General features: G+C 32.4%; 2 protein-coding genes and 1 long non-coding RNA gene across 5 annotated transcripts; 1 reads left to right on the forward strand and 2 right to left on the reverse strand.

Moving 5' to 3' along the window:
- Positions 1 to 11723: 11723 nt before the first annotated feature.
- On the reverse strand, positions 11724 to 20177 carry LOC132726655 (uncharacterized). The gene is made up of 4 exons (XR_009625229.1): positions 20021 to 20177; positions 17128 to 17255; positions 15943 to 16057; positions 11724 to 15204 (listed from the first exon to the last, which is right to left on the reverse strand). It is a non-coding gene; the product is annotated as an uncharacterized LOC132726655 (long non-coding RNA).
- An 8135-nt stretch (positions 20178 to 28312) lies between these two features.
- LOC132726645 (trichohyalin-like) lies at positions 28313 to 51980 on the reverse strand. Of its 3 annotated transcripts, none has more exons than XM_060711987.1 (6): positions 51737 to 51980; positions 38709 to 38890; positions 37493 to 37738; positions 36395 to 36522; positions 34937 to 35006; positions 28313 to 31510 (listed from the first exon to the last, which is right to left on the reverse strand). In XM_060711987.1, the coding sequence occupies exons 1-6, from the start codon at positions 51861 to 51863 to the stop codon at positions 31331 to 31333; spliced, it is 933 nt and encodes a 310-aa protein (XP_060567970.1). In that variant the 5' UTR covers positions 51864 to 51980; the 3' UTR covers positions 28313 to 31330. The 3 variants fall into 3 exon arrangements, with proteins under 3 accessions (XP_060567970.1, XP_060567971.1, XP_060567972.1); XM_060711988.1 differs by lacking the exon at positions 51737 to 51980 and adding an exon at positions 41610 to 41818; XM_060711989.1 differs by lacking the exon at positions 51737 to 51980 and adding an exon at positions 41411 to 41543.
- A 16058-nt stretch (positions 51981 to 68038) lies between these two features.
- LOC132726656 (complement C1q tumor necrosis factor-related protein 3-like) lies at positions 68039 to 69281 on the forward strand. Its single transcript, XM_060711999.1, has 2 exons — positions 68039 to 68195; positions 68831 to 69281. The coding sequence occupies exons 1-2, from the start codon at positions 68102 to 68104 to the stop codon at positions 69265 to 69267; spliced, it is 531 nt and encodes a 176-aa protein (XP_060567982.1). The 5' UTR covers positions 68039 to 68101; the 3' UTR covers positions 69268 to 69281.
- Positions 69282 to 72089: the final 2808 nt, after the last annotated feature.

Below are 72089 nucleotides of genomic sequence, written 5' to 3' on the forward strand. Positions count from 1 at the left end.
AGATAATGGATTAATTTATGCTGAATAGAAAAATCACCTGCTCCCGACCAGTTTTCGAACTTTTTTGAAATTAAAAAAAAAATGTAACATGACTAAGGGGTCACCGATTTACTGTTGTTCCTCTAAATGTAAAATCGGTTAATTAAATACTTAGTTTTTGTTTTCCAGGTCATATCTGTGAATAACCAATCAATAATTTCCTTTTTATCAAAAATAAATTTATATGCATGTGCTATGTGAAATAACAATTGCCTAGCATCGGTTTTGATCGGCATCTTTCATATAGGAAGCTCTGAAATAAGCTATTTCGGGAACGTCAGTGGTTCTACTCAGATGCCCTATCTTGCCTGGTATCATGCACGGAAAGTCGCCGTATGACCTCGGACAAAAAACCCAACCTAGAAAAATGTATTATCTTGAACCTAAATGGATTCAATATCACGTTATCTTTGTCGTAATTATAGCAGTTGAGTGTTTGAATAAAAAAATGGAATCTGAAATGTAAATCACCAGTTCCCAACAGCAAGTTTATTATAGAATAATGTAATTTGAAATAAAAATAGCTAGGCTCGTCTCTTAAATGTTGAAAGTTGCATCGGGCAGAGTTAAAAGTCGGCTACCCTTGGTCGTTAATACCTAAATGTTAATAATAATAATAATATTTATATTTAAGAATAATAATAATAATTTTCAGAGTAAACTGGAACTATGTATCCTCATGCGAATGATTTTACTACCAAAGGTAATATAAATTGTATGTGAGAAATAGCATATTTGAAAAAAACATTTTTAATGTCTTTTTGTGCTTAATTATTTCTCGTGGCGGGCGGAAAAGCTTAACTATACAATGTACATGTATTATATAAAATCAAAGTCTCCTAACCTCAAACCTGAAACCTTGAACCTTAGTCGTTTTAGAAGCTGCTGAAGCAAGAGCCGACATAAAGTATACTTTACCGTGCCTACCTTTTCCCTATTCCTTTCTGTTTTTGTCCGCTCATTAAAAGGAAAGACGTCTGTTGTCATAATGCTGTAATTCCTAATACTTTATATTTAAATAGACTACTCATTTCCAGGAAAGATGTTGCCAGGAAAGATGTAGTGTGCCATCTGGCATCTGTTATCAAAATGCTATAATTTGAATTTCGACTTATTTAAAGGTCTATTATGGCCCAGCCATGCTTTCATTTTTTTTTATAGTTTCAAACAAATTACTAATTGGCAAATTCTTCTGATAAGTAATTTATAGTGATTTAATATTTTGTATGGAAGTCAACATACTACTTTGTTTACATTTTGCTACTTTTATGACATATTATTTTTCATTTAACACTTTTGCTTCAGGTAGCAAACATATAACATGCTGTAAATTATAAAACTCATGTTAGGTAAATATGTATTCATTTTTAGTAAATTACTTTACACAGGGTGCTCCTTTCTATTCTAGGAAAGACGGAGCGTCATCTGTTGTTCTGAATTTGATTCCCTGAATTTGGTTCTTTGGATTCGGTTTCCGACTTATTGAAATTGTGTGAATTGGCAAAATGCTTACATCTGAATACACAATACACATCGGAAATTATAAATTGCAACATGATCGCGTTTTTTGTAAACATGTTGTATCATGTATGATAGTATTCAAGAAAACAATTGCATTGTTTTTAATACAGTAGTTTACATATATCACTCTAAATCTCAGTGTTTTGATTCCAAACACATGTGAAAACACCTATCTGTAACAGTTTTAAAACATGTTGCGGTGTTTTCACAAAACACTGATGTTTCACACTAAAACACAGGTGTTTTCCTAGAAAACGTGTTTAGGTGTTTTGTCTGAAAACACCTAACACGTGTTTTGGGGACTGTAACAGATTAAAACACGTTTACACGTTTTAATAGTTTCCATGTTTTATTTCAAAACACGATCAACCAAAAAATGTGAACAATGACACATAAACATATTATACACATTTTAATAACATTTTGAAATTTAGGTTAAAATACTAATTGTTCTTCATTACTGCACATAAATGTTAAATAGATCAAGACACCCTACCATTATCATAATAGTATTTTTGGTAGACTAAAATGATTATTGCATGCCTGACAGAGTGACAGTAAAGTTAACAACTTTTGGAAAAACGCTGTCAACTGAGGTAGCATTTTCTACAGGTGGCAATTTTACTGTCACCTTGTCAGCCATGTTACAATCCAATGCAATATACCCGAAATTCTGGTGTTACCAATCACAAAATTAAAAAGAGCATTTTCATTTTCAAACTTCAAACAATTAAAAACAAGGCAGTCTGAAGGACATCTATATCCCCTTCGCAGTGGACAGGAATCTGTACTTCTTGATCTTTAACAAACCATGTCTTTTAGAGAAAAACCTGGCTGTTGTGCCATGGTCGTGATTATTTATGCTAAAATATTTAAAATCTTCCATGTCAAAAAGTTATAAACAAGAATATTTGACCTCTACCTGTGACCTTTGGGGCAGTGACCTGATTGTTGCGCTCTGGACATCCTATTATAATGGTGATCATTTGTGCCAAGTTATTTTAAAAACTTTTCAGCAGATTAAGTTATTTAGGGGACACAAAAAGTGGACCATTAACATTTGACAGATGTCAAAAGTCTGTGCACTAGTGCTCTATTTTTCATCAGCAACAGTATATATCCTGATGGTTCATAAATATCTTTTGTTGTGGTGTGCTTAAGGCTTAGACAAAAAAAATGGTACACTTTAGCACTCTAAAATGTTACAATGCAACTTTATACAATATTTTGATAAATCATTTCTTTGATTCCGAAAACACCAAAAATTTAAATGCACAACAAAGGTGCCTGATCAGTGAAAACAAGTGATCTCTGTAAATAATTCTGCTTACCACTTGAAATCAGTAAATGAAAATTTAATAAATCTGATATGATAATGAAGTGAGCATGTGTTAAAGTTAGACAGTAATACATCAACAAAATACAAACTTATTTAAGACATCAATGCAATATATTAAACTTACTACATAGCATGTACAAAATAAGAGCATATTAACATTTGCAAACAACAAATAGCACTAATACTTCTTAACTGTAATAAACAATTTATAATATATGGCATTTTAATGCTTCATTGACATAAAAATGTCACAGTCTGCAATAACATACTGATGTCATAAATAATAAAATTAGTGTTTAAACACTGCATTATTAAGTCAATCTTTTCTGCTAGTGAATAATAATTTGATAAATCACTGGATTTAAAAGTTCCTAAAAAGAAGCATAGTCTTAGCTGTTTTGAAAAATATTGACACTTGACATTTGCTATTTCAAATAGAGCCAAAATATACAGCTTCATGTTCAGACATCAAGAGGATTTAAATGTCTGATTAAGGAAGCCTGGAAGGGGAGGGATTGCACCATCTATGCAGCAAAAATAAAGGCACTGATCAGCTGATGGTTACCACACAGCTATTCTGCACCTTTGTTTTTGTAAGTGCAAAAAAGCAGGTTTTTTCATGGTAAAATGTAAGCTGTTAAGAAGTCAATAATATGTCCATGACACAGAAGGTTGAATTTAATTTAAAATGTTGGTTCTATTTGTTCATTAGTTTTTCCAATTTTTCCACAAAGTGTAAATACCCAGCCGACTTGTGACTAAGAAAGGCTTGTTTAAAATACTGTTTGTTGCATGAATCCAAGGAGTTGTGAAAAGCAGTGGATTTTCTAGATCCATTATATAATACCAGCTTATCAATAAGAATAGCCCTTCCATGAGGCTATCTGTCTCAAGTGGTATCTTGCACTGGTCTCCAACAATATACTGTTTGTCAGTTCTATGTTGTTAAAAATAAAAACAAGGCTTCACTTTGAGGAGTATTAGGCTGTGATGACAGGACCTTTGACAGATTAGCTTCTTCAATATCCTGCAAAATGAACATGAACAAAACAATGAATGAGTACCATCCCTTCATAACAGGATCAGGGAAATCTTCTACCTTAAGCATTTCCAAACCAGCACATAATAAAGTGTTAGTTTATGTCTGCTTCTGGAGCAGTAGGTCAAAATTCGATCTTCTGCCATGCCATGCTGAGCAGGGCCAACATTCTTCTATTTTATATAGTGACAAGACAGGCAAAAAATGAGATACCATGTTTGTCAAAGAGGCCTATCTATAGAGATACTTATCATAATACTTAAATAAGTTTACAAAGTCAATCCATTTAAATATGCTATTTTGACAAAATTGTAAGTTGAAAGGGGCATAACTCCAAAATATAGTTTTAAGAATAACTCCCCTTGTCTGAACAGTGTGTCTTGTAATGTAAAGCAAATATAAAATGAATTTATCAAAGTCTTAATTGTGCTGATACCTTTGATAGTTTTTGACATTAATTCATTTAATAAATTTTCAGAATTTTGTCCCTTGTCAGTTACAATGTTGTCTGTCATGATTAGCGGCTGCAAGTATTTCAAGTTAAAATTAAATTCAGTGGTATTATAACAAAACTGACAAAAAAAAAATTCCAGTAAATTTACTATACCTTATGTAGAACTACAATTTATCTTGTCTTGCACCCCTTTCCATGTTTGAATCCTGTATTACTTTCTATGGCTCTATAACGTCCAAATCATCTTTGCACTGCAACAGAAATCAGTAATTGTAAGTAAACAGAAACGCACACAATCAGATCCTAAACACAGCTTTCAATATGACAAAATGAACACAATTTTTAACAATTTTAACCATATTTGCATTAAAAGTGACAAAAGCACTGTAAAAACAAACATCAGCCACAAAACAAGATTATACCATGTTGGATTTCTGCAATATATCTCAGGATAAAGTCGCCAATTTTTTTAAGTCCAGTCAGACAATGTATTTCAAAGCACATTTAAATTAAAAATTACATATTTTTGTATTAAAAATCAGATATTTTATATCTAAAAAAAACAACAAACAACAATAATAATTGTCAGAACTGATTTGATAATGTACAGGTGCAGAAGCATAATCAACTTCTGACTGGGTCTCCTAGTTCAACACAACCTTTTGTATAACATGGTAGTTTGAATCCTTTATATAGACCATGTTAGTTAACCACATAATATCCAAACAAAAAAGTATTTATTATATATTTAAAAAATAATGGAATTTTTCTTTCTATTCTATACCTTTTGTGAATACAATTTTTACCCTCTTTTAAACATTATTATATCTTAAGCCGCCATTATAACAAGGCTGTGCTGTATGCATAGTAGATTGCAATGATATCTTTTTCCATAAGGTTTGCCTGCCCTAAACAGTAATCTTAACTCCTACTCTTTTCCTCCAGGTTTAAGTGTAGCTACTGCTTCAAACAATATCTCTAGATTGTCAACAAATGTTGGATGTGGCCTACTGCAAAAGAATTAATTTAATTTCCAACAACATCTGAAAAAAAAAGAAAAACAATTATTATAATTAGCTTATTTGATAATCATATGATAATTAAAAAGGAAATGTAGCAAAACAGCGTAGATCAACCTGCCTTTAAAATTTCACTTTCCAAATATTTTATGAACCATTAATGTTTAATATCAATTTAATGACATAATTAACAGCCATTTGGTGTATGCTCATATATGATGTAATTTATTAAATTATTTCTTTTTTTTTTCTTAGTTAAATTTTTTAGTGTATTTTCCTCCACATTCAGGAAAAAAGTTCTGTTCAAACAAATATGTAACATGGTTTTGTTGGGGTCAAATACCAACCTCATGTTAGTTTAAACGTCGCATTTATGATTATACCATCCAAACAATACTGTAAATATTACAATAATAACCATTCATGGTTATTATTTTATACATACTTATAGTCTACACATTTTAGGAAATTAATCTTTGAACTTTATTATATCCAAAGGACTTGCTAGAAAGAACCTCATTATAAAGACTTAATTATAATGTGACATGTAAATATGCATATTGATAAATGATTTTGTAATTTTAGTACAACATATTAATCTTTGAAATTATTTAAGCCATGCATGATAAACCTGCAGTAAGGATGTACACCATCAGGACTCAGACCTGACTAGATGCCTGCATGGTTGGGTCTGGCTATCCACTCAATGAAGTATCAGGACCTCTTTGGTAACCATTGAACGCACAGTTAACATCTGATTGGATAAAGGGGTGGATGGGATGATCCAGGTTTTTGCTGAGCATACATGTAAATTAAAGGTCATGCCCCTGCTCATATATAAATTACTCAATGTGTCACATGTATTATATGACAACTCATTTAAGATTCTTTATATACAATATTGCATTTTCCAATGGTTCAAATTTAAGTTCTGTTATCAGCTTAATTGTTCCGTTCTCAGAACATATTGTTGGAGTTTAACACCTGTTTCAATAGTATTTCAGTTATATTGCAGGCATTTTTGCCAAGAAATATTATACTATATATCAGATTTTAATAGTCAAACTGATAAGACAGAAAATTCAAATCTACTATTTTTTCATGCAACTTACAAGATGGTGTTACAATTTCTGTCGCTGTGGTAACAGTTGTGGACTCTGTCTCAGTCTTTGACATGTTTGGCATCTTTGGGTGTCTGCCCAAACATTACAAACAGTGTCTTTTGGAATATCTATTCTCATAATTGTTGGTCTTCTAGAAGCATCAATACTTAGTTTTGAATATGTCAAGGATGGCGTTTTCTTCCATTTCTGTCACATCTTTTTCCAGCACAACAATCAAACTTCCTCCTTGCAACTGTTTTGCTTGTCACCAGCTAAAATATTGAATAAAACTTGAGTTAGTGTTTTCTGAGAAATAGTCATCAATACCAACTAGATCGAGTATCAAACTGTTTGAATTATTTATCAAACTACAGATCTTTTCTGTAAAACATTTAAGACAGGTCCATTCTAACATAACAATTATGTATTGTAGCTATCAAATATTATATAGATGAGATCTGTAGTTATATTCATGAATATGATTTCTGCCATCACAAATGGATCTCAAACAGCATATATAGAACTCAAATTAAATTTTGACAACTGTTCCATTCTAAATAATATCATCAAGTAGGGTTTGTTTTACTGTTAACATGATTATTTATATTTTGTGAAAAGTTTGTGTTTTGAGTCTACTTGTTTTGAATTTTCTTTATACTGTGAAATCAGATATTTTTGCAAGGCTAAAATTTTGTGAATAAATTATGATTAACATTTAGGGTTCACCATGTTAAATGTTTGTGAAAATCAAAGTGGAGGACAAAAGTTATTGCAATTAGGTAATACTTACATGATGATAATTTATTGAATTTGCAAATGTAGTAAAAATTAAACACAGAAAGGTAGAATCACATTTCTTTTTTTAAAAAATCAATTCAAATGTAAATAAAGATATGATACTGTGAAATGTCTATTTTTTTCTATTCATATTAACGGTTTTACTTGGCATCTGGATCACCAGACTTTCACAAAGTGTTTTAGCCAACAACTGTGGCTGTACAATAGTCACACCTGTACAGATTTTCTTATGACAAGGCTTTATATTCTAAATAATTCTGAGATTCCTCTTTTGAGCACACAACCTAACACTGTGTTGTAATTGTGCTGTAGTGTGTAAAAATACTTACCTTTATTCAGAAGGTCTTCAAGACTGCTTGCAAGGACAGATATTCTCTTCTGCCTTGTAGTGTAACACCTCCAAAATTGTGTACTCATTAGCCATACTAGTTGTTAAATATGTAATTATGAGAAGAAACTTGTAGCGTAACATGTAGATCTGACAGTACCCAAAATTACATTTTATTGAAGTACCTGTATTTATCCATAATAACTGTTCTTCCATTACAGATATGCAAGACAGGGCAAAACAAACTTGAGATCTTTGATATTTTTTAGCACTGTCTTTGTATCTATAGCGTTTTAAACAAAGTAAGAGTCAATATGTTCATCACACTCTATAACCACAACTTGCACAAGAAGAGTAAAAACAAAAAAATTCTGGTAGAAAATCTAGTCAATGACTAAAAATCTTAACAACATTGAACAACCCAGTATTTTTCCTTATATAACTGATACCGGAAAACGGCACCGTTCCAATAGAAAATAGACAGCAAATTTTCCAATTCATGACTGAATAAATTCCAAATTTAACACTGAAAAATTACCTCTAAAAACAGTAATGCATGCCTCGGAGCCTTCCGTATTGATAAGTGATATACGATAAAAACCAAGTAAAACCACATGAGTGATATTCGTACCCAGTTCATTTCGTACTTTATGTTTAAGGTTTTAAACATATTTATTTTAGCTCGATTGCGAAACAAGTTCTTGCAACTTATATCAATCACTTTCGAGTCCGCTTCCTGGAACCAACCAGTACTGGTGTCATATGAAGAAACATGGTCGTGACCTGTGTAGGGCTCGAACCCATGATCTCTGAGTTGAGAGGCAGACACCTTAACAACTAGGCCACCGCTCCCCTTTATGTTTCACACCTACTAAACATTATTTATGTACAATTGTTATGATTATCAATTTTTTTTCAACCTCAAGCAGCAAAAATAATCTTTAAAGTTAATAATACATGATTTTAAAGTGTATAATTATGCAAAATTTTCATCACCTCCCTGGATAAAAGAAATTCCCAATAAATATTTTGCATCTAAAATAAAATTCCCAATTTAAGTCAAACCGATGGATTTTTTCCCAATCTGTCCGGTACCGTTAATTGTACCAGCACCATTCTCAAAGTAGGGGAAAAACACTTTGACTTTCTGATATTAATTGAATGTTTTATATTTGAATATTATATATAATATAAGCGTTTCTTTACTTGACAACGTGTTCTTGCTTATCCAAATCAAAACATGTTGAATGTAACATGATATGTTGTTTAAAAGTTTTATTCAGTATGTTTTTCTTTGCTGTCCTAAATAAAGTTTAAGTGTAGTTAAAAATTATTTTTAAAGTATTCCCTATATAAAATTAATGTTAACTTAGCCTCAATAATCAAATCGAAATTTAAATGGAATTAAGAATCAAATCCAGAGAAAGCTGAATAGTTTGCACCCTTACAAAGGAACATTTATTATAAATGTGTGATAATAATATAGAACTATATATGTTTATTTGTCTTTTCATTCTAAAGTTTATAAAATATTGAAAATAAAGAAATTTAGGGGGGTGGGGGTTTATAGGAAATTTCAATCAAAAGGTTTATACAGTTACTGTTAAATGACAACTATTAATACCTGCCCCACTAACAAACTGAAAGTTCTATGCTCCTGCATTTATGAATAAATTATGCAAATGAGCCAGGTTGAGCCGCCATGTTGGAAATTCGGTAAGAGTGTTGGAAATAATGCTATCTGTTCGTTTTGAAAGCTCGTCCTAACTTACAATTTCATTGAATGTAGGAAAACTTGGTTTTGTGTGATTGCATATTGAATGATAGGTATTACAAAATAAATATAATGAAAATCGATCAATATAAATAATTGTATACGAGCGTTATAAAGTCAATTTAATTCGTCAGAATAATAAGGTTCAGTTGCAGGGTATCGGTAAAAGACTGCTTTTTTCCCCGTTTTTGAAATTTATTTGAACACGGAGACAATTTTTCACAAACAGTAATTTTATGAATATACTTTACGTTGCAACAGAGTTTACCGTGTGTCCATTCCTTATTTAAATTGTCTGAGAAGTTAAATCTGTTTGTTTACATGTACATGTGTACCGTCATTTTGACCGACTGGAATAAAAACTACCAGGACGGTAATAATACCCGATATGTAATGAAAATTACGCCGTGTAGTGCAAAGTTTTGGACATTGCTATTAAAATTAACACTTACGTTGACTCAAACTGTTCCTTGTCAGCAAAATTGAAACCGAAAGTAGAGGTTGTTCTAGAATTTAATCGAATAAAATGGGTGGGATTTAATAATCGCGCATGCCCTGTGCGAACGTATTGTTTACATCCGGTCGTAGCATAGGGTAAGAGTGCAAACTTTGTTAGTGTGCCCATCGTGCTTCCATTACAGGGATATAAAATAACAGGGATCCAGTCGCAATGGTCCTAACTTTTGGGTAGGGCCCCAGCTTTCTAGAAGAAATGCCTAAATAACTAATGTAAAATAGTCTGGGCCCCTAGATAAAAATTGTTAATTTATATAGATCTACCTGCATTATCAGACAGGTATAAACATATAGTCAATCCCATAGCTGATCATTGGACATCATGCGCCATTTCCTACATCACTAAATGTAAATAAGATTTTACTTCAATTTGTTGTTAGAAAGTGTGTGTGGACAGAAATACTCCTGCCCTGGTGGACCAGTTGAAAGACAAATTTAAATTATTTTAATCCTTAACAAGGAAACAAACGATACAACTTAAAACTACCCCAAAGTGATTTGAATACAAATCCGTGAAAAAGAACACCAATAGTTTGAGTAATTTTTGCACAAACAGAAATAACTGACCAATCTAATCACGTAACGTAAACAGCATTCCCCACCCACCTGTTTCAATTCGTCTATCGAAGCGAAAATGAACTATATAGTACATAAAACCTAACCATTCACCTGTAAAAACGTTAAAAATATTAACAAATCTGTTTAAGCAACTGTTGTACATATCTGTTATGGAAGAAACAACAAAAATGAGACAAACAATTTCTGGCGGTCTTTGTCGTCTGATCTACAATGTGCTACATCGCCAGGCGCTTTACGGAGATATCAATCAAAGCGTACTCTTTACACGCAAGCATCTGGCTGCTATGATTCGAATTTATTTATTATAAAATATTTTATGTAATTGAATTCATTATTATTTGTTTCTGGATCTAGATATTTTAATATGGGGATTGTACAAAAATAATTCTAATTATAAAAAAAAAAATAATCAATTCATGTTTTTTGTGCTAAGGGGAAGTAACCGCTGTCAGATTAAACCTTAGTGTTTTCGGCCGAAACACGTGTTTTCGGCCGAAACACGTGTTTTCAGATTTCCGGATGACAAGTATATACGAATTTTCCGACACAAATGATGTTTTTGTCTCATTATTTTTTTACATGTGGCCTATTCACAACACTTGCGTGACTTCAACTCATTCAATAATGTAAAATTATTTAATTATATATTATAGGTTGTCCTGTGAAAACACCACCGTTTTCTGGGCATCGAGCGGAAAACATGAATAAAACATATGTGTTTTCACTGAAACGTATACAAAACATAAGCATTTTATATGAAAACGTCAGTGTTTTTGTTTGAAACACTGGTAAAACACGTGTAGTGTTCCCAAAATTTACAGTGTACATAGTGTGCAAACATTATTATTATTTGTAGTCAGCTATTGTAATATAAAAATATAAAAGAAATGCAAAAGTAACCCAAGAAAAAAGCCAAGTACATGGAACACACCACCTTCAACAGAAGAGTGTGTCGAATTTCAAAATCGCAATATTTTAACCTTTACTACTATAAATATCTTAAAAGACCGTATTAAAATCTGGACAAAACCGAGAAAAAATAAAAGTATGCACTGACAGAATAGTGATCGGTGAAGACCATGTGACATGTCGGCACGAATCTCCCGGGTGGTCTTGGCCCAGCACTTGTCCCATTAGTAGATTCCGGCGCCGCCCGCGGGCATTTCATATGATAAAATACCATTTTAATTACAATAATAACACTTCAACAATACTCATCATTTATTTTAACGATTTTATTCAAAATATAGTTCATTTTCTTAAACAATATTTATCTGCCTTCATAGAAGGACAGGATCGTGTAAATACAAATCTGGCCATTTAATTTGAAAATCCTAGCATTTTACATAATAATGCACATTATATATTTCACTAAAACGAAACTAAGTCATATCTGAACAAAACAAAACAAATAAGATATATATAAAAAAAATCATACCAAAATTACGGAATACAATATGGAACACCATGATAAACATAGCTCGTGATAAGAATCGCATGTAATATAATATTATTTTTTTCTTATCATTATCAAGAACATTACCATAATATAGCATGTATTCCATTGATATAAAAATACGGAATACAATAATGGACATAATTTCTTACTTAATTCAAAGACCTACGAAACTTTAATTTTCGTAACCAGGGACAAAAGTACATAAATGGCTTTTTCTGATATCAACCATTGTTTCAATCAGTACCTAAATAAAAAAAATCTTAAACATTGATAAAAACATTTTACTAAAAACAGACTCATTCGGCAAAGCATTTAGACACGCATGCGCACCGATTTTAAAAATAGTGAATGCAGTTAATGTGATGAATTTACAAATGTTATAATCTCGTACTTAAATCATACAATGGAATAAAGAAGGGATTATGGCAAGGTATAAAACATAATCGATCTCAATTTCAGACAAAATGACTGAATGAATCGATAAAAAATGGTCAATCTTTAAACTTTATACGCTAATATTATGACCTATTTCGTGTCAAGTTTTTAGTAAAGTTTTTTCTTACATACGCTCGACAAGTAAAATGAGTGCAAAAAGTTCATATCTTTTTAAGCTGCTTCATAAAATAATAGAAAATAGACCAAAAATTCAAGTTGGATGAATTTTTTTATACATGTACATTACTTACTCTACATATACTGAAAAACACCATGTTAAATCGGATTAGGTTATTAACATTTTACATAAACTATTTTTTAAATTGAAAAAAACTTAAGACACATTGGACGATTTGTCCTCTCTGTATTAAGTACATAGACTTATAAATAGACTTACGTATATTTACTCGTACATTTCATACATTTAACGTGAACATTCCATACATGAACTTATCATTCAGTATTTGGTATATCAATCTCACTTTTAAACATTTATTTTCCTCCCGTAAAAGTGATCTCAATAACATAAATATTCCATAACTTTATACATGTAATCATCAAATTCACTAGTTAAAAACATATGAACACACATTCTTTATCTATATATTTGGTACACTTAAGTGCTTTCATTTCCTTTTCTTTCGACACTGCCCTATAGATATAACAATTTTTTAAACATACAACAAAAACGATAAACTAACGCCCTGAAACAAACACAGACCGGTGTACATACACAGACACTGGGGAGTTACCTATACACAAAACAACGTAACGTAAAACATATAGTAAAGTATGTAACGCATATCTAGAGTAACAATCGTTACTGAAAATATATCGGTAAAATTACGATATGGAAAAAAAACGAACAAATAAAAAACACAGAGTAAACCAAAAAAACGAAAACAAAACAACAACAAACAAACAAACAAAACCAACAAAAGTTACACACACACAAAATACGTTAACGATAATGGAATTCGCAGATTTTGTTTTGTTAAACAATAAAGGGATTTTCATCTTAAAAATCATAACGTACAAAACATTAAACAAATTAAAAAAACGGGTTCGCGTTACTGCAAATCGGCATCTAAAACATAAATACATCACAACATCACAAGACACACACACACTCGAACATACTTTACAATTAACTGAACATCTTTTATTTTATGCCATAATGTTGTGTATGAAGATGTTATACGAAATTTACAGTACATACAAAAATACATATAAAGGCATGGAAACTAAAACTTCACATATGCAGTATGTTTATTTCGGAAATCATTTGTAGTGAAGAATACCCTTTTGAATAATAGGTCAGTCGTGCTAGAAAATACGCATATATACGATCATCTAAACCATACGCAGCTAACTGCTTGATGCTAAATATTGTATATAGCTTTGTGTGTCAAAACCTGCATATATGAAGTATCAGAGAACACATATAAACACAAAATTTAACATAAATATAAAGCTGTTAATAGGGGTCTCAGTATTTTTTTGTAAAAAGCTAAGATACATTAAGTTTATCTCCAACTCTGGGTTCATTGTACAGCATAATAAATTATAAATAATGGAACATACGTTACGATTTCTGTTTTGAATATCTTATTAATAAAAAAACAACCGAGACCCTTATAAGCAAAGCCCTATGATCTCAAGATGCCACATGTATATCACACATGTCTGTCACATACATAACTTTGTAACCATGACAACTCACGAAAGAAATAGACATTGTCGTGGAAACGGAAATTATTACGTGACACATTTGTAGTAACGCTAGTTTTAAGTTCCTGCATGGCTATCACAATTCTCCGATAGCTCTCATTTCTTCAGCTTACCCATCATTAGTTCGTACAAATTCGGAATATATCGCCACTTTCCGGCAGCTTTTTTGCATATTAGGGCATTTGTCGCCACTTTCCGCGATTTAAAAGTAACATGTGAGCGCTCGTTTCATCTTCGAGGTAGGATATCGAAAGTTCCGAAGTTTGCCGAATTTGCACGAAATGTTGATGGATGGTGCTCTGGGTCATAAAAAAGGATTGCATGAGTGTTGTCTCAAATAAAAGTAAAAACAAAAGAAGTCCTACAATATAAAGAAGACATTGGTTTAAAAGTTTTAAATTTCTACATTGGATTGATTAGAATGGCCATTGACCAATGAACCAAATTCATGTTGATCTCATGCTAAAATACTCATATTGTTACTGTTATTTTTAAATAAAGGAGGTGCTTGAATAACTGTTGACAACTGTTAATTTTTTGTACAATTATCATGCAAACCCTTCTTCACCTGTCATATTTTGTACACAATAGAACCTTCTCTTTACAGTTCCGATGTTTCAATATTCACTTATTTTGATTGTAGTTTTTTGCTCTTCTTATCTTCTACAGGAACTTGCGAAGAACTCCATGCATTTCCAAATATTGTTTTTTGTTAGTTTTTTATTAAATATTTATTTATAAGTCACATTACTGTGGGTATTAAAGCTATTGTCTCATTTTTAACAAAGTTACACACGCATGAATATCAATAGAAAAAGTAGTTCACCAAAAAGTAGTTCACCAATGAGTAAAGTTTAAATGCGGTTGATTTCGTTAGCTTATGAGATCATCACTTCGTGTAAAGGAACACAAAAACGTCACTTCAGGTGAAATTCTCCCTCGAATCGATTACTGTCCTCGGAATTACCATTTCGTTGCCACGGCTCCAATGTTAATGTTATTTTTCGATCACTATCACACGGAAATCTCTATTCCTCCTCTGAAGCCTTCGCATGCGCTCTACTTCCGCTCTGGAAAAAATACATGTATATACCAAATAAAGTTCTATATTGTCTATTATCATATAAGACATATTATGATAATGCCCCAACTTGAACTTAACTATGTAACTCATCTTAATTTAAAAAAGTTGCTTTAAATTATGATTACACCTTTATCGAAAATCATTCTGTCAACGTACCATTTGAATTACCATTTGAATCGCGTTTAGATTGTTTGAAATATTAAGCATTGTTTTGAAGACATTGTTTTAAAATTGGTGACATTTTGTGTGCTTTTTCTAGCAACTGTAGCTTCTGAAATATTTGCAAACATTGACAACAACATAGTGACTTTTGACAAGACAGGCGCCTGTTCAACTTTAACGAAACTTTTATCAAATGTCACTTGTTTTTAGCAATAACATTTTGCTAAAAGCAAATATAATTATTCTATTATTTCGAAAAATATTTAAGGCCAATCCTGGATGTATGTAGGTATTCTAGACTTAATGAAGGTCCATCCGCCTTTTCAGACACTTGCAGTACGAATCCCGGGCATGTCACCATTCATGTCCTAAAGGTTATTATCTACCAAAAGGTGACCTATAAATTTTGAATTCAGTATATCACGAATTTATGTCTTGTAACTTAACAAAAGCGTGACCCCTAATATGATCACGCCAAAAAATATTTTTTTGTTCTGTTGATCCTTTAATAAACTCTTATTGGAACGAAATATGTGCCTATAAAAAAGCATAAAACACTTACCGGCAAGTGTATGGGTTTCTCAGGCAATGTTCCAGTATAGCCAATCGCTGTGTGGCAACATGCCGGCGCCTCCGCCGGGAACTTTTGTGTTCACTTCTGATTAACCGCTGGTCAACTAGTTAAAGTATACAAAAAATGATGTATTCATATCTTACGAATTTATTCAAAGGAAAAACACAACAATTGTAGTTTTTCTCTATATCAGCGAACCATGAAATTGAAGTAGTTAAAAGTTGAGAACGCGCTAAAACAGCTATGGTTATAATATTCAAAAAATAATAATAATCAAATAATAATAATAATTATAATGATAATAATAATAATATGAAGAAGAAGAAGAAGAGGAGGCTGAAGATGAAGTAGAGCACGCCAGAACGGAACCGAATTGACCTTTGACCTTTATTAACGAATCTAAATAACATTTTCGTTCATTAAAAAGTATACAAGGATAATGACAGAATAAATACTGACGTTGATCACGTGTCTTAGCGAGATAATTACGGAGGATAAAGCTAGCGAAAAACAACTTACTTATAAAAAATATTCATTAACATGTCCATGTTTATGCATATTTATTTGCTAATGTATTGTGCCAAAATAATAGAGGATATGATTAACGACTTATATATGTGTCAGCCTGCTCTATATCCGATGTTGATAATATCTTTCTTAAATCATAAAATTCAAGGTGGTAATAAAGCGGTCAAGTTTAATTATATACATAATGTAACGTCCCTAACGATTCCTGTTTAGAATATCGAAGTTAAAAAAATCTTAAATAATCTTAAAGGGCTTTTACATGTATATGTGAAAAAAAAAATCAAATTATGTTATTTGTACAAACCGTCATTAAATTTCCGTTTCATTCCTAACCGTGATTATCTGGAGCTGAATAAGGACAAGAGACCGGGGTGGGGATGGGGATTAGATGTGAACATGAATTGTAATAAAGTCGTCTGTTTCCATACCCATGTATAATGGCTGGGTTCGAACCCTATTCGGGCCATGTTTCCTGATATGACACCAGTACTGTGACACCAGTACTGGTAAGTCCCAGGAAGTGGACTTGAAAGTGATTAATATAAGTGACAAGAAGTTGTCTAGCACTAAACTAGCCGTGTAATATTGACTGAAGTAAACAGGTTGTTTGAACATTTCCATTTAGATATACATTTATATACTTACTGTCTTTAACTAATGCCTCAAGTTCCGATTCTTTACCGGAGTGTGTCGGTCTACATATCACCACCTCTGTCAAAATCATCAGCACCAATGTGCAACATACTAGTGTTTTTGTAAGTTCCATTTTTAGTCTGCAAGTAAAATGAAAATGAAAAATAAAGAGCTAAAAAAGCATTGGATTAATTAATGTATCCGATATACGCCGGATAATACGGAGTTTAGCGAAGCGATAGCCACTAATATTACAGTTTGCGCGCGAAAAAAAAAGCTGAATTGCACATGTGCGTATCGCTTAATGCGACTATTCTAACATACTATTTCGACCTCATATGATGCCGCGCGCTGTAAAAAATTCAGAATCACATTTATTTTCAATTAATAAGTGTTTAAATTGAAACAGCAAATAGCTCTCTGCCTTTTTTCACTACAAAATTTGATTTTTTTTTACTATAAATAGGTACAATTAATGCTAAACCAATCCACCTGTGAGGCTTTCATAGTCGTTAATCTTTTGACATAATCTAAGTTAACCTTGAGCTTTGTTTAATTCGCTTTATTCAAATTAAATCAACTTTATTTAATGCACCGGGTTGTTAGATTTAAGACATAGTCACGCATACTGGAGTATTCATTAATTTTAATTTTGACAAAAGCCACTTGAGTGTCAACCGTTAATGAAGTCATGCACTTCAGTTTTATTTGTTTTATTATTCTTTTTCACAAAAGTACAATCAGATAACACTTGTTTACGCCGACTGTCTTCAATGCATAATCCCTCTTGTGTGGTCAGCTTGAAAAAAAAGAAGAAGAATTTAAATGGCTGTGGGGATTAAATCTTAAAAGTGTCAGATCGAGAATATTCTAGATCCTATTTAGTGATAGAAATGAACAGAACAGAACTTTAACAAGGTTTATCATTCATGAATAGCAGAGCCGTAACTGCAAAGCGTATCGGGCTGTACTTTTATATACTTTATATATTTGTTTTCTGGGGGAAAATATAACTATATTTATTCGAGTTTACATATCAGCTTGGAATATAGAAATTACTATATACAGATATTAAATTGCATATGTGAATGCATGCACGTAGTTCGCATGTATAAAAATGCGCGTACTTAAGCATATGGTTTACGTGTCGATCGCTTGTTTCCATGATGAGCGATGAAAAGTGGCAATTAAGGATGATTTGCTGACGCTGCAAAAATCAGTTACAGTCACGTGGTTTTTTTCTTCCTAATTATATTCATATATTAGTTACATTTCTAACATATATAGACCGCAATGACGTATATTTAAACTTAAATCAAAGGCCACCACGTCAACTGTCACAGTAAACATGTTTACGCGAAAAGTAGGATACCAAACAACAGGATTGTTTGAATTTGACGTTGAACCAACGAAATAAAAAAAATTTCACGGATCTGAAGCAAAAAAAACAAAAAAAAAAAAACAGCTGACTTTGCTACAACATTGCATGACCTTCCAAGAATTCACACTTCTAATCATTTCTTAAAACAATGTTATATTATCTAAACGGAAACACTAGTTACTAAGATTTGAAAATAAATAAAAAACATAAAAAATGAGTTCTTTCACTTTAGCATTCTCTTAACTGGCATTGTTCCAGTTTGAATTTTATTGCATGTATAATGAATATTTCATAATCGTATATACTTTTTATATAACATACAACGGTTTGTGCAAAAAATTAATTCAGTCTCAACACTCTCCCCTATTTTTAATTCACGGTCATGGGCTCTTTTAGTATATATATTATCTTTTCATCTAAACATGTTTTTCTCTAAAAGAAAAATCGGTTAAGCGCAAAATATCGTTCGACCTATTTAATCCGATTTTTTGAACACGCTAACTGGCAATGTGTCCAACTGATTTCTTAGTGAACAATAGATCTTTTAAAAGTATGCTTAATAATGCTAGTATCCACTTCATTTGCCCTGAACTCGAATATTTTCATAAAAAAAAATTCGTAAATGCTATGTAAAAACAACGTATTATCAAGATATTTTTATATTTCACTTTGTATGATAATTGCGGTTAAGGTTAAATATACAAGTAAATATACAAAGTTATTTTGCGTGATGTTTACGCCATACATACCGGACAAAGTCCGGTTATACAATATTAGCATAAAGGATAAACAACTGTATATACATGGTTACAAATCACTGATCAATCTTAGATCAATAGATTGATACCACGTGAAACAACAAAACAGCTGATCCGCTGAAAAATACCGGCCGGAGAATTCTGTGCAAATATGACGCAGCAAACTACTATACTACATGCATGCATGCATCATTGCGAAGTATGCAACTTGGAAAAATACTTCATATTATGAATTCTTCATTACAAATGCTATGCAAGAAAGAACTAGTAATAACTAATAACGTATATTATAAAAAAACACGTTTTGTCTGTTTTCAACTTAAAATATAAATGGGTCAGTCGGTTGTTCTAAAGTACGCAACTTTTTTCCATTTTGCTAAAAGTTCGCAGCAAAATGTGAAATACTTGATCATATTATCATGTAAAAATATAAGTTAAATAGCTTAGCATAAAATTGAAAAATGAACCACTGAACTTATATATGTGGCAAGCTACTATAAGTTCATGTATTACGGATTAACGGTTCTAATTAAGGTAAAATCCTAGTCAATAACAAGTCATATCGCATACTTAACCACAATTTCTTGAATGATATATTAAATAATGCATTAACAAACAGGCATTACAAAGAATTCATGAACTAGCGCCCGGTTCTTAACTTATACATGCATGTGAACATAATATATATATGTGTGTGCCTTAATTATATGGCAAAAACGTCTTTAAAGTAGCAAATAAAAATTAAAATACAAGTAAATTCACTTACCTTAGTTTCTTTTGATGATTAGTTATGAAAAAAAGTTTTAAGAATTTTAAAAAGTTTTTAGTCACTTTAAAACATTTCCCGATCAGCTGTTGGATTGCGATCAGCTGTTTTCGCCGCAAAACGCCGGTTATATAGGCGCGCGCATGACCCGTAAAGGTCACGGCTCGTAAGCTGATAAATGACCTAGTATGTGGACGCGCACGTCAAATTTGACTACGGTTAATGCATAGAATATATCATAAATGAATAATTGTTCATAATATGCGTGTTCGGGCATTAATTGTGTCGTTTAAATGAGGTAATTTTATATTATTTGCAAAAGAATCGAGGATGCACACGTGGTTTAATTGCGAAGGTGCGTTTCAAAACGGACCATCTGATTGGTTAAAAAGAGAGGTTTGGTAAGGAGGTGTGGCTTTCATCTGGACGAAACAGCTGATCTTAATGGGTTTTTTATGCTGTTTATGCGAGCACATGCAGTTTCTAATATAAAGGATTGATAAATGTTTTATCTGTCCTTGAATGTTTTACATATTGTTGTTCGTAAGAAAGCTCTTCTTTTTAAGATTTAATTATTGCATTGACCTGTTTTTATTGACCGCGTCGTTGACTTTACGCAATTAAAGAAACAAACCTATTTTCTTTAATCGCGTAATCAACACTTCTTTGTCCATTTTTATAATGAAATCCTTTAAAATAACTATGGAAGGTTCCAAATTCATAGTGGGCGGAGTCCATTGTATAAAAGGGTTAATTATGCCCTTGTATCATTTACCGTCTATATGACTAACGTTAACAAGTTTGTAGTTTGAACACTCAATTAACATGCTGAAATTGTGCTTGTTTCATACAAAGTTAAAAACATTTCATTATCAAAATACAAAAATTGGATGATGGTGGTGTTGGTATAGTCTAACCTCGATATAATGGCGGTATGCCACTTTGAATTCACCAGAGACAGGTCAGCCATCGCATAGTTCCTGGATAGGTTGCCGAGCAGTTAACTACTCCAGGTCCTTCACTATCGCAAAGAAACTGATAACTTCTATACACACCAGAGCATAGGTACAGTGCGAATGACCGTGGAAAGAATTTCATGATCAATGAAATCGAAAGCGGCCTGCACCGTGCGGCCCGGGAATCGAACCCGGGTTTGTTTCATTTTACGCCTTTTCCCCCAACAGTATTTCAGTCATATAGGCGGGTAGTTTCCTAACCATCGTTCCTGGAGAGTTACATTAGTACTAGACTACCTTCCTCTGCCCTAAACTACCAAAGCATCTCCCGGGAATCGAACCCGGTCGTTTGTTTCACAGTATAAGGCTCAGTTTACCATTTGAGCTAACTGCGCAGTATAATACATGACAAAAACATAAATTATCATCATTTTGTCAGCCATTTTCTGTATTTTAGTTGATAAATTTTCATCAGAGGGTATCTTGCTTTCTATGTATTTCATTCTAATTATTTGAAACATACATGACAAATTATGACATACATGAATCAAGTCTGTATAGCATAACCTTGTTTTCTCGTTTAACACTTGTCGCCCCTTACCCCCCTCCCCGGTCATCCCTTAGACAAGTTAAGTAAGCGCACTTCTTTGCAAAGTCACTAGCCTTAAAATACTTCATGAATTAGGTCACATAGAAAAAAAAGGTCACATAGAGAAAGGGCAGTTTAATAAGCGATCAAAACTACTATTGCCAACAATTGATAACAATTTACCTAATTATAGCTGAATATTGCCAGAATTTAGCTCACGGCTTTCAGTAACGCCTGGTCCGTAAAATATCACGGCCATCAGAAACAAGTAGGTTGGTTCGCTTTCTGTAAAACGTGACGGTCTCTAGTTATACATGGTTGGACTGTTTTCCGTTAAACATCACGGTTTCCAGTATATGGTGATTCTTAGTAAAAAAATCTCGTCCTCTCAAAACATGTGGTTTTGGATTGATTTCTGTAAAACATCACGTGCTTCCAGAAATGCACTTGGTTTTGGACTTCATTCTGTTAACACGAGGGTCATGGAAATTCTTAACATGGAATAGGCACGGGTTTCAAAATGACTAGAGCTACGGTCACTAACAATAAACCTCGCTAACAAACAAAAAAACAAAAAAAAAAACAAGAAAAGAATGTTCATTTTTTATTGCAGATAGTTTCAACAAATACGATTTGTTTAATGAGACAGACTGATCCCATAACCTGATAACATTTAAGGCTTAATAGATTCAAAAGTCTTCATATACAAATAAAAAAATCGGTAACTAGAGATGACACTATATAAGTATATATACTAGTATATATACTAGCAAATGAAGAGTATCATTTCTATGTTGTAAACATAAAGGTACATCTTTTTATAACGATTTTGTTGCTGCACCAAAGAAAACTCAAGAATGGAATTTAGATAGTTCTTCTACTTCTATAAGACAAATTAGATTGTTTAATCATTTTGTTGTTTCTGTAATTCACTAAATATCAAATGCGTATTTTTTATGACTCTGGATCAGTGTCCTGTAAGGTCAGTTACACTGCTGGCAATGAATTAACCGCAAACCTTGGCGTATATCATTATAGACACACCTTGTCCAAAATACCTAAATAAATTTATATCATATTTTGATATTTTTGAGTCGATGACCCAAGCTTTTTAGTAATATTTAAAGAAAATTTAAAACACTTCGGCAGCACTTTTTTAATGTTTCTTATACTTTGAAAATGTAAATCTTCAAAAAAAAATCACTTATTTCTCTGTATTAAATGTTAAGTTGAATTTGACCCCATTTTTCCACTGAATCATATCGCCTTGTTATTTTTAGAGATGTATATACATTTATTGACATATACATATATATAACTTCACATACTTAACAATCAAATCAACAAGCCCAGTAATAAAGTTATTATACAAGAGCTGTCAGAAGGACAGCGCGCTCGACTTTTTTAGTGCTTGCCTATAAAACAAAACTTTGACAGTTAAGGGCACACAAGACTTTAACTAGGAATTTCTAAGTACAAATCAAGAAACATTTTCACAGAGTTATCTTCTCTTGCTTACAGATAGGTCTCATGATGGCACATAAGAACTCCAACTTCCAAAGTAATATCTCAAATGGTTAAGTCAACAAGTGGACAAGAATGAAAATCTTAACTGAGTTTCTAAGTCAAAAAGGGCCATAATTCAAATAAAATCCTTAACAGAATTACCTTCTCCTGCCCATGTTTTGGGACCATGATGGTAAACAAGTATTCCAACTTTCAAATTAATATCTCAAACAGTTCAGTCAAAAAGTGGACTGGTACTAAAAACTTAACCAAGATTCTAAGTCGATAAAAGGCCTTAATTTTTAAAACAAATCCTTGACAGAGTTACCTTCTCTTGCGTACAGATGGGGTAATGATGTGAAATAGCATTAAAAGTTTCAAAGCAATATCTCAAAGGGTTAAGGCAATAAGTGGATTTTACCCATATTCAATGTATTTTCTAAGTCAAAAAGGGGCATAATTCTGTCAAAAACCTTGACAGAGTTATGTCCTCTTGTCTGTTGATGAAGGTCGTGATGGTAAACAAGTATGGTCAGTTTCAAAGCAATACCTCCAATGGTTTTGAAATAAAGTGAGGTGGTACAAAAAACTTAACCAAGCTCAATACACTTTCTAAGTCAAAAAAGGGCCATAATTCTGTCAAAAACCTTGACAGAGTTATGTACTCTTGTCTGTAGATGGAGGTTATGATGGTGAACAAGTATGGTAAGTTTCAAAGCCATACTTGCAATACTTCTGAAATAAAGTGGGGTGGTACGAAAAACTTAACCAAGGTGTGACGCCAACGCCAACGCCGACGCCGACGCCGACGCCGACGCCGGGGCGAGTAGGATAGCTCCCCTTTTCATAGAAAAGTCGAGCTAATAATGTATTACACCCTGAATTCAATCAGGGCAAATGACATGTACACTGCAACTTTACAAAGGGAGATAATTCATGGACGCACTGATGATGAATGTATCAAAATTAACAAGTTTACGCATTGAATCTAAGGACACGTTAAATCTAAGGACGGCAATTGAACGTACATGTAGTAATTTTTAATTAAATGTACATGTAGATTACAAATATTCTTTGAAAAAATTGGATTTAAAAACCAGTGTGTTACAAAATCTAAGCATACAAGACTTAAAATAACTTAAATCAACTTACTTATAAAGCAGAATACTAAGGGCAGTAAAATCAGAAGAAAAACAAAAGAAAAAATATATAATAACTAAAATTGATCAATCTATTTATTCAAAATAACCTTCTCTATATCAATTTTAATTCCATTCAATTAAAAAATCTTTTGAAAAAGTTGCAGAAAAAACAGTACAAGGTATCTTTCAAAATCTTAGATATATGGGCCATGTATCATTTTTTGTTTCAAGCAGGATAAAGATCCATATAAAAATATACAAATCTGTACAAAAATATACAGTTAAATCTGTGAACAAAGGCCATTCAAAGGAGACACAAAATATGGTCTTTATATACAAGTGGTCTTTATTTGGAGGTTATAATGGGCACATTAATCAGTGTAGGGTTGTTGAAGAAAGGCCTTTATTGACGGGATGGTCTTTATTCTGGGGTGGTTTAACTGTACCTAACTATTATTTTTTATATCTATAACTAAAGTTTGATCAAGTAATAATAATGACTAGAAGATAATTTTAGTAGAAAATAATACAAGAAGTTAATAGCCAACTATGTTCCTACAGATATCTTAGAAGCTTAAGGATGGGCAGGCTGGTCTGGCTCTATTCTGGTGTCAAAAGCTAACTGATTTTCATTCCAGCATGTAAATCTACATATATTTCCATACACATATTATTTATAAACTTTGAATCAGTCTGGAAACAAGCAGACCTGGGGCTGATTACATTGATCAGTAATTGATTTAATTACAATTACTTTCAGTTTTTATTGTAATTGATTAAGATTGATTACTCACACTTGCCTCTGTAATCAATTAAATTACAATTATTTTAAGAGAGTAATTGATTGATAATTGATTACATTCAATGTAAAGTAGAATTCTTACTTAAGACCACCCCTGAATTAAGACAACCCCTTTAATAAGACTATTTTTTACAAGGTTCTTTAGACAATGGTGAAATGATCCAGAATTAAAAACAACTGCTTATCCACTTTTAAGACCACCTGATTAAGTCCAACAGGGCTTCCACTAAGTTTCAAAATTTGGAAGTCAGAGACTGCAAAATCTCTGGACCCACTGTTGAAAGTCACACTATATATGTAAAGAAGGAAAAACATTAAATTTTGGAAGTCACAAGCCAAAAGCAAGGAGTAAATGACTCCCAAACTTCCATTAACGTAAGCCCTGGTCCAAATTCTTTGCTTTATTCTTAATTTGACCCAAGTACATTGTATTGAGACCACTGATATTAAACACCTATCTAGATATTAAATTTGTTGTTATGATCTGCTTGAATGCTAAAATGCATGACACTTAATTTCAGGTGTGAAAAACTTTTATTATTGGGTCATTGTATGAAATAAGGTGAGAAGGTTAATTTTAGAGTGGTTTAATGTTGCTTTCAGCAAATTTATTTTGTGAAGAATTAAGTTTTATTTGATAGGTGATTTATGTACATCATATTATAATTGATATTGAAATCTGACCAAAGAGAATTGTATCTTAAATTTCTTCAGAAATATCCTTCCTCTCATCAAATATCATAGCATACTTTTATAGTGTCTTATATTGTATTTGTAGCTTAAGATACATGCTGTTAAATGACTAAAATAGATCATGGTGATAAGTATGTAAGCAATGATGAGAATATTCACAATTAAGACCACCCCACAATTTAGACCACTTTGGTCCAGCCCAGATGATGGTCTTAATTAAGGGCTTTTACTTTATAAATGTAATACAAAAGATAAACTGTATCATGTAAAATAAAGGCATCCTTTGAATTAAAATAGTTTCCTGTTAAATCTGAAAGTAATCAATGTCAATCAAATTGTAATCATAATTACTGACTGAATTTTAGCTGTAATTGATTAATTACAATTAATGTAATCAATTTTGGGCAAGGTAATCAATTACATGATGATTACAGTGTAATCATGTAATCAATTAAAAAATCAATGATTACAATTAATGATTACCCCAGGTCTGGAAACAAGCTGTTTAGTGAAGGCTAGCATGCAAAGATATTCTAGTCTAAATTATTGCACAGTTTGATGTGGCTTTTTTGTGTTATAAATGTGTATAATACAGTGAGAGGTTTTAACACAATTCTACTATCTACTTCAGCATATATAGAAAATAGCAAATGTTTGGTTCCTTGGTTCCTATAAAACTCATAAGAGAGGTAATACTTCATATTATAATGTTTAAAGCAAAGTAAACAAAGAGTTCTTTCCCATTATTTCAAAAGAAAGTTTAAGTTTTGTACCACCAACATGTGTAAGCATGGAGTTCAGCTTCTGTCTTCTTCTTTAAAGGCCCATTATGCCTCAGATATGCTATCATTTTCATTTCTCAAGATCTTTAATTTTTCCTATCTTGTTGCAGTTTCCAAAACATAACTTATTTGCCATATACATTGTACATGAACTAACACCTGCTTATGTTGTTATATTAGCAATGGATATAAATATATTGAATTATTAGTATTTTGTATGGAAGTCAAAATACTACATTGTACTTTGTTTACATTTTGCTACCTTTATGACACATAACTGCATGTTCCGCACTACTTTCTTCAGTATTTAAACATCTAACATGCTCTAAATCCATTATTTAAACATTTTAAACACATGTTTGATATTTCTAAAGAATTGAAAAAAAATGGATTCCTGAGGCATAATGTGCCTTTAAAGAACAGAGAAACAGATTGATAAATTATCAATTTTTGGGATGAAAGTTAGAAGGTAATACTAATTATCAAATAATGTAGGATGTTCATAAACATGATCAACAGGATAATAATAACAACTATTAGACCATAACAGGACAACTGATGACATTTAACCATAACAGGATAACAAGACTAATGCCGTGACAGCAACAGATGATATTAACATGGAAGTATGAAATTCGGGAAACAATTTGTACATAAGCCAAGTAAAAAATACAGCCAAACCCTGTGTAAAATATCTTTCTATCAACAGTCAACGTCTAATACATATACACGTAAAAACATGACATACTTATTAATGGATACCTTAATAATATATATATGTTGCCACTACTCTGTAGAAAGTCACACAAAAACCAGTGTGACTACTACCAAATAATCTGGCATGAAACTTGAGGTTTTCCAGTTAATGACTCACTTGAAAGGATAAATCACTGAGTATGTAGAGTTATATTCAGTGCAGTTGTAATGAATTCACCATCACACTCTTATCTGACACCATCAGTTAAATTTTGCTACATGTTTTTTTTAAACATTTACTTTGCTACACATGTACAATGACCTTATCAAGTGTAAGTGGTTGTAATTGGAACTGGCCTTAATAAATGACAGGAATTATAGCATCAAAATGATAAAAATTATCACAAACATTTTCACAAAAAATCTTACGATTTATCTGAAGATTTTGACTTAAGACATTTTCACAAAGCCGCATATAGGGAAAAAAAAGATCCATCTTTTACAAGAAATCTTACAATAAAAAAATGTCCATATCAACATGGATTGGTAGCTGCAAATATTTTAAATGTCTTATCTGATAAAAGATATGTGATATTTTGCACTTAAGTGAAATATTGACTCCTAAATAATTTTTCATATTATGAATCTTGCTTTTTTTTCAAACTTAAAACATTTACAAAACATTGCAATAAAAGCCAAACTTTGCTCATGAAAAGTGGGTATTCATACACAGGTTTGGCTGTAGTTCTCACTAGACAAATGAGCTGTGTCACGACAAAACCAACATAGTGCATTTGCGACCAGCATGGATCCAGACCAGCCTGCGCATCCGCGCAGTCTGATCAGGATCCATGCTGTTCGATTACAAACCCTATAACAAGTATAGAAACTGATAGCGAACAGCATGGATCCTGATCAGACTGCGCGGATGCGCAGGCTGGTCTGGATCCATGCTGGTCACAAACCCATTATGTTGGTTTTGTCATGACCCGACTCAAATATTTATGTTTACATGTATTTCAAATTAAAATTAATCTGTACCTACACTTATAAAAATATTCTATACTGACTACATATGGTGTACATTATACAAGTACTACAAACTAAATGGCAAAAAAAACACTAAAATAAAGTCAACCGTGCATAAACAAGGCAGCTAAGAGTACATTAGAAACATATGTGCACTATATTTATAATACTGATATTAAATATACATGTAGATATATAAAGGACTTGAAGCCAAATGGTTGCTACTAATAAAAGATAAAGGTATTAGATACAACCACTGCAAATCAAATCCGGTATTATGCAAAAACCTAAAATAATAATATATAATCCTAAACACTAACCAAGCAAAACTTTGCATGTAAGGGACTTGACTTGCTTTGCAATGGAAACAGTGCAAAGCAAAGTAATACTTAACTCCATCCCATACCCCCCACCCAAATAAAACAAAAATTATATAAATAAAACAGTAAACCATTACATATTGTAAACACAAAGTTTCAGTATTGATGTTTTCTTTAAAATATTGCTAGTTCAGATTTATTTTCAATTTTACACCAACTTTAATTGGTGTGAAAGAATCAATAATCCTTCCCACCACAGTTATATACTTGCAAAATAACATTTAAAAAAATAATGCAATAAAAATATTCAGAACAACCTTAAGCACACAACTACACATCAAAATTCAGTAAAATACTAAAACAGCACTAGTAATTCATGATCCCATAAAATTACCATAAAATACAAATAAAAATATATGGTTCATAATATACATGATACTCTAGGTATCTTTACTGGTAGCTATGCAGCAAGAAGAAAAAAGAGAATTTAAAGCACTACAGAAAACAGTGAGATATTCAAACATATCTCACACATTTTTTGTACGCATGCAAAAAAAAAAAAGAGAGAGAAAACTTAATCAAAGGGAGGCAAGCATTATTGTGTTTAAGTTATTATTGTAAATAAAGGGAAACAATTCAAAAATGATGCATTTTTAAAAACTGATGCATTTATCTGAAAAACCGTCAGTAGATCATTTCAGAAAAAATATGTATCTAACAGTTTTAAACTTATTATATAAGAGATATAAAAAAATATATAAGTAAAATATCTAATAAATAAATCACACATACTGAAATTTATGTAAAGTTAGGCACTGGAGAAACCTATAGTTTAAAGCTTGGGAAGATTGCATGGATGATAATGGACAGACTAACTGGGCCTTATATAAACAAGTCAGTCATGCCGCTTACACTTCCAAAACCTTTATTCTCCTAAATTTAAAAAGTGGATTTTCCCTGCTTTAAATTTGGAACAATCCATTCAAAGTTTAAATGATTTTAACATCAAAATACATGTACGAAACTAGAGGGACAATCAGTATAGAGCCTGGTCAAATGGGTATGCTCGTTGGCCTAGCCCTATACTGGTGACAAAGGGTAATCACCTCTGGTTTCAGTAGGGTATGCCTTAAGGTGTATTTGTAGGGCTTGATTAATTGATTAATGTAACAAGTGTTCTGTGCCTGCTATCTCAAGTTAGTCTACAATATTTGAACACAAACAAACATTAAATGAACACAAATACAAACAACCAAAACTAAAACATAATTTTACGATTTTCCAAGATTTCTATTTCACTTAAAGATAATTTCATATTTTTTTGGTTTTTGTTGTTATTGTATTTATTTTTAACAAAATGAGATATAGATTTTATCATGTTACTCAGTAATTAGGAAACATTTAATCTATTATTTCATTAATTCATAAATTACAGTATGAACCCAAAAACAACTGTCAGTTATGAATGCTTATTATTACATAAATCAATTGAATTGTCTCCCCTGGCTTTAATATAGATATGAACAAAATGTAAGTCTGGTAATAGTAAAGAATTTAAAACACATTTCCATAACCAATGTCATATCAGAATCATATTAGAAAACAATTCATTTCCTGATAAGAAACAATCTTTTTTCATATTTGATCAACTTTTTTTTCTAAATGGCACATTATGACATAAAACAAAACAGGGTTATGACATGAGTAACAGAATCTAGAATTAGTATTTGACTCGTTAATGGATTTTACTAGGCTACAATCTCAAGTGATGCAGAAGCAGCAAGTGTTATACCTTTTAACAAATTACACAAGAACCAGATACAAAACCAAAATGAAAATAAAAACAACGTACCAAGTGAATGCTGCAACAGTGCAGACGAAGATTGGACTGCACAGAAGGTTTAAAAAGGTACTTTCTAAGATAAAAATATGCTAAATTTCCATGGACTTGTTAAGTCAATATCATCTTAACCATAGACATCTTATCACAGAGTTGTTATATCACACAAAAGATATTAATACATATCTTAAACAAAATATCACAGTTTAACATAGATAAATACATATACACGAAAAATTATGTTTGTATACAAATAATTAATGGAATATAGGCACTATTTTGATATGTATGTAAAATTGGCACTTTCTCATTACATAAAATAATATAATAAAACCATGAAACTACATTTATTTTTGAGTTATTTTTGCACTTATTTGCACCCAACATGCAAAAAACCTAAACTGTACTTGGAACAAATTTGTTTTTTTTGTGAATGTGAATCTTATATACCCTAAACTTAAATCCTCTAAATAACTACAAATTAATTTCCTAATCAAAATAAGTAGATAATCATATAATTTACATAAGATCAGAAAAAGTATCTACTGGATTGAGATAATTTTTTTTAGGACATTCCTCACAATTATGGTAATACATTTCATTTAGTATTCCAAGGGATCACATTTATCAAGATTTTTGTCATATTCAAAACATGAAAATATAACCCAATAACCACAATTCTTTAAAAAATTATAAAGCTAATGGTAATACTAAGCTATATTTTTAAAGCTTGCTAATCATTCAGTTCAAAACAAAAAAAACTACAATGCTTCAAATAATTCAACCAGAAATATGAAATGGGATGATTATTGTATAAAGGTCCTGATTGGTTAAATCAATTTCAAAATTGACCAATGGCAAGACTTGTTACTATCTTTAGACATTTTGAGACTGGTTCAAACATATTTTCAGCTTGCACTGCATTGAGATCTCAATAATTTTCAGCACAGTCTACTCAATAGAATTCTGGCTCCTCTTCTATACTTTCAAAGTTTTTCTCGATGTCTTCATATGTGACCGCCTTGATCTGTTTCTCGGCAAGCCTCTGGCCCATATGCCTCAGCTGCATGAGGTAATCCGAGTGGAACATCCCATCTGTGTAGTCCATGAACCGCCTATAGTCATCTTGTAATTCCTATTAATAATGTACACAGAAAATGACATAAAATATAAAACAAGATTGCATTTGAGAAAAATGCTATGCCACCGCATTAATACAACACTAAATAGTAGTGTAGGAACAGGTTTTTTTTGTTTCTATACAACTGAAGATTGTCATAATGCATAGATCCCTGACCTATCTAATTCTTATTATCAAATTAGTGGTTAAATCTATTGTTAACTCTATAAAAGATGAAGGTCATATTTCACACAGCCTAAATTTCATGACTACATCAAAGGACAACACAGTAAGACATTTTATCAAATCTAGGTCAGCTGATATCAAAGTTCACTTTACATTTTAATCTGTGCACATGGTTCAAATTTCATAGCTGTACATCAAATAGGAAAAGAAAATAGGTCACATCATCAAAATCTAGGTCACCTCATATCAAATTTCAATTTTACAACTAAAACTGTGCACTTGGTCAAAATTTCATTGCTGTACATCAAAGGACAAGAAAGTAGGTCACTGTCCCCTTGGGCAAGGCAAAATTTTGGACCCAAGGGTTTAATTCAAAACAATCTTGATACAGGTTCACCAAACAACATTTCAAGTCAAATATCTAAGCTGTAGCTTTCTCCCATTCAGAAAACATTTGTTTTATTTTCTGTTTTTACTATGTGTACATAATGAGAATCACTGCCCCTGGGCAGGGCCAATTTTGACACCAGGGGAAAAATTTGAAAAACTTTGGTAGAGGACCTATAGATGATATTATATAACAAACATCAAAGCTCTATGCCTTGTACCTTCAGACAAAAATATTCTTTTATTTTTTTACTATATGTACATAATGAAAATCAATGACCCCCGAGGCGGAACCAATTTTGACCCCAGGGCTATAATTTGAACAATCTCAGTAAAGGTTCACTTCGCAAAGTCTCATGCCATATATTTAGCCACTAGCCTTTGTCAATTCAGTGAAGAAGATTTTTCAATTCAGAGAAGATTTTTCAAGTTTTTACTTTATACATATAAGGAAAACTATCGCCTCTGGGGCAGGGCAATTTTAATACTAGGGGCATAATTAAAACAACTTTAGTAGAGGACCAATAGATGATATTGTATACCAAATATCAAAGCTCTAAGCCTTGTACCTTCAGACAAGAAGATTTTTAATTTTTTACTTTATGTACATAGTGAAAATCAATGACCCCTGGGGGTGGGGCTATAATTTGTACAATCTTGCTAGAGGTTCACTACATAATGTTTCATGCAAAATATCTTAACTCTAGCCTTTGTAAATTTAGAGAAGATGATTTTTTAACTTTTTACTATATACAAATAAGGAAAACCTATGGCCCCCAGGGCGGGGCTAATTTTGACACTATAGGCAAAATTTGAACAACTTTGGTAGAGTACCTATAGATGATATCATTTAACAAATATTAAAGCTCTAAGCCTTGTACCTTCAGACAATAAGATTTTTTTATTTTTTACTATATGTATATATTGAAAAATCAATGACCCCCGGGGCGGGGCAATTTTGACCCCAGGGCAATAATTTGAACAATCTTGCTAGAAGTTCAGTTCACAATGTTTCATGCAAAATATCTAACCTCTAGCAATTGTCAATTGCTAGAAGAAATTTGTTTTAAAGTTTTTACTATAAGTTTTTACTATATACATATAAGGAAAACCAATGACCCCCCGGGCTGGGCCGATTTTGACCCAAGGGCTATAATTTGAACAATCTGGGAAGAGGTCTACCAGACAATGCCTTATGCAAAATATCTAAGCTCTAGGCTTTTTGGGTCTTTACAAGAAGGTATTTTAAGTTTTTACTATATGTACATATAGTGAAAATCAATGACCCCCCGGGCGGGGCCGATTTTGACCCCAGGGCTATAATTTGAACAATCTTTGTAAGGGTCTACCAGACAATGCCTTATGCAAAATATCTAAGCTCTAGGCCTTTTGGGTCTTTACAAGAAGGTATTTAAAGTTTTGACTATATGTACATATAGTGAAAATCAATGACCACCGGGGCGGGGCCAATTTTGACCCCAGGGCTATAATTTGAACAATCTTGGTAGAGGTCTACCAGACAATGCCTTGTGCAAAATATCTAAGCTCTAGGCCTTTTGGGTCTTTACAAGAAGATTTTTTAAATTTATTCTTATAATTCCTTTTGGTTGCCATGGCAACCAGATTTCTGCATGGAATGAAATTCTTTGAACAACTTTGGAAGCCCTTCACCCAAGGATCAATCCTGCCAAGTTTGGTTGAAATTGGACTAGTGGTTTTTCACAAGAAGATTTTTTAAGTTCACTATATAATCTATATAACACACAAACAAACAAACACACACACAGGTGAATCGCTATATGCCACCGCATCGCAGATGCTGCGGTGGCATAAAAACCTGATGTGATCTTACTATTTCAAAGGTCAAACAAAACGATGGATTGGTGTGAAACCGATGTTTGTTTTTTGTTTGTTTGTTTTGGGTTTTACGTCACACTGACACAGTATAGGTCATTGGCGACGCTCCAGCTTTACTGGTGGAGGAACCCTCAGGTGCCCTTCTGTGCATTATCACAGGCACGAACGGGCACCTGAGTAGAACCACCACTGTTCCATAAGCTAGCTGGATAGCTTCCTCACATGAAAGAATCCAAAGTCCCTGTCAGGATTCGAACCCACAGCGGTCAGAGGGGCAAGTGATATGAAGTCAATGACCTTAACCACTCGGCCACGGACGCCCAATATAACTCTTATATTATGTGATATGAGTTACAGTTGTTTTGCACCAAACCCTTAAAATACAGATGTGATATACTAGTTTAAAAATTGTTCACAGAAAGACAAATTTCTACCAAAATTTCTGGCACTTTATATTAGAGCTTTGCTATTTTTGTGAAAGTATCTGGCAAATTATCCACATTTGAAATCCCGTCCACATTTGAAACTGTCATGGAAAATGTATGGGTTATTATTGTATATAGCATGCCCACACTCTATGGGTCGCAGGGCCAGCAAAATCTGATTTTAACTTATTTGTCCATTTTTATCTGCAGCATTCCTTCACTTGTCCATAAGACATTTTTAATGTTAATTCTTGTCCGTATAGGCGGACGAAAGTCTGGCTGAAATGGAGTAAGGGGCCATTTCTATTGATATTTTCTTTTGTTTAATAGAGGGCTGATGGTCAATTACACAATTGTTACGGAATAAACTCTGTTGTTCTCTTTTACTTTGTTGACAGTTAGATGCATGGCCCACTATTCATTTGGCAATACAGACAATGATTTTACCGCCACTGGTTGGCAGCTGAATTATTTTTAGTATTTTGATGTTGAAATTCTATAAGTTATCAAAGCAAGATGAATTTAATGTACAAATTTGAGTAAGTAATTTGGTTAAAGTATTATCTTATACCCATACATAACATACCCTGAAATCTTGTTCCACATTTTTCCGACAGTCTATCTCTCTTAACCATTTCCTTTCCAACAAATTATACCTGAAGACAAAGTAAATTTAACATCAATTTAATAATCACTTTATAACAATAAAAGAAAGAAAAAAATAAAGGGATTTTTAAGGAATCTTTGATATTTCATGATGGAAATTAAGAATTTTCAAGCATCTTGCAGAAAATTCCTACTGAAAACTTTTAACATTTTACATACAGGACGGGTGATCACGTGACATTTGTATACAGTAACTTTAGGACACCACTAATGGCCATACCCATTACTTTTTGTGTCTTTTGCTAATATTTTACTACATGTTTATCTGTCAACATTTGAGTAATTAAAACATACACCATGTTCCAGGGAAATATTTGCTGATTCCAGATGTACATAATTTTCTTTTGTAGCTCTTTCACTTTTCCCATTATGCTTGCAGAAATTTTTCTATGAGGAAAAATTGTGATTTAATTTGCTATCACCATCTTCTCCAAGTATATTGGGAAAAGTACAAAAGCTACATTGGAAAACTAAGTTGCATTGGAATTGGCAAATAATTGCCAGGAACATGAAGTGTTTATTATTCAAATATTGAAAGATGTAATGAAAAATAAGCAAAAACCTTTTGAGTTATGGGTGTGACCCAATGTTACCGGAAACAAAATTGAGCCGCACCATGACAAAACCAACATAGTGCATTTGCGACCAGCATGGATCCAGACCAGCCTGCGCATCCATGCAGTCTGATCAGAATCCATGCAGTTCGCTTACAAACCCTATAACAAGTAGAGAAACTTATAGGGAACAGCATGGGTCCTGATCAGACTGCGCTGATGAGCAGGCTGGTCTGGATCCATGCTGGTTGCAAACGCACTATGTTGGTTTTGTCATGGTGCAACTCAAATATCATGTGATCACCCACCCTGCCATATCTATGACTTTAATGGCAAGCCTATTTCAATTTACCATCATAAAGCAATGCACGTCTGCAAGAGACCTATTCTCTCTATATTTTGTTTGGCTGAATTTTACGTCACATTGACACTGTTATGATATAGCCACTTTCAAGCTTTATTGGTGGAAAAGGACCTCAGATGCACCAATTTACATTATTTAGGCACAAACAGGCACCTGAGTAGAACCACCAATCACCTTACTGGTAAGAATCCAAAGTCCTTGGTGGGATTCTAACCCAAAGCAACAAGTTTCAAGTGGTTCAGTAGGCACTGAGCAACTATTATTACTCAGCCACGGAGGCCAATATTTAACATCCATGCAATCTGACCAGATTTTATACTACTGGCTAAAAAACTTTAGTTTATACCTTCACAACCCCAAACTTGACATTGAACAGTTCTAAAAATAGTTGCTGGACAAGTCCATGTCAGAAAATCCACAGGTTAGGAGTTAAAGCTAGAATAAATATTGCTATTTTTACCTTTCGTTGCACCTATCTATGTCTTGCTGATGAAGTTTGGCAACTCTCTCAGCTTCCTGTCTGGCAGCTTCCTCACATTCACGTCTAGTCTTCTCTATTGTGTTACGTTCCCGTATCAAATATTTCTCCTGGAAACATAATACATATATAAATATCTACATGTATGTACATACATACATTGTACATTATAACTATCATTAGTTCTAAAGCAATATTATTAGTTATTAAGATTTTTTTGACAGGTTAAATGGCCCTAGTATATAAACTGTTGTTTGTATTTATATAGCTAATAACCATTTGCTTATGGCCATTTAACCTGTTAAGAATCTTTATAATGAATTTATAATACTAGAAACTTTTTTATGAGAGAAAAAATAAAATAAGTTAATAAATCGACTGCAAAAGTGTATATAAATTAAATAAACGTCACGATTAATCAATGAAAAACGGTGTTACAGACGTGCAATATTATAAAAGGCCATATAACGTCAGAAGTCTTATTAAAATTTTCATATACATGTACTGCATAATTCATTTCTTCGAGGAAAAAGGAAAATTAATTCATACATAAACTGGATATAGATAATATGTCACTCTGTCCAATGAAAACTGTTTTTTTTCCTCAATATTATTATAAATTATACTAATATGAGGTATCCATATTAGTGAACAAATTTCTATTATTTACTAAATGGCTGCTGTATGACAATACATGTATATATGTTTGTTCCCTATGATCACAAAAGTTTTATTATAACATTGTAGCCAGGTAAATCCCCTGCAACATGTTGCAGGCCAATGGTCTTTGGTCATGTTCTTTAAGATTCCTTTGTGGTTTGTATCAATTACCACATAATTTAAGAAAACGACCCAGGTTCTTTCAAAACAAAATCGCTGCAAAAAGTATTTTTACCAAAATAGCTTAATTGAATCCAGCATAAAGCTTGAAATATTCTTACGTCAACTATTTTCAGTCATTTTATAAAAAGTTCTTGACCCTAATGACCAAGTAAATATAGAAATGACAAAACAAAACTGGGGGGATAGTTATATCTGCCACACATTATCCTACATCTGAGTTGTTTTAAATCATCTAACCTTTGCTATTCTCAGAGCTTCAGCCACAGCTTGTTCTTTCTCATAGGCAAATTCAAGTTTGAGTTTATGAGTTAGTTTTTCACAAGCTAGTGCAACGGCTTCTTCCTTTAGTCTCTCGCATTCCTCCCATTGTTGTGCCAGAGCCTCTTCCTTCTCTTGTATAAATTTCTTAGTGTTCTCTCTGTCACGTTCTTCTTCTGCTCGGTTTCTCTGTTCCTCCACTCGTCTCTGGATCTTTTCATAGTACTGAAATATGAAACAAGAGCTCTTGTCCAGTTTTAATATCTACCCAATCTTTGGTGAATTTAATGGACTTAATATCTACCCTTGCTTTGTTGAATTTAATGGACTTAATATCTACCCTTTCTTTGTTGAATTTAATGGACTTAATATCTACCCTTGCTTTGGTGAATTTAATGGACTTAATATCTACCCTTGCTTTGGTGAATTTAATGGACTTAATATCTACCCTTTCTTTGTTGAATTTAATGGACTTAATATCCACCTTTGCTTTGTTGAATTTATTTACCCTTGCTTTGGTGAATTTAATAGACTCAATTTCTACCCTTTCTTTGTTGAATTTAATGGACTTAATATCCACCTTTGCTTTGGTGAATTTAATTGACTTAATATTTACCCTTGCTTTGGTGAATCTAATGGACTTAATTTCTACCCTTGTTTTGGTGAATTTAATGGAATTATCTTGCTTTGAATTAGGAAGAATCCATTTAATTTAAAATAATAACAGAATCTTAACACCAAAATTTAACTTCCAGGCCAGACATCGTCGGAGAGAAAAAACATTATGGCTTTAAAGGGACATTATACTCTTTTTTTTCATTGTCAAGTTGAGCTAAATTGACTATTAAATTCAAACGATTGACTTTTTTGATGATGATTGAAAATATAGAAAAGGACTGTCCCTTCTTTTTATAAATTGAAAGTTACAGGTAAATTCTGATGGAAATTTAATTTTAATGGAATTTTAAATATGTCATTCAGAATAATAATTCACAATGACATAGAATATGTTTATATAGCGACTTCCCAGTCAGCATAATGTAGAAAAAGTTCCTATTTTTTTTTTAAATCAAATTTATAATACACACAATAATTTTTCAATTAAAAAAGACTTACTTCAAAAATATCAAAACTAATATTGATACAACTCCCCTTAAAATTCGTAACTTCATCAAGGTAACAACTTTGAAATTACCTCCTTCTGGTTACGCAATGCTGTACTTTTTTCATGATCTTTATCTTCCCTAAGACGTTTCAGTGCCGCTTTAAGTTCTCTGGTGGCTCGTTCCTCTGATTCATCGACAGCTTGCTGCAGCTCCTTCTCGTGTTCCTCCTGGAAATCCCCGGCCTTTGATGATACCATATGAGCTCCTAATTCTGTAATAACAATCATTTATATGTATAATATTATGTATATTCAGGGCTTTTTTTTACCACCATCTTACATGCAAAATCCCAGTAGAAATCGCAAGTATGTTTGTTTTTGTATTTTTTTAATGAACCTCACAAATTGTTGTAAAGGTTATATCTTGGATATCTTGGGATAACTTTTTGTTTATTTTCTGTGTTATTAGCTTAATGTAAATATCAAAGAAGAAATCAATGTAAGAGTATCTTTCACACACCAAGAAGCTGAAATTCAATGTGAATGATAAGAAGAAAGTCTTTATACAATGTAGAATAGTTAAATATCTCATATATAAAATAATATTCTAAATGCCTGAGCAGGGCAAAAGCGTTCCTAGGGCTGTTAGAACTCTTAGAAAATATGTATGACACACATAATTATTAAGCTCAAATGAAAACTCATTAAAATGAATAAAAATTATTTGTTTCAATCTAACCAATTTGAGTCAAAGCCTCACTTAGATTGGCACAGGCATTTTGAGAAGTCTTGAACTAGCTGTTTATTTGATCACAAGACACTTTTGAAAAACATTTCACAAAAGGGTCTACACAATTTAGTCTGTAGCTAGAATACCCCATGGTCTTCTATCCTAAATTATGTTAACTTTCCATTAGAGGATGTGGAAAATCAGAATTATTTATCAATATCATTGACATGTACAAAAGTACTAGCAATGACATTTTTTTTTTCAAATCCACTTTCATCAATCATCATGTTTAAACAAGTTCCAAAGAACAACTCTACAGATAAACAAGACATTCCAACCATCTTGGATAATCTTTGAACACTTCCCCAATTGGTTGAACACCATCATTTCATTCATACATGTAAGAATGGAATGGTACTAAACACATGCTTGTTTTTATTTGCTAGGTCCGGCCTAAAAATGGTCTGTTTCCTGTAATTGTCTATTTTGTGCTTTTTATTTTATTATAATAGTTTTCTGTAGAGCAGTAATTGATTAAGTGCAAAGCATATTGATGATACATCGATTTTGAATGACAAATATCGGCGGCACATTGATATATCAATAAATCCTTCTAATTTCTTTTATATAATTCATCTACATACATGTAGCTGTTTAAGTGATTTTAGTGAATTATATGCTCTGCTGATACAAATATGTTGTGTCCTGTTTAAAAATGTCCTCTGCATAATTTTTTTTTCTGACCATTTTCTGTCATCAGTAGCTGCTATGAAATGTGTCCAATATGTAACACCAGCTTAGAGCTACACATGGCTACCTGCTTTTTTTAAAAATATGTTTTGGATGAATTTTCATAATTTATAGACATTTAAACATTTAATCAAAATTATTAATATTTTGCATATCAGTGACATATCAATATTGTCTCTATCAATGACAGCTCTAGGTTTCTCAGTCCTAGGTATTACATTATTTCATAAAAGCTGGAAACACACATAACAGAAAGAGAATACAAATTTTACATAAGTTCATATATAAGCAAAGTATAAGGTTTTAGTTTTGAAAGTATTTGCATACACATTTTGACAGGCAATATAAAAAAATGTCACAATTTAAAGTAAGCCTCGTTGTTGACTGTTTTTGATGAAATACATAAAACTTACTTTTATCTTGTTTGTTTCTGCTTTTCTTTTTATCCAAATGTGAAGCATTGCAAATACCACTAATATGTGTCACATATTTTTTGAAAGTCACAGCTTTATATGACATTTTTGTTTATATCTTAAATATACAACTACAACTTAATTATTTATATAAGTGAATGCATTTCATGTATTTTCAAAACCTGTATTCTGACATTATTCGCACAATTGCAACAACCAAATAAATTCAATTAATTTTTGTGTCCAATTTTGTTACATATATATAATTCTTCATCTGCAGGACAACATAGTAAGGATAAAAGTTTATAAACTTTCCAAATAAACTGCAAAAAAATTAAACGCCATTGCTCTTCATCTTAATATGATTCATATATCAGTATCTGTATACATGATTGTAATTCACTAATTGATAAAGTTTACAAATTACCATCAAATTAACAAAAATTTCAACACAATGACATTTTTAACACATTTTTTAATCACTGTATTTTACATTCCATCTGGGAAAGAAGTGAACTCTTTCTATGAATACAGAGATACAGTCTACTCTTTAGTCCAACTTATTGTACTGTGCGACAAGATATTGTGCTATTTTCCGGTCTAAGCAATATCTTGTCTCTAAAGCGAGATTCTGCACCAGATTGAAAATATCTCAGAATCAAGCCTTGGCACGTCAATATGTTTTGACATTCTACTCTTAAGAAACTCAAGCATGAATAAATTATCAGGTCTAAAATTATATGATATGGCCGCAAACTTGAAATGGTCAGTAATTGAAAGCAATATTCATTTGAATAGAACTAAATATGTTTGCTCATGATAAAACTTTTAAACAGATTCAATGGTAAAGTAAACACAAAAAATACTAAATCGCACTATTGTGGGTAAAACATTTTCACCTTTGTTTGAGTAAGTCGACTCCTTTTCAAATTATACCCATAATCGCCCTGAATAAATCAGATTATAAAAGTAAATTTTGTTCAAATACGGAATTAGATATGACACGAGCAGGAATCAATGTTATCAGTGGGGAAAAGTGATAACATTCTTCAGTTAGCGAGAAAGAGTTATCTTTCCCGAGTTCCATTTTCAACTTACCCACGATATTTGAATGGGCGACCCGTTGCGTTGATAAGGTTGTTTTATTTAACATTCGCTCAAGGGTTTCGTATGGGTTACGAACCCTCTTACTCATTGCACTATAAGACATTTTCGTTGTTAGTTATGTTGTATTTGAACTAAATACTTTTCATTTCCGAAGTCAGGAAATTAACCGGAAGTTTACATGTTGCTTAGCTTTTGACGGGTGTGTTTATTTTACCAACTGATTATTTAAACGAAATTATTTTCTCCTATATACACCTAAAGAAGCTTTGGTTTATAGTTCGACAGTTCAAAATTAAATATAGATCTATATGATTGTTTATTTCAACTTTAAGTTGGACAGTACAAAGGTAAAATGAACAGTTTTTATGGTAAATAAAACTTGGTTAATAAGCCGACAAATACAAATACAGTATATATTTTTTTTAGAATTATTTTTTTACACTATCCAATCACTGTGCTGGGTCCCTGTGGACAAATATAGATCTTTGCGGTAATTTAAAGAGTGACGCGCACCTTTTGATACGTGCGCGTCTCAATTTCCTAATAAAACTCGTGCATTTGTAAAGTGCTAGGTCATAAGGGTAAGTAGGCTAACAAGAATCATACCCCCACAATAATAATAATAATAATAACAATAATAATACTCCCCCACAAAAAAAAGAAAAAGAAAAGAACACTCTTCAAACTATAAGAAACCTTGTAATAGATATCTGGAGACATTTTGACCATATAGAATCTACTGAACAACAACAACAACAACAACAACAACAAAAGAAGAAGAAGAAAAACTTCCCTTGTGTTTAAGTGGAGATATAGTGTTATTTGAAGAAATCAAATTGTCAAATGAGCTACATGTATATATTCGGGCTAAGGATTACACGTGTGTGTCCAATAAAACAAATTCTACCATTTTAACTCGTTTTGCAGACCGCGATTTTCATGTGCATGCGCGCACCAATAGATTTGTAATTTTGTAATAAGAAAAAAAAAACAAAAACAAAAAAAAACGTTGATACATTTTTTTAGTTTTCTTTATTTTTGATATGCCTAGCATTCCGCAAAAATTTACGTAATTTTATAGACTTTAATGTCAATTATAAGAAGACGTTGAAACATTTTAATTTTTTTCTTTATTTTTGATATGCCTAGATTTCCGCAAAATTTACGCGAACCTGTGTGAATGCCATCGATTTGAATATTGGATATTCTACTCGTGCTATTCTACACCTTTAGCAACGTTTTCAAGCAACAGGACGTACAGCAGGTCAACTACGTACTGAACGTCCGCGCGTAACAACGCGTGCCCAAATACCGCTATTTTCGGAACACCCACCTGAGCAATCGCTTCCAAACTGCCACAGCTACTGCTGCTGGCACCCCTAGTACACATATCAACTCTATATCTGCCCAAACTTCGCACAATCGCTTTCGCAAGGGTTTGCTAGCAACCTTGACGTCGATCATACGTTGGTTGTGCTTTCAGGCGACGTCGCGTAAATCATGTTAAATGGGCACGTACACACCAATAAAACAATGGAATAGCGTTCTTTTCTCAGACAAGTCGAGGTTTTCCATTCATCGAGCTGCTTATTTGAAGGAGATCGTTTTTGAGTGGGGGTTCTGTCTTAGTCTGGGCAGGCATTGCACATGTAATCGCATCGTTATCGAAGGGAATTTGAATGCACAACGATATCGAGATGAAATTCTTTCGAGGCATGTTTTCCCACTGTTTCAAGTAATGTCAATATCACTCTTTAAAACATGATAATGCTACAAGCAATACAACTAGGGACACTGAATTTCCTCAGGGCGAATTACATTGCATGTATACTTTTACCGAATAAAACTACTACTATCCATTTGAACATCTTTGGGATAATTTGGACCAGCGTGTTAGACGTCGCTATTTCCACCGTCAAATATAGTATGCCCTACTTTAATTTACTTTCAGTACTGAAGTACATCTAGATCTATATGCATTGTTTACTTTTACATGAACATGTACTAAAATGAAGTCGGGTTTCAAAATACGCCCGACCTTATTGTGATAGATCTACACTACATACAATAAGGCCTACTGTAGAATTTTAGGCCATTGTATTACATAACCAGATGCCCCGCTTAAGCATGGTCATATACACACTAGAACCTAGTTAGAATAAAATATTGAGTCTTGACCACACTACTGACTTTGAAAAACAATAAAATACATTTGCATACATTTTGGATTCTGATACAGATACGCATTCCTGATACACTACTTTTTTAAATTTAAGTACGACATTAATCGTCTGAAAGCCTCAGCCAAACTTCAGCTGTTGTTGTACGTGTCCCAGGTATCAAGTGATATTGCTCTTTTGAAATAGAAGATTCCCATCAGTCAGACCAAGTAAGAGATCGTCTGCTGATTTATGTTCGTTTATCTTTGTTTTCCCGCCATTTCAGGCATCAAGTAAAATTAAAACATTTCGCAAGAGATGTACGTCAACGTTCTTAAGGACGATAATATAGTATATACACGTACTAGTATATACCCGGATTTAATCAAAATTTGAAAGACTGTGATTTAATTAACCTTAAACAATATAATTACAGTACATGACTTATACTTATTGTCAAAAGCATAATTATAACGTTACTCAGTATTTCCTTATTAGGGAGTAATCGTGGGTTATGTTTTGGCGGCAAAAATGCACGCAGTAAAGCGGGAATTCAAGGTATAGAAGTGAAATTTCCGGGTATATTGATATATTTTCGAATATAATATACAATACATTTATTAAGTATGTGCAGCCCGGAGCCCCCCCCCCCCCCCCCCCCCCCAAAAAAAAAAATATAATAATAAAAAATGAAAATAATAAAAGAAGATTTAAAAATAAAAAAGTAAATAAATAAATAAGATAAAAAAATGATAAGGCATATACTCATTTAATTCTTTGTTTTAAATGCCGCTTTTTTGACAAATCGATTTTGACAATATGTTGTAAAGGATCCTGAGGAGGTATTTGTGACCAAAGAAAAATAATCAGTTGTATATTTTATTGGTTAAAATCTGTATGGGTAATTTCCCTTGGTTATTGTATAAATCAGTCACGCATACAATTGTTCCCGCCGTTCTCTATTTGTTGTCATAATTTTTGTAAAAGGCAAAACTGTTTCAGTTGTTAATCTATTGGTAAATTCTATAAAAATTGTAAATTTGGTAAGGTTGGTAAAGTTCTATATTGGTTGCTTATTTTGTTTTAGTAAGTCACGAATAAGCTGTCTGTCTAAAGGTTATTTATTTTATCGTTACTTCGTCATTGCATTAAATCATTTAATTAGATAAACACTTTTGTTTATGGATAGAGCTATTAAGGTTCTACCAAAGCTGCCTAAACTTTTATACTTAAAATCCTGCGATATAAGTAATGGAACTACTTGACGTTGCCTTATTTGGATGATCTTTGTTTTTGTATCATTTTGACTGATATTTTATTCTAATACATGCCCACTGTAACTTTAAAAAAAAACTATTTTATTATGCCATGCCATATAAGAAGTCTGTACCTTGAGCGAAAAATTTAAAATGTTTAATAGAATTTTTATACAAACTTTTAATTATAACCTTATAATTTGCTATTGATAAAATACATTTTTTTTACTGTGAATTCCCTACACGACGAGTTTATTTCAGGGTGAAACGATATGTGCATATTTCGTATGTATACTTTTCAAATTCATTTATGACTCAAAATTTTAGACCGATAAATGCAGTATTATGTTAGGTAGTTCCTAAGGAGTCATTGGTCTTTATCCTCGACTTATTCTACACCAATACCTACCACACCCACGTCGAAGTAGGGTTGGGAGCTGCAACCTGGCTCCAAAACGTTCTTTTTTGCAAAAAAACTTTCAGATACTTTGATAGGCCACTTTTCTTTCGTTCTTTGTTTGTACCACGGCTTTATTTTGTTAAATTTGTGTATGTACACACACGTATTTTAAAGTGGCATTATGTCTATATAAGAGTATATATATATAGTGAGTGAACAGGTGAAAGTCAAAATAAGTTAACATTTTGTCACAAGTCCTTTCAGTTTTAGAATTTACTTCGCAAAAACGATAAATAACTTATGTGGTCCAAGGACACCTCTGTTAAATATTAATCGGAATTTGCATGTAACCCTTAGTTCATTAAAAGAGTGGGTTTTTTTTAAATATTTTAGGCAGATCTTAACATTTTCCATTCACCATTCCAAAATTCAATCTTTTGAAAATATTGTCAATTTAGCTCAACTTGACAAAGAAAAAAGAGAGAGCAAAATATCACTTTAATATTCGGTAATACTGTCACTAAAAATTTATTAACATAAATCATATAGAACATTTTGCATTTGTTGTCATAACAAAGATAAAGCTATAAATCCTAAAATTCATGTTCTGTTGTGAAAAATAAACGGTTAGTGCATGGAAAGGACACGTACTCCCTGTAGCATATTTAATAAACTCTGTTACGTTGTTTATAAATTGTTTAAAAGTTTTATTATTAAAAGCATAATTAAAGATTGTTACTGATCTATGCACGTTTGACTGTAACGAATTAGAGCATATTAGTTAAACAAATGAATTACGAACCATGAAGACGATTCAATGCAGGGGTCCAGTTAATGAAAGCTAAAAGCGTAAAATTACTTGTAACATTTTATTAAGGCCACATTATGCTTCAAAACAAATAAACTTTTACTTCTCTAGAATTAATGGTTATGCAAGACAAGAGAATATGATACTTGCATTCAAGACTTGAATAGGTGTAGACGCGGCCTAATGTAGAATGCTTGTAACCTGAAGAAAGTGGCGATAAATGTGAAATAACTTGCAATAAAGGTATCATAATTTAAACATAGTAGTATTTTGACTTCCGTACAAAATACAAATTCACTTTTACTATACTTTTTGCCAAAAGAGCAAGAGATGAAAAAGATGGTTCAGGTATCTTTTTGGATACTTTCAAAGTAAACCTAACTTTTGAGAAATAAGAATAAAAGCATTTTTGAGGCATAATGGACCTTTAAATGGAAATGCCCAATGAGTTAGCGCGCACATTTTGTACAGAAATTCGTGGTGAATTCCTTGACGTCTCGAAAACTAAATAGTTGTCTCCCTTTGAGCTTAAGGTTTACAGTGTACCCGTTTATATGCTATAGCAATGTCGCATCAGATTAGATAGAAAAATGATAAAAAGCGCTTTATAAAGTTTTGGAAGCCAGAATTATCTCCCTTTCAGCATAGGAGAGGACTCCAGTAGCACACGCGAAGAAGAAAACGTTTGTTAACGTTGTATTATTTTTAAGATTTTGGTATCGAAGGAAAATTAAAATGATCATGTACTTTTTTCCGGCGCGATGTGCCCTCTCACAGATTTGCAAACTCTGGTGATATATAAGAATTTTTTGTTTGAAAATGGAAGAACATGTTGATCACTGTACAATTTAAAACGAATAGGTCTACTATGGGCACATATACATTTTCCATAATTATTTCAAATATTGATAAAAAAAATTGAAAATAGTGTATTGTTTGAATATCCTTATGAAATGTTGATTAAAAACAAAATGCCAATAGAATTCTAAGCGTTGCAGAATAAACCGTTTATGTGATGAATGATAATATTTTGTTCAGGAACACTTTATTATCCGCTAAATAAATATATGAACTATCCCATCATGTATCGCGGTTTGTTGTTATGTCTCATACTTTAGACTATCATTGCCCCTTTATGGAATGAAATCAGATTTTGTGAAAGGGCGACAGCAACTTCTCGAGCCTTTTAGTCGGTAATAATAAAAGCCGATCATTCCGATCGGTATGGGGATGCTTGATCATTATTAATTATTAAAAATGAAATGTCGCGATATGTACAATGAATAGCGAACTAGAGGATTTCGCAATGCAAACATTTTCAAATGCAATAACCTTTTCCGTCTCTTCGGTTTTTTATTTATCATTTTGTAGTACACAGTGGGTTATCATGGTATGTTAAAATAGAATGATGAGTTGATGACCTAAATATTCCGAAAATCTATTTATAGATCGGTATTCCGGTCTCTCCCGGTCTATTTTGACCGTGATACTAGTGAACGGCGAAAAGTATCACACGTTTATTATTATTATTATTTATTAATAAACATAGATCAACTCTTAAATATATTGATTATTATTATACGTAAACATACAATTCGAAAAAAACAACAACAACAACAATAGCAAGTTTCATTTTATCTATATGAGATAAAAACAATAAATATGTACAATAATTGTGAAAAAAGGTACATGTTTATGGTTTTAATATGACACTATCAACTTTGAAACTATCAACTTTGAAACATTTTATTTAATTTGTTATTCGTGTTTAGTAAAGATGCCGAGGAATAATTCAAAGTTACAAATTAGATTTTATTAATTATTTGATTGATTGATAATTTAAAAAATGATAAAGAAAAATACAAATGTACATGTACATGGTTTAAGAATAAACAATATTGTATATTGAAAGATTAACCATAATTTACTGACTTTTTCCAGTTAAGTTTTGACTTATAATCGTCGGTCAATATGACATTTGAATTCTTAAAATTTATTTTACAATTTTAATAAAAAAGAATAGTAAACGTAAAAAACTCAGTATTAAAATAGCACATAAAACATAAAAACACAAAAATAGAGAGGAAAACAATATTTATAAAATCTGTATTTTTGTTATTAAAATAGATATTACAATTATTGTATAATAAACAATAATGCTCAACATGACATGTAATATAACCAGTGTCATATTTTTACTAAGTGTGACGTGGCCGAGTGGTTAAGGTCGTTGACTTCAAACCACTTGCCCCTCACCCCTGTGGGTTCGAATCCCGACAGGGACTTTGGATTCTTTCATGTGAGGAAGCTATCCAGCTAGCTTACGGAACGTCGGTGGTTCTACTCGGGTACCAGTTCGTGCCTGAAATAATGCGCGGAAGGGCACCTGAGGTCTTCCTCCACCAGTAAAGCTGGAACGTCGCGATATGACCTATACTGTGTCGATGTGACGTAAAACCCAAAACAAACAAACAAACAAAAACTAAGTGTGAACAGATACCTTAAGAGGGGGTCCTCGCTAATAGCGAAATGCATAATAAGGGACAATTCCACAAGTGTGGTGTTGATCATGCATTACACATGGGTATGGATTATAAATGACCCGTTGCCAATCAAAGTTCATAATGAACAAAGTCTTCCGTCCGTTCATTTTGGTAAAAACCATTTAACAATTGAAAAGTTTATAAGAATATCTTGACATCATATGTCTACTAGTTCATCTTCACTTTCTGCATTTCTTGCTTGGACGCCCTTTGATGCTTTGCATCAATGCTTTTCTTGTTATTTATTGTATTACAGATCTTCGATAATAGACCAATTCACTCTAATGATCATGCAGGAACTTTTACAGTACATGTATATGCTAAAATAACTTTTGAACCGTAGTTAGACCGATTTGCACAGTTGGTTTTTATATTGTCTTTGAAGAACGAGTGACTTACAGTATTTTAGATAATATACACAGGTAAATATATACTCATGTGAAATTTAACTATCTTGTGTGGGGAAGGTGCATGTGTCGCAAATTAGTTGTCATATAAATGACATTAATCTAAGGCTAAATTTGATTGTTTGGACGTATTTTGTATACAAGCTTATCGTTCAAAGGGTTTCTATAAACCCATCATATCTACAAAACGCAATGTCAGTGCTGTTCTAATTTGACATTAATCAGTTAAATTTAAAGAATTTTTAGAAAATGCCCAAAGCTGAGTGATGATGTCACATTTATAAAAAAAAATATGTATGCACAATAATGCAATATGACAACATAACAGTGGCAGTTTTGGCGTTCCATAACCAGCTGTCAAACGTAACACTTAGTACACGTGTCCTAATAAAAGCAGAAAAAGTCTTGGAGATATCAAACACAGGAAGTTCCCCATTTTCAACTTAAATTGTACTAAATTTTGAATGGAAAGATAAACAAGTGAGAGCTATGTTCACAGAATGCAGAACAGGGACGATGTATTGTACCGTTAATTATTTAAAGGAACTCTACTGAGGTCCAAAAGCATATGCATTTCTTACATAAATAAGCCTGGACAGTTAAAACCGAAAAATGTACAAAAGATATTTAAGAAATATACAAAAAAATCGTATTTTGAGCTATTTAAAGCCCAGATTTTGTGAAAAGCGTTGCAACGCCTTTTAATTTCAGTCATTTTATTAATCAGAGCGACGTACTGATCTGAAGTTTGCACATAAGTTATTCGTCAGGGAACATTCATGTCGAAAAAATATTTCCAGTCGCCTTATGTCAATAACCTAAATGGATTCCCTTTAAAGTGTAACTCGTGCTTATGTCTGCTTTAAATAAAATATGTCACCATTATAATGATCATTATCATGTAGATCTTCGGAGCTTATCTTTATACATGTCACATAAATGTGTGTCACTAACCTTAAAAACATGTACAGATGTCGACATTTGCAGAAATATCAATAACGTTATAAATGAATTGCCTAAATTATATAAGTTATTTTATAATTGTTTTTACAATGAACATTTTCGCCACATGTACAAGTTTTTTTTCTGCATGAATTATATCACAACATGATACTATAAGATAAAATGTTGTTGAACTGGATTGGGAGTTGGGGGTTTGAGGGTGTCGTCCGGGGGGGGGGGGGGGGGTTGGGCATAAATTAAAACTCTCTTACAAAATTTTAAAGGCCCATTATGCCACAGAAATAGATTTTTTTATTTATTTTTGATGTACTGCTTTAGTGTTTTATAATGTTACTGATTGGGCAATTACATGAACCATCTTTTGCCTATTTTGTCTTTTGGCAAATAGCACAGTTACAGTGATTTAGTATTTTGTATGGAAGTCAAAATGCTTATTTGTTTACATTATACTGCTTACATGACAAATAATTTCTCATTCGAATTCAGCGCTATTTCTTTCAGTTGATGCTCTTAAACCACTATTTAAACGTTATAAAACTAATGTTTGCCTTATCTAAATAAGGAATAAAAATTCATTTCCGAGGCATTATGTGTCTTTAAAGAATTAAATAGTGTTTATCTTTGATGTAAAGTAACTTGTTTTAAGTTGACCTAACAAAGTATGAGGCCAGTTTATAGGTTAGACTACTGTACTATTTTTTCCCATAGACTTACATTATAAAAAAATGACCACTAAACCAAAATCAAAATTGAGTATTACTGCTAGAAGAATGACATGTTTAACACATTAAACTGATTTGGTTATATAGGGTTGACCGACCAAAAAAGTGATTGCCCCCCCCCCCCCCCCCCCCCCCCCTCTTTCACTGAAATCTTCTGCTTATCACAGGACTGACATAATTATACTTTTTTAAATTGCAAATATCCAAATGAGAAAAATATACTAGACACTAGAAACAGTTCATTTTCTTAAGAAAACAATGTAGTGTTCGTTTCTAATATAATGTTCATACTTGTAAACATTACATTTTCATCTAATCACCTGATGTCCCATTGAATTTTACGATTGTCCTTGCACTATTTGCAGCCAATCGAAGGCCATGTTACAATACAGTATTCTGACCTTAATAATGATATATCAGCCAAAAGTCATACTTTCGTATAAGTCCTATCTTTTTTGAAAGTTCGGCACATATCGTCATTGTCGTATTCGGACGTCTACATGCATTTTGACGTCACACATCGTGTTATTAAACAATACAATATTTTGTCATACATGTATACATGTATGTTAAGTAATAAGTTTTGAAATGACAAATTTGTGACCATGACAAGTCCGGAAGAAATCAACATATTTCGTCACATCCGGTGTTCTACACTAATCTGACCAGAAAGTTTACGGGAAGTGACGAATGTTGTCGAATTTACACGAGCTATTGACAGAAGACAAACTCTCCACTAAAACATTATTTTTAAATTGTGTGTATCAGACGACTTACAAAAAATAAAAAATAAAAAATGAAACACAACAGCAACAACGACGACAACAAAGCTTAAAGAGCACACATCAACAATAACTTACTTTTAGAATATTTGGAGTATTTCACGAGTTCTTTGAGCACGTGTAACTTGTGCCTACCAAACAAACGTAACGGATGATCATATTGGTGAATCCTATCTAGCTTGTCTTTTACCTCCCTGCTCACCATTGTTCTTTTGTATCTTAATCCTAGATGTAAATCTCTCAAAGCAACAACATATAACAACAATATTATTAATCCTCGTATATCCTGCGTTAGGTAAATATGACTTTTATATAGCCCTGCAGAAAAACTGAACAATTATATTCTGTGAGATATTTTAGAAGTGAAGTAAAAGTAAACTGTAACTGCTGACGATCTTTCCAATTTACATTTTCTTTGGTAACTTTTTATCGGTAATTTATCAAAAATAAGATTAAACTTTCCGTGAATAAATCACTATCAATATTCCATTAACTCTGAAAATGTTTTTAATAATCCAAAGTATTTTCTATTGCGGTAGCGTCAAATGGTATTTTCTTTGCCTTATTTCTGTTTAAAATAAGTCCGCCATTGAATTGGACGTTCTTACGTAACAATCGCTTTTTTTTGTTTTCATTAACAAAACAGGGTTTATCAGAGTAATCAAAACACGTGCTGTAATGCAGTTAAAATAGCACGGTGAAGTTAAAACTTTATAATACTATAAACTTCAAATCCTATAAAATTTGGATCCTCTCTGTCAAATAACCTTTTACAATAGGTTCATACCCCAAAGGAGATTATTAAAATCGAACTTGATTTATTGCGAGAAATCTTTACTTAAGACACCGGGGATTTAGAAATATTTCATTAATAATTTTATGAGACAGTGTCATAAATCCATGTAAACCTCACGTTTTAGCATTTATGTACCTATTATTCAAATAAACGTCTTCTCGTGTTCTGTAGTTAAGTAAGATAAACTACAGTTTTTCGTCACTTATCGTGAAAAATTGTTTGCTTTTTTTTTCGAAAAAGTTTTGTATTTAAGTGTCATAATTGAGATATCAGTCACAGAATAGTTTCTAGAGTGTGTTTTTGTCTAGGAGAAGAGAATTTCTAAAGTAACAGTCACTTATCAAAAACGTCTCTTTTATTCTTTACCGTTGATATTATCCATCATATTTATGCTGGGAATAAATAAAACGTGAACATTTCATGTTCTTACATTATTTGTACGCAAAAAGTACTAATGTCATGGGAGACCTAACATCACCGACTTTCCCTTAAACATTAGTGTAAGAAATGTATTGTTGATCTGTATAAGTCTTCAAAAATTACTGATCCGCTGCAGATGTGTGAGGACAGTTTATGCAATCTATGTGGAGAGAATTTCTTTGGACCACTTTTTTTCATTTTATGAGAGAATAATTAACAACACCAGCAACAGTGATAAGCAAGTTCAGCTACAACTTGATCTCTCAAGATATATGTACACATTTGATCATTTTTATACAGCGCACAAATACCGTTTACAAACGTCCGTTGTTTATTTTCGAAAGTATTTTAATGTTTAATCCGTATTAGGATTACTGTTAATCCACATCTGAAAGACTAGTGTGTCAATATTGTTTTCCTGTAACAATATCTACTTAATGGAAGGTTAACACTAGCAATATACAGTGTAAATACTGATTTGATACTTAATAATGGTCCAATCATAGCTGTATAAATATACAATTGCAATTAAATTTACCAAACTATTTGTTGATATATATAATTTACATCTTGAGCAAATATTTTAGTAACTATTGCCAATTGTGGATGATTTTTGTTTTTACATTTTATGGTTTTGCATACTCAACTAATCTTTTGGGTATACAGTTACTAGAAATATAATTGAAATGAAGCTTTACATACACATGCACGAAAACATACGCACTCGTGAACACACACACGCACGCATGTAAAATGGCCACCTCTCTATCTCTGTGTACTGTCAACTTCTCAAACTCGAGTGTTACAGACAGGGCTACGCACCACATTGTTGGTAAAAAGAAAGTTTGAATTGTCCGCTACAGATAATGAGACTATAAATTCAGTCAAGGATAGGTCGTTTGGTGTTAGAATCGCATAAATAAAGATAAAAGAATCCCTGTGCTAAATATGAACAACGTTCAAAGTGACATCGAGTTAAGAGTTAAAATGAGGGTGTCAATTTTGTAATTAACCTTTTCAATATAATTGCAAGCTACAAACTACACCTGGATTTATTTATTTCATAACACAAAATTGCACGAACGCACGTACACGCATAGATGAACGTATCCATTTTTTTGGGCAAACATTCATCCACGTTACATGATAGTCAAACTACCATTGTATAAGCTCCCTTTTTAACTCACTAACACAAGCACATGAATAAGATGGCAACGATGACGCCGACAGCAGCGATGATGATGATAATAATCATCATGATAAAACTGACCGTGATTATGATGGTGTGATGATGATGAAGGTGACGATGAAATACAGTAATGATGACGGTGATGATTATTTGAAGCTGATGATGACAACGATGTTGATATGTTTCTCCTATTGTTGGTTTTGATGATTTAATATTTTAATGGTTTATTTAATTCTGATATTATTATTTTACTGATGATGACAGAAAACAAATAAAATAATGAACACATAGAATGCTTCTGCTAAACTCTATATGAGTACCTTTACAAGAGTTCTTATCTAACTATAACGTTCTTCATATACTAGTATATTGGTTTAGTAATTTACTAAAATCAGTTGAATTTCAACCTTTTGCAGACAGAAATCTTGTCTGACAATGGCATTTTCTTTACTGGTGATAATACCATTGTTTTATCTCGTGACGTCATCTGTTGCTGACATTACTGACAAACCAGTAACAGAAAATCGTGACATTGCTAAAGAATTTGACGATTTAAAAAGATATGTTTCAACAAAACTTGAAGCTATGGTCGAAACCCACGCACGAGACATTCAAAGACTCGAGGATATTATAAATGCTCAAGGAATGCAAATTCAAAAGCTTGAATCTGTCAATGCTATGAAGGATTTTGCAATACAGGATCTGCAAGAAAAACTAGAAAAAATGACTACAAAGAAAAACGATGATTTTATAAGTGCTGGTAAATCACACAGCGACGAAACTTCTACCAAATTACAAGTCTCCCAAAAGAAGAGAAGTAAGCCTAAAATTTATGTTTCAATGAAGCTATATATTAGAAAATTTACTCTTTATTTATATTCAGAAAATCACTTACATAATTTTACAATAGAAACTCTTAAAGTGGGTAAGTCTATAATTGAAGGGATGTAATACAGTTAAACCTGTTAATCAGACCACTTTCAAATAAAGACTATAATTTAAAAAGGCCAGTCTAGCTCAACCCTTCATTGATTAAATAGAATATTATAACATCAAAATAAAGGCCACTTGTCTATAAAGGTCATGTTTGATCTTTGGCAGTTGTGAGATACAAGATCCTATATTACATATTTTATATAGCAGATAATATATTGTTCTTGAACAGAATAATATTATACGTAGATGTTCATACTGATTCATTGATAACTGTATGAACATTCTTTTAAAGACATTTTTTTAAAAAGAATATCAATTTGATATATTTCTGTTATTTTCATCAATATTTCAAATACTTATGGAAAATGTGCCCATTGTAGACGTACATGTACAGATTTTTATTTATTAAATGATTAAAATCTGGAAAATACAACGCAAGAGATTTCAAACGTTTTACATTTTTAGTTCAAATTCCTGGTGATTTCTTTATCTTTAAGGTCAACATAATATGGTGAGAAGAGCAAGCGCCGAAAGCAAGGTTGCATTACATCCAACCTTGAACATTTGGGTCAAGACCAAGATATCATATTTGACCACGCTGTCACAAATATTGGGAGTGGGTACATTCCACACCACGGAACATTTGTGGCTCCTGTCTCCGGAACCTATGTTTTCTCTGTAACATTAAATCACTGGCAAACAGCGGATACCTGGGGTCATTTTGTTGTTAATGGTTCAATTGTTGCAAAATTAGGTTTGCATAACGGACAATCCTCTCAGACCGTTATTGTATATCTGAGACAAGGAGAAGACGTCTCAGTACAAAACACAGGGACAGACCAGGTCATATATGGGGACCACTATAGCACATTTAGTGGATTTCTGTTGTATGAAGATTTCTCTGTTAACAGTATTGTTGGCTAAATAAAATTTATTGAAAAGTCTTAACAAATTTATGATATGATAAAACAATACATCGTTTCTAAATTTTTGTTCATTTTATAATATGTTTTCTTTGTTTTTCCCCATGAATTTCGAGTGACGAACAGCAGAATATTTTCTTAGATCGTTTTGGGCTTAAGATTTTCTCTGTTTGGTTAGTATATATTGTAATGCGCAGGTGCATAGAGAGGGAAAATAAAGTAATACGTATAAATGGAAAACATTAACCAATAAGAGTCAGAATAGCATACAGAAAGAAAAAAGAATCCCTAAGCTAAAACATGAACAACGTTTAAAGTGACAGTGAGTTAAGAGATAACAAGAATTATTTAATATTTTATCTAACTATTACGTTATTCATATATATTGATTTAGTAATTTACTAAAATCAGTCGAATTTCAACCTTTTTGCAGAATTCTTGTCTGACAATGGCATTTTCTTCACTGGTGATAATACCATTGTTTTATCTTGTGACGTCATCGGATGCTGACAATACTGATAAGCCATCAACAGAAAATCGTGACATTGCTAAAGAATTTCACGATTTAAAAAAATATGTTTCAACAAAACTTGAAGCTATTTTAGTGGATGCGAGAAAGAGTGACTATACTAATTATATGGAATGTCAATATTTACGTTAATGAATAAACATAAGTTGATTTTGAAAGAGTGATATCATAAGAGGTATCTTGTAAGATCTATCAAGAATGAGTTACTAATTTAATAAGCATGCTTTTGTTGTAAGTAAACCTATAGATTTGAACAGTATGCGAAAAGAAATCTCTGTTCATTTATCTATATGTTACACAGGTTTTCTATGTCAAATGAAATGTCTTTAATTTTTTAAATCGCTTAAATTAACTAAATACTCAAATAAAATGTTTGATATTTTTATCTACATGTACCATTACTCTGTTGGCCCCTGGATTCATGAAACCTGCATAGTAGTCGGATAATGTTTAAATGAAAATTGTTCAGCTTGGCATTACTATTGTATTTTCCTTTCATTTGACCTTTTGAGTTGTGGGGTTCTAGTATACATATTTTAATAGTGTATAATAACCCTTTAGATATGTTGCCTGCTTTTAAAGATTGTCCTTTGACATTTCATCCCGTTTTATAAATCCATTTTATTAAGTTTCGCCCATTTTTTTTTCTCTATTACTTGAAAACAATACTTTGTATGTTGTGACATATCACGAACATTTTACATTGAAGATACGATGCTCACTTTCGTATGAATACATCTTTGGAAGTTTCTTTACTACCTTTAAAAGTGAACCAGTTTATGTAAAATTGAGAATTCTGCTTAAGCCGGTGCTAGGGGGTGTTGATGGTAGCTTGCAATTACCACTACCGGTAAGTTCTTATATGACGAGACAGTGTAAATAAAATACTAGTAAATCGACGCCAAGTGAAATTCTAACTATTGTCATAGTAACATTAGACGAAATAATTAAAACACATAAATTATCATGTAAATATGTACTAAAAGGTACAGCCTAATGACCATTTCCAAAGTACTCGATGCCTTTAAGCAGCCCTCCTCCAGATGAGCCAAAAATATTTCAAGAAAATCAATATTTAGAAAAATATACTAAAATTTTAAGAAAGGTGAAAAAAAAATCAAAATCCAAGTGATATTTATTATATGCTGTTTAAGTCTGTTTTTGTATTATTTTATCACCATTTGTAGTATTTCTACTGCGTTTATTACGCAGTAAGGGTTGTTTTTACATATGCTGTCCATTTTTGGTAATTTCCTTGGATTGTAAGTGCCGATTGCAATATGTGAATTGCTTTATTTGTTCACCTCAAATATATTACTTTTAAATACAATTGCAAATTTCATGAAAATTAACATGAATCTGGAGGATTGCTGCTTTAAAGTAAGGCAAAGCAACAAAAAGTCATCTACAAGGGTCGAATAATTAAGACAGAAGTCGAAAATGAAAACAATTAAGTTCAAAACACTTTTAGAACTGTCCATTATAAAGTTTTCCGCTTCGTCCATCAGATGCATTCAAAAAATGAAAGCGAAGCGTCCAGCTGTAAAAGGGCCTGTTCATGGACGGTACTGTCAAGTGCAAACTACCGTCCATGCCCCCTATTACCGGCTTAAGCAGAATTTACCTTTTAATCATGGTTATGGTGAAATTTTGAATTTTGAAACATTGAGCAGATGTGTTCATACGGCGGTTATCATGCTTCAATGTGACACGTTAGTACCATTCCATGAAAAGCGGCGTACGGTTCCCAAGTGAAAGAATGCGTGTGCCCTAAACAAGAAAACAATGCGCAAAACTAAATAAAATTGAATTTTGAAAGGGGATCAGAGGTTATGAGGCCTGCATATCGCAGATAAGCTGTCATCTCCACAGAAATCAGGCTTGCTTATACCTAGTAGTAAAAGAGTTTTTAAAGTACAATTAAATTTTAAACCCTATCTGAATTACGATGATAGAACTTGAAAAAGGGGCTTAATTTTGTCAAAATGCTTGACAGAGTTGTCTCCTCCAGTGTCCATGTTGAGGGCACTATGTCAATGGTCGGACTTTGAAAATATGTGAGGTGGTACGCAAACTTTAACGTAATTGGTTGCGCCGACGCTCGGAGGACTAGGATTGTTCTCCTTATTCGTCGAATAGTTTAGCTAACATGAAACTCTCATAATAGATATTTTCAATTCACTCGCTATATGTATACTATTTTATTCATAATTCAGATCCAGTCTAGCAAGAGAGTCCTCTGCTGTAAAATGAAGTACCTACCCATTTCAATTGTTCTAGTAAATTACATTTTACATTTTAATGTATATGATATCCGTAATCAATAATGACAAAACTCCAAATATGATTCACTTGTAAATCATCATACGTTAATGCAATGCCTTAAAACAAGAGCTGCATGTCGGACAGCACGCACAAATATGCAAAATCAACTACCTGCATAATAAAGGAATTCTCTTATTCATAAAGTAGTATAATTCTTTGTAAAACATATTAGAGGGGAGAAGCCTACAATAATAATCTCAAAAGATGTGTTTACTCACAAGTGCATTACCTCAATGGTTGTGGAGATGAATTTTGTCCCGAGAAATTCTTTAAGTTAATAAAGGGATATATGTCACAAAGTGAAAGTACGTTTGTAAAATATTGCATTATATTTTCACGCCGAACCTCATTTTTACTCTATATTCATTGAAGTGAGATTGCATCATCTTTTGTTCAATTTAGAGTTTTCGGGTGAAATTATTATTTAGAGTATTTTTATGGTTTGCATAAATTTCCATGTCTCAATTTAAACATTTTGCCGTTTATTTCACAAAAATCCTTTCAGTAATAAGAAAGTTACATTTTTGTTTTATGAACCAGATATATGTATTATGTCTGTATTTGAAGGACGGGCCTTTATTTTACATAACTATTTTTCCCGCCGTCCCAGCTTTATTTCGTGCAAATCGATTTTTCATGTTTTGCACGATCTGTTTTCCCGCTCAGTACTCAGTAGTTTGCTATATATTGACTAAATTTTAAGTGTTATATTGCAATGCACTGGACGTTATACAGGTCACTATGACGGTGACAGACAAATTATATTTGTCATAAAATTACAGCTTGTACAAAGTAAATTTAATTTTCTAGTGATTTTGTTTCATAAATTTTTGCTATTTCGTAAAATACTATTTTCTATTAGAATTATAGTTTATTTGATTCAGGTTTAGTTATTTGGCAGTAATTTATTGTTTTCTAAATTTTTGCAGATTAAATTTTAAAAGCTCTTTTTATTCTAGTGTTTCGCTATTGCAAATTTATACCGAGACATGTTAATTGATGTATGTTAATTGAAGTTTTAATTATATTGTAATTGTATAGGAGCCATGAATGTTTTATAGATATATATATATATCTATTCATAAATAATTTATTATGGTTCTACCGTATTTGTGTAACTTTATATAAAATGCTGCAGTATCGTAATGATTTGTTATAATCAATTTAATTTACGTTATCATCTTACTTCATTTCATTTATCATCAGTATCAAAACTAACGTATCTCTAGAGAAGGATCTTCAGTGGCATGATTTTGGAAGACGTTTATTTAATATTTATTGGTGTTTATTATGTGGCGTATATTTGAATATATTTGCAACGCAGTATTATGCAGATGTGATTGAATTTTTGTTCCACGGAATGTATGGTGTACTATAGTGGACATTTTTATTATTCAAAGAAGCACGTTATTTTATTAGAAACCGACAAAGGTCGAGTCTTTTCCAAGGGATTTTATTATACCCTTATGTTTGATTATCATGGAACTTACCATGTTTTATACTTTGTAGCTTCTTATTTGAGGACAACCCGAAGATGACACGGGCCCTCCACACGTATGTCCATGGCTAAAGGGTGACGCATGCCCTTGTTCAGGATCCTATCAACTGTGCCAACACTGTAGGAAGTACAGTTACGCTTGATAAGATTTTATACAAGACGCCCGCCATTGTGACGAATTTTGTTCAACAACGCCACCACTTTATAGAAACATCATGACAGAAACTGTACGGGAGAAATCGACTGAGATACGTTGATAGTGTTTGTTTACGCAGTGACTTTTCATCTATAATCATTTTTCATTTATAAATATTCATTTCTTGTAAATAAATTTGTATATATTTTCTGTTCTGAGTTGTTGGTTGTTTTAGATAGCAATTGTGGTCGGCCTGGTATCCCATCGTAGTCCCTATTGTGACAATATAATTATTTCCAAATCAATGCTTAGGTCATGGGTCTTGAACAGTGAATTGAAGTCCAACAATGAATGTTTATGGCTAAGGAGAAACAAACTTGCAAACAAAGCCTTATCCAAGGGCAAGCATAAGGTCAACGCGAATACCAAATTGCAGGTCAGTAAATTAGTTCCTTATTCTGTGCATAAAAAATAACAGATATTTCAACATTTAACACACATGCAGGGCACTATCTATGAAAGGCAAGATGTCCCATGTCTAACCAATTCAAAATATTGTTAATATTTTTAATATCACTTTTCATTATTATATAAAACAAAGAATAATTTTATTTACAGTTGACTTCCGTTTGTAATACCCCACCCACTTTGTATATGGGTTTAGATCAATAAAATAGATTTACGACATAGTTCACTGATTCTAAATTTTTAAAGCTGTTTTAAACAAAGTCATGACTGTTTTTCAGTCTAAACAAAAAGAAACTAATAAGTTACACATATTAAGAAAAGGTCACCCAGTTTGCAACATATTGCTCTCTTCAGTCGTTAAAATTAAGCGATGAAAACTAGAAAAAATGCAATAATGTCAAAATTTATAGCATTAGTGAGTTAAAAAATAAATAATTTCATATTAAATTTCAATTGATTTAAAAAACTTATAAATGAAATAAGCAACGTAAATATACTAGAATATTTAGTGATTTGGTGGCCATCTTTGACGCCATCTTGGATATCTTAGCTTTGCATCGGGGTTGGGTCAAATGAATATCCATTCCAGAAACTACAGATCCAGACAAACAGTTTGGTATATGAAACTTGCTGTTGGCTGACATAGACCACTTATCCCTCTAAATCGGCTGATTTGCACACCTATAATAACTATATTATCCATTATGTTTATGCTGATCATAAAATAAATAGTAAACATTTCCTGTCTGTACATTCTTTGTCTGTAAGCAAATCATTATCAGCCAGATTAAACCCAACCCACTTTCCTTTCAAAAATAGTGTGTGACGTATTGCTGATTTGTAGAAGTCTTCAAAAAATACTGATCCTCTGTAGATTCTTGAGGATAGTTTATGCAATCTACGTGCAGAGAATTTGTTTGGACCTCTTGATTATTTTACAAGATGATAATTAACAACACCAGCAACAGTGATAAGCAAGTACACGAATATGTTTCAGCTACAAAAGCATGCTCACTCGTGCACGCACTAACACAATACAAAACTCTCTATTTCTGTCAACTCTCGCGGTTGTTATTAACAGGGCCTCGAGTAAGAAGAAAGTATAAAGTTAAAAGTATAAAAGTATTACAGTATAAAAGTTCCTAAACTAAAGCAAGCATCAAACAATAAGACTAGAAATATAGACTCAAGGTAATGTTTTGAATCACACTTATGTGTCACATTGGAGGTTCAATGGAAATCGCCCTATGAACGCATCTGCGGATTTCTTTTAAAATCTAAAATTTCACCATTTTTATGTTTAAATGTTGAATTATGCTTAAGCTGGTGTTAGCTGTGGGACGGGAGCGTTGGCGAGGACAGTAACTTGTGTTTTAAGTATCGTCCAGGCTAAATGAAACCGAGAGTGCAACATTCATTGCCAATTTTTGATCAAAATGACGATAAGATGATGATTGTGGTGAAGATGACGATTACAAACAGTAATGATGACGGGGATGATTATTTGAAGTTGATGATGTCAAAGATGTCGATATGTTTCTCCTACTGTTGCTTTTGATGAATTAATATTTTAATGGCAAATCTAATTATAATAATAATCATTTTACTGATGATGACAGAAAAAACAAATTAAATAAGGAACACGTAGAATGCTTCTATTAAACTATAAGCAAGTACCTTTACAAGAGTTCATATCTTACTATCACGTTCTTCATATATATTGAATTAATAATTTACTAATAAGTTAAATCTGGACTTTCTTGCAGACAGAAAACTCGTCTGACAATGGCTTTCACTTCACCGGTGATTATAATATTGTTTTATCTTGTGACGTCATCGCTTGCTGACAATTCAGACAAGCCAGTAACAGATAATCGTGACATAGCTAAAGACTTTGACGACTTTAAAAAAGCTATGACCGAAACCCATGCACGAGACATTCAAAGACTTGAGGATATTATAAACGCTCAAGGAATGCAAATTCAAAAGCTTGAATCTGACAATGCTATGATGGCTTCTGCAATACAAGATCTGCAAAGAAAAATAGAAAAAATGACTGTCAAGAAAGACGATGTTTTGAAAAGTGCTGGGAAATCACAAAGCGACGAAACGTTTAGAAAAGCGTTTTCAAAATCAAACGTCTCCCTGCAGAAGAGAGGTAAAAATAATTCTGTTTCAATGAAGCTATCTTTTAGAAAAATTACTTTTATTCATATTCAAAAAGTTAATTTCATAATTTTAAATAAAGCAACGCTTAGAGTGAATAAGTCTATAATGAAAGGGATATAATACAGTTTAACCTTTGTTAAAACCACTTTCAAATAAAGGCCATAATGCAAATAAAAGCAACTCTTCAGCAACTCTTCATTGATTAAATAGAACATGATAACGGCCAAATAAAGACCACTTGTCTATAAAAGTCACGTTTGATCTCTGCTTTGGGTGGAAGGTGTTTGATACAAGATCCCATGTTACATATTCTATAAACAGATAATATGTTGTTCTTGAACAAAATATTATAGTAATTATTCACCATACATAAATGTTAACACTATATGTCATTATTTAGAAATCTATCAACATTTGTAAGCAATATTTTATAAGAATAATAATTTTATATATTTCTATTGTTTTTATCAATATTTGAATTACTGATTGAAAATGTCCTATTAGAGACTTACAGATTTTCATTTTATAAAATCTGAAGGAAAACTTAAGAGATTTCAAATGTTTTACATTTCTTATTTCATACAAATGCTTAGTGCTAGAAAAAAAATTGCTTTATCCTTAAGGTCAATACACTATGGTGGGAAGAGCAATCGCCGAAAGCAAAGTTGCATTTTTTGCCTCAGTTACAACCAACCTTGGACATTTGGGTCAAGACCAAGATATCATATTTGACCACGCTGTTACAAATATTGGTAATGGTTATCTACCACACCACGGAACGTTTGTGGCACCAGTCTCTGGAACGTATGTGTTATTTGTCACTTTACATAACCAAGATCCGGCGGATACCTGGGGCCATTTTGTTGTTAATGGGTCAATTGTTGCAAAATTATTTTTGCATTACGGACAATCCTCTCAGACGGTAATTGTATATTTGAGACAAGGAGAAGACGTTTCAATACAAAACACAAAGACAGACCGGAGCATATTCGGGGACCGCTACAGCACATTTAGTGGATTTCTGTTGTATTTGTTGGCTAAATAAAATTGATTGGGAAGTCTTCAAAAAATTATGATATAATAATACAATACATAATTTCTAAATATTGATCATTATATTATATTACCATTTTCCATGAATCATACTAAACTAAATTTGATTACGATTATTTTTAAAGGTATCTTTCTGGCATTGAAAAATAATCCTCAAGAGGTCAATTCGTTCCGCTGCTCAAATATCGGAGATGAAATTGAAATTGATGGCATTATTTTTGTTGGATTGACAAAGCAGGTTATATTTCTGTCTTAGACTATAAGACTTCTAGGAACAATTTATAAATTAATAAATAAATGTAGTTTTGATCTTGCTTTTTAAAGAAACACTTTTAGTAAATTAAGTTTGCGGTCACTCTTATATGTTTTCTTTCTACAAAACGTAAAAGTAAGTACCTTTAAAACAAAGTCTTAATCAGTTACAAGACAATGCCATCTGACAAAGACATCTACATGTAAGTTGTCTGATAACTGTAGAGCCATTAACTAAATCAGTAAAATTACTTTTTATTAAAAGAACTACAAAAACATGAAATTTATAATTCTTGAAAAAAAAATCAAGTGAACACTTAAAATGGAAAAGGTTTATTAAGTAATATGCTTATGTTTGTGCGATTCCTAGCACGATTGATTGTTAAGCGTTATAATGCTTTTCTCTTTTTTTATTTTGCAAAGAAAAAAAAAACATAATAAAATAAATAATTGCGTCCTATATGCTCAGAAAAAAAAGGTTGCAGACACGCAAAACATTGTTCACAATAACAATGATTTTAAGTTATATGTATAGCTTAAAACCGGAAACAAAAACAAAGACTAATTGTTGGAAATATACCAGCGACAATAAGTCATATTAACCTGTGAGGGAAATAATCAACCAAATTGCTCTATTGTTGTATTACATTTCTCATATGCAAACAATTGTATAAAAAATCTCTTAAAATGGAGACGCAAATTTTATGCATTTGTGAAAGAAATATGACTTGAATAAAAGGTCATGAAGTGTTGTTGAAAGGTGAGAATTGAAAATTTTCCTTTTTTCCCCTTTTAAGATTCATAATGAATACCAATCAGTAGAATGACGATATATCCATAAAGTACAGATTCAGTTTTATCTTGTTCGCGAAATTCAACACTTAATAATTACTGGACAATCCTTGAGAAATTTTTCGTTGAATATGAGCATTTAAAGCTTTCTCAATACATTGATTTTTACTGTATGAGCACCATTATACATCTATAGAAGGCCAATGGTTATCATTAAAAAATATCACGTGGACAATGTCAACATCAAAAGGGCAACGTCAAATTTAAATGCCAAAATATACCAGTGTTACTTTATTTAATTAGTCTTTTAGCAAATGGAACTTATGATAGGTAGCAAAAGGCTGTAGATATTGTCTCTGCGCACTTTTTTCAGAATAAAAAATCTAATGAAAGTAGAAAAGTTTTGACAGTTAATGATGCAACCGACGAAGAAGATAACGACGATAAAAATGATCATGATGACGCAGGCAATGTTTTAGAAAATGACGATGATATTAATGACAAAGATATTGTGATGAAGATGACGACTTTAGCAATGATGATAACGATTATTAACATGGCCATTGCGCAGGCTTCGAGACAAACTTGAATCGGAGACCGTTGATATTTACTATCATGTTCATGCTGACCATAAAGTAGAACGTAAACATTTCCTGTCTTAATAATCTTTGTCAATGATATACTATTTGTAAGCAAAAAGTATCATTGTCAGCCAGACCTAACCCCACCCACTTTCCTTTATAAAATAGTGTGAGATGTATTGCTGATTTTGTAGAAATCGTCCAAAACTAGAACTGCCATTGTAATGGCGTGAATGTCCCGCATACCACTCTGTCAGAATCAACAGTGGTCATTTAGAGCTCAATGACAACCTCCCTGCCAATTCTGAAGGTAGTAAGCCAGTGCATTGCTAAGTTAAGTATTCTACATGTTTTTAGTGGCAAAGATCAAGGTGACCTTTACCTTTGACCTACTGACCTCGAAACAGAAATAGCCACAGCATGACTTGAAGTCATGCCACTGCTTAACTTGAGGTCATGCCACTACATGACTTCCATCCCCAATTCATGCAGATTTGCCTGGGGGTGTTTATGATGAATATATATGAACATAAATATACGCTTCAAATGTGAAAAGGTCAACATTAATACACTGTGGCCAGACATTCTTAAACATTTGAGCAGATAAGCTTATTGAAGTAAAAGCCCATGTGACCTCGGCCTATGACATAGTCACCTAAAAATCAATAGGGGTCAACTACTTGACAAACTCGATACCAAATATAAAGACTATTGACCAAAGCATTATTAATCGATTGAGATGACAAACTTTGAACTTAAGACCCTTGCGACCTTTGACCCAGTGACTTCAAAATCAATAAGGGTCACCTTATGGTCATGATCAACCTTCATGACAAATATGAAGACGGTGTATTAAAGGCTTCTTAAGTAATTGGACGGTCAAAACATTTTGATGTCAATGCCATTGTGACCTTACCCTTTACCAAATGACCTCAAAATCAATAGGGGTCATTAAATGGTCATGACAAAACTCCATGCCAAAAAGGAAGTCTGTCAAAGGATTTAAAAGTTATTGCGTGGGCAATCACTTTTAGTTCAGGCTCTTCTGACCTTGACCTTTAACCCAGGGATCTCAAAATCAATACGGGCCGCCAATGGTCATGACAAACCTTCATGCCAAAAATAAAAGACTGTGGGTCAAAGGATTCTAAGGTTATTGGGCGGACAAATTCTTTAATGCAAGGCTTCTGTGCCCTTCACCCCGTGACCTAAAAATCAATAGAGTTCAACTTATGGTCATGACTAACCTCAATGCCAAATATGAAGACTGTCGGTCAAAGGAATCTTAATTTATTTGGCGGAAAACCTTTTTAATAAAGGCTCTTCTGACCTTGACCTTTGACCTAGTGACATCAGAATCAATAGAGGTCATCTTCTAGTCATAACCAACCTCAATACCAAATATGAAGACTGTTAACTAAAGCATTCCAAAGCTGAGTGGACAAGCTTTTAAGTTCATGGCTCCTGTTACCTTGACCTTAAGCCCAATTTCGTCTAAACAATAGGGGTCATCTAATGGTTATCACTAACGTATGAAAGAAAAAATATGAAAATTAAAGGTCAAAGGATTCTTGAGTTATTGAGAGAATAAGCTTTTTATAGTCAAGTCCCCTGTGATCTTGATCTTTGACCCAGTGACTTCAAAATCAATAGGGGTCATCAAATGGTTATGGCTAACCTATAACAAATATGAAGGCTGCTGTGGGTCAAAGGATTTTTAAGTTATTGGGCGGACAAGCATTATTTTAGTTAAGGCTCCTGTGCTCTTCACCTTTGACCTTGTGACCTAAAAAATAATAGGAATCATCTACTAATCATGACCAATCTCAATCTCAAATATGAAGACTGTGGGTCAAAGGAAACTTAAGTTATTGGGCGAAAAAGCTTATTTTTATTCAAGGCCCCTGTGACCTTGACCTTCGACCCAGTGTCCTCAAAATTTACTTACCTCCATCACAAATATGAAGACTGTGGGTCAAAAGATTTTTAAATTATAGGGCGGACAAGATTTTATAAGTCAAGGCCCCTGTGACCTTGACCTTTGACCTGGTGACCTCAAAATCTATAGGGATCATCTAGTAGTCATGACTAATCTGAATACCAAATATGAAGACTGTGGGTTAAAGGAATCTTCAGTAATTGGCCGGACAAGGAAAAATCGACAGACGGCCGGTTGGCAGGACGGTGGGATGGACGAACAAGCTGTTTCAAGTACTAGTATACCATCCTTACAACATTATTTGTGCATGGGTTTAATTACTGATTCGCTGTAGATTCGTGAGGACATTATATGCAATCTACGTTCGGCAAAAGCTTGAATCTGACCATGTCGTGAAGAATTCTGCAATACAGGATCTGCAAGGAAAAATAGAAAACATGACTGCAAAGAAAAACAATGGTTTTAAAAGTGCTGGTAAATCACACAGCGACGAAACTTCTACCATATCACAAGTCTCCCAGAAGAAGAGAGGTAAGCCTAAAATTTCTGTAACAATGAAGCTGTTTTTATTCATGTTATATTTATGTTCTTTATTCATATTCAGAAAGTCAATTACACGATTTTAAATAAAGTGGAAAAGTCTATATCGAAAGGGATGTTATACAGTTAAACCTGTGTTAAAGACCACTTTCAAATAAAAGCCATAATGCAAAAAAGGCCAGTCTTCAGCAACCCTTCATTGATTAAATAGAACATTATAACCTCCAAATAAAGGCAACTTATCTATAAAGGTCATGTTTGGTCTCTCCTTTGGATGGCAGGTGTGAGATACAAGATCCCATATTACATATTTTATATAGCAGATAATGTATTGATCTTGAACAGAATATTATTATTCATCCTACATAAATGTTCATACTGTTCCATTTAGACTTTTATCAACATTTTTTTAAGCAAAGTTTTATAATAATATCAGTTTGATATATTTCTATTGTTTTCATCAATATTTGAATTACGTATGGAAAATGTTGTAGACCTATCTACTTTCAGTCCATTTTTTTTATTTTATAAAATCTGAAAAAAAAAGAACTTAAGCGAGTTTAAGTGTATTACATTTCTTAGTTCATACCAATGGCTAGTGCTAGAAAAAGTGCTTTATCTTTAAGGTCAACATAAGATGGTGGGAAGAGCAAGCGCCGAAAGCAAGGTTGCATTTTTTGCCTCAGTTACACCCAACCTTGAACATTTGGGTAAAGATCAAGATATCATATTTGACCACGCTGTTACAAATATTGGTAATGGTTTTCTACCACACAACGGAACATTTGTGGCTCCAGTCTCTGGAACATATGTATTATCTGTTACATTACTCCACATAGCCGCAACGAATACCTGGGGTCATTTGGTTGTTAATGGATCAGTTGTTGCAAAATTTTATTTCAATAACGGACAATCCTCTCAGACAGTTATTGTATATCTGAGACAAGGAGAAGACGTTTCAGTACAAAACACAGCGACAGACCGGAAGATAGATGGGGACCGCTACAGCACATTTAGTGGATTTCTGTTGTATGAAGATTTCTCTGTAAACATTGTTGGCTAAATAAAATTGATTGAACAGTCTTCAGAAATTTATGATATGATAAAACAATACATCATTTCTAAATTTTGTTCATTATATAATATTTTTTCTTTCTTTGTTTTTCCCCATGAATTTCGAGTGACGAACAGCAGAATATTTTCTTAGATCGTTTTGGGCGTACTTAATAGGGGATTAAGATTTTCTCTGTTTGGTTAGTATATATTGTGATGCGCAGGTGCATAGAGAGGGAAAATAAAGTAGGACGTATAAATGGAAAACATTAACCAATTAGAGTCAGAATTGCATACATAAAAAAAATAGAATCCCTAAGCTTAAACATGAACAACGTTTACAGTGACAGTGAGTTAAGAGATAACAAGAATTATTTAATATTTTATCTAACTATAACGCTCTTCATATATATTGATTTAGTAATTTACTAAAATCAGTTGAATTTCGACCTTTTTGCAGACAGAATTCTTGTCTGACAATGGCATTTTCTTCAATGCAATTGATAGTACCATTGTTTTATCTCATGACGTCATCGGATGCTGACAATACTGACAAGCTAGTAACAGAAAATCGTGATATTGATAAAGAATTTCACGATTTAAAAAAATATGTTTCAACAAAACTTGAAGCTATTTTAGTGGATGCGAGAAAGTGTGACTATACTGATTATATGGAATGTCAATTTTTACGTTAATGAATAAACATAAGTTGATTTTGAAAGAGTGATATCATAAGAGGTATCTTGTTAGATCTATCAAGAATGTGTTACTAATTTAATAAGCATGCTTTTGTTGTAAGTAAACCTATAGCTTTGAACAGTATGCGAAAAGAAATCTCTGTTCATTTATCTATATGTTACACAGGTTTTCTATGTCAAATGAAATGTCTTTAATTTTTTAAATCTCTTAAATTGACTAAATAGTCAAATGAAATGTTTGATATTTTTATCTACATGTACCATTACTCTGTTGGCCCCTGGATTCATAAAACCTGCATGGTAGGCGGATAATGTTTAAATGAAAATTGTTCAGCTTGGCATTACATTGTATTTGTGGTATTTTAATTTCCTTTTATTTGACCTTTTCGAGTTGTGGGGTTCTAGTATACCTATTTTAATAGTGTATAATAACCCTTTGGATATGTTGCCTGCTTTTAAAGATTGTCCTTTGACATTTCATCCCGTTTTATAAATCCATTTTATTTAGTTTCGCCCATTTTTTTTCTATTACTTGAAAACAATACTTTGTATGTTGTGACATATCACGAACATTTTACATTGAAGATACAATGATCACTTTCGTATGAATACATCTTTGGAAGTTTCTTTACTACCTTTAAAAATGAACCAGTTTATGTAAAATTGAGAATTCTGCTTAAGCCGGTGCTAGGGGGTGTTGATAGTAGCTTGCAATTACCACTACCGGTAAGTTCTTATATGACGAGACAGTGTAAATAAAATACTAGTAAATCGACGCCAAGTGAAATTCTAACTATTGTCATAGTAACATTAGACGAAATAATTAAAACACATAAATTATCATGTAAATATGTACTAAAAGGTACAGCCTAATGACCATTTCCAAAGTACTCGATGCTTGAAGCAATGTGACACGTTAGTACCATTCCATGAAAAGCGGCGTACGGTCCCCAAGTGAAAGAATGCGTGTGCCCTAAACAAGAAAACAATGCGCAAAACTAAATAAAATGGAATTTTGAAAGGGGATCAGAGGTTATGAGGCCTGCATATCGCAGATAAGCTGTCATCTCCACAGAAATCAGGCTTGCTTATACCTAGTAGTAAAAGAGTTTTTAAAGTACAATTAAATTTTAAAACCTATCTGAATTACGATGATAGAACTTGAAAAAGGGGCTTAATTCTGTCAAATGCTTGACAGAGTTGTCTCCTCCAGTGTCCATGTTGAGGGCACTATGTCAATGGTCGGACTTTGAAAATATGTGTGGTGGTACTCAAACTTTAACGTAAGTGGTTGCGCCGACGCTCGGAGGACTAGGATTGTTCTCCTTAATCGTCGAATAGTTTAGCTAAAATGAAACTCTCATAATAGATATTTTCAATTCACTCGCTATATGTATACTATTTTATTCATAATTCAGATCCAGCCTAGCAGGAGAGTCCTCTGCTGTAAAATGAATTACGTACCCATTTCAAATGTTCTAGTAAATTACATTTTACTTTTTAATGTATATATGATATCCGTAATCAATAATGACAAAATTCCAAATATGATTCACTTGTAAATTATCATACGTTAATGCAATGCTTTGAAACAAGAGCTGCATGTCGGACAGCACGCACAAATATTCAAAATCAACTACCTGCATAATAAAGGAATTCTCTTATTCATAAAGAAGTATTATTCTTTGTAAAAACATGTTAGAGGGAAGTAACCTACAATAATGATCTCAAAAGATGTATTTACTTTCAAGTGCATTACCTCAATGGTTGTGGAGATAAATTTTGTCCCGAGAAATTCTTTAAGTTAATAAAGGGATTTAATTATTTCCAAATCAATGCTTAGGTCATGGGCCTTGAACAGTGAATTGAAGTCCAACAATGAATGTTTATGGCTAAGGAGAAACAAACTTGCAAACAAATCCTTAACCAAGGGCAGGCATAAGGTCAACGCGAATACCAAATTGCAGGTCAGTAAATTAGTTCCTTTTTCTGTGCATAAAAAATAACAGAGATATTTTAACATTTAAAACACATGCAGGGCATTATCTATGAAAGGCAAGATGTCCCATGTCTAACCAATTCAAAATATTGTTAATATTTTTAATATCACTTTTCATTATTATATAAAACAAAG

Source organism: Ruditapes philippinarum, unplaced genomic scaffold, assembly GCF_026571515.1.
Source record: "Ruditapes philippinarum isolate M1 unplaced genomic scaffold, ASM2657151v2 ctg2284_1_1_1_1, whole genome shotgun sequence".
NCBI lineage: Eukaryota > Metazoa > Mollusca > Bivalvia > Venerida > Veneridae > Ruditapes > Ruditapes philippinarum.

Coding starts and splice junctions, on each gene's coding strand:
- LOC132726645 (XM_060711987.1), bottom strand. CDS start 51,863: ATGGTGAGCAGGGAGGTAAAAGACAAGCTAGATAGGATTCACCAATAT. Junction 38,891..51,736: donor ATACTCCAAATATTCTAAAA/GTAAGTTATTGT, acceptor TTGTTATTACAG/AATTAGGAGCTCATATGGTA. Junction 31,511..34,936: donor ATGTGGAACAAGATTTCAGG/GTATGTTATGTA, acceptor CATTATTAATAG/GAATTACAAGATGACTATAG.
- LOC132726656 (XM_060711999.1), top strand. CDS start 68,102: ATGACTGCAAAGAAAAACAATGGTTTTAAAAGTGCTGGTAAATCACAC. Junction 68,196..68,830: donor AGTCTCCCAGAAGAAGAGAG/GTAAGCCTAAAA, acceptor TTTATCTTTAAG/GTCAACATAAGATGGTGGGA.